Raw genomic sequence first — 72,089 nt, 5'->3', positions numbered from 1 at the left:
ATAAGGTGAGTACGTAGGTTTATCCGTCAACTCACTAATTTAGGTGCGTCAAGCTGATTTTCTTAAACTTAAATTAAGCCAAATTTTGGAATGAAAAGAATTTTTTTTAGATGTTTTAAAATGCTCTTCTTTATTTTATATTCTTTATATGCACTTTTATATGATTTTTTTTTAAAAAATTAACCAAGTTCTCTAAAGAGCTGTGGTTAATAAGACCTTTACTTATTAGTAAGTATGTGGTGAACCAATTATTGTGTTAAGCATGTTGGAAGGTTCATTTTCACATCACTACCTCCTAATGAAACTCTAATTTAATTTTCTTACATTCCTTTTTCTTTTCAATAATATATTTCAGTACTGAAGGGACAGGCTAAAGAGAAGAGAGTAAATATCAAGATAAATAATGTCTCCAAATTGCGTACCATATACATTGGAATGGAGTATTTGTTGTTTTGCAATTGGAGTAGTACACAATGTCCTCTCATCATAGGGTGTGCATTGATTGTAGTAGTTTGCTGTGACAAATGACAATTGTACACCACACCTTTAATTCAAACCACTATTGGAAGCATTGACATGGGAAAAGGAACTCGTTATATGAAAAATTGCCATTCATTGTATCTGATAACAAGTACAGCAGAATTCTTCAGTAAATGAAAGGTATCGCATATTTTCGCCATAATAGAAGACTTAATGGCAACGCATTGTTCTGAACGATTTTTGGTTGAATTTTTTGCCTACCACTGATAATTTAAATTTACTAGCTGCTGGGCCTTTACAATGGATCATGTACTGTTTTGTACTGTTGTAAATGGATATGAATCCGTGACAAATTAAGTACATCTGTACATGTTTGGATGAGTGTGATAAAAAAATGATTATGTAGTCAAGTGAATTTTTCTTGTTGCTAAATTACATATATTATCCTTCTTATGTTTTAGTTTTGGTTTAGTTTGATTGTTTGTTTTAGAGATTTTATTTTAGTCTCTAATTTTTTTAAATAGCTTCAAATTAGTGATTGCTACCAATTGCTAAACGCAACAGAAACATGTACACAAGTTTTTCACAAGTTAATAGTTGATTAGTGGTAATTACTTCTTGCACCACTTTTTTCTTCCTACATCTCCCAAAAAACAAGAATACCCCTCACCAAGACATCTTGTGTCCTTGCCTCTCCCAAAAATTCCTAGCCATGAAGCCTCCATAACCATTGTTCCCCAACACAATCACACCCCGAACACCATTGTGCACCCAACACCATCGTGCCCTCATGGGATTTGTAGCTGGCAGTGCTCCTTGGTCTATACCTTGGATCTCAATGAACAAAGGAATGAGGGGAGAAGGAGAAGAAGGTGTTGGTGGAATTTGTAGTGAGAAATGAGGGGATAAAGTAGGGCATATGCGAATGGGGTGTGAGATTTGCCATTTGTGCGAAAAATAGAAATTTGGCCTTTTACACTTTCGGAATACCTATTCTAAAAATATGATTTTTTATATTTCAGAACATTTTGGAATACCTTTTTGGATTACTTATTCCTGTTGCGAAATACCTATTATGGAATAAGATTTTCATATTCCAAAATAGGAATAAGTAATCCAAAAATGTATTCTAAAATACAAATTCTGAAATATGAAAAATATTATTCTGCAGGAATAGGTATTCTAGAAATGTATACAAAATTAGTCTTACAAATTCATGTATCTAGAATGGGGTTGTGCTTTACACCTCTTCGTTGGTCTTCGATTCCATTTTCACATGGTTCCCTGCACCAAAGTCATCAATGATGGTGGTGGGTGGTGCTGTTTGCATGTTGGTGGTTGGGTGGAGGTGGGGCTACAGTGGTAGTGGTGGTGTTGGAGAGGTAGTTTTGCCTTGGATTTTTGGGAGGTGCAAGAAACAAAAAATAGAATGTAGGAAGTAATTCCCTTGATCAGTTGACCCATAGATAGCCTAAGGCCCAACGTGACACCTAACCAAAGGGTGAAATTGCTGGTACACCCAATAATTTTGTATTTTCCCATTTTACCCTTTTATAAAAGAATATGAATCAGCTGATTTGTATAAGGTCCACGGATTAGCTTTCATTTAATGGCCCAAACAAGAATTGAACATATGACTTTTAGGTTACTAGCACAAGACTCTAACCAACTAAGTTAATAAGTCAATTATATTATAAAATAAATAATGTTCCTATACATAACACTAAAATTTCTAATATATATTTATTGGTATATTATTAACATATTGTTTGTCTATAATCTATATGAAACTAAGTTCAAATCCTAAAAATAAGATTTTGTATTCGATGAAAAAAATTTGATTAATTGGGAAGGAAAAGTAGACCACACCAGTCAAATTCTTTAAAAGCATTTTTAATGGGTGTAATTTAGGATGAGTTTGTTTAAATTTTAAAATAAATACTTTTTATATAAGTATTTTTTAAGAAGTATATAGGATTTATTTCTTAAAATAAGTAGAAAACTATGTTTTGAAAAATAGAAGTAGTTGAGACAAACACACAAAAATACATGAAAAAATATCTCTATGCAAATAATAACAATTACATTTGTTCGAAGTCAAAATTATCAGCTCAAAAGTCAAAATTGTCAGCTCAAAAGTAGTATATGAATTCTCATTCGTACACCGATATTTTATTAAAACTATTTTTTTTTTAACTTTACCCTCCAATGTTCCAATGGAATTGAGCCAAACTAAAAAAACGCTGCAAAATAGCCACGCCCCTTTCTTGACTACATGTATTCCTTTAATTGAAATTTATCTTTATTATTAAGCTACTCAATTAAAGATGCTGGGAGCAGTGAAGATGGGTTTGGGTTTCTTTATCTTTTCTCATGCTTGTTACTGATGTATCATGGCGCTGCTTATATGAAGACACTCAGCTGGTGAATTGTAGAAGCTCCACGTGGTGAGGCAAAATACATATGGTGGTCCTTCAAAGATGTATCTTTTCATCATGTGTTAATTTGTTAGGAGGCCTGCCTTTATTTTTTTTCTAGGCTAATATAATTGTATGATTTTTAATAAATATTCTAATTTTATGTTTAAGTATTAATATTTTTTTTGTTTTTTTTTTCTCTGATAAAATACAAAATATTTTATTTTTTTTCTTGAAATTATGCTTTAATTCATGATAAATTATGCGTTTTTTTCATTTGTTATTAATCCATTTGAAAAGTCTAATCACAAATGATTTTTTTATTAGGAATTTAATGCAATTTTTTTTAGCAGGAAAGAAATATAAAATTTAGATATTTATTAAAAATAGAAAATATATTTTAACTTTTTTTGGTGGTGTCGTTTATAATTCTAAGGTATGCTTTTCGGCCAAATAGTATTTTTTTGGTTTTGTAATCTTTTTCCAGAAGTTCTGGAAGTTATTAATAAAATTTCATTTCCTTCGGCTTTAAAAGAATAAACATTACTCGGGGTTGTTAATGGATCACTTTTTACTTTTGTAGATTCATTCTTAAGCTTCAAAATGCTCAGCAATAGTATAACCCCCTCTGAATTATCGGCAATCTATTAATACTATATTCTTGGTATGTAAAATTCCAAACTAGTGTCTAGTAATGTTTTATGCTGAATGTTAGTGTCAACAATGTTGGTACCATAATATAGAAAACTTTTATGGTACCATAATATAGACTGCTAAAACTGAACAATGTTGGTCTTAGGCAGATAGAAAAGAAGTCTTGCACGTAATCACACCAGAATTAGAAGACTAAAATAATTGCCATCTTCTGGGATTGTGTCAAAAGCAAAATCTTCTGGCCGTACAATTGTTAACTTGTTAGTAGCACTAGCCCTTGGATTCGGGGAGTTTCTGGCTGAGTTAGTGATCAGCTTCAACCCTCCTTGAGGTACTGAGGTGATTGCAATCTATGATTCAAAGTTCGCTCTGGAGAACCCTCCAAGAGCATCCCATTCTTCGTTTTGATTCTACCATACTATTACCATATCTACAATTTCAGTATTTACATGTCTAGATTATGAGAAATGCAGGTGCTTCAAGGGATGTCTATTGTTCCCACTCACTTTGGATCATGATTGGGTTAAAGGAGGCTAATCCTTTAAGAATAAGCATATGGATGAACAATCATCAACCTTGAAACCATACTTATATTTCCAAGCCCGAACAGCATGGTTTACAAACAATTTGGCTGCCACGGACCTTTTTGGTGCTGAAGCAACTATGTTTATTACTTCACTGTTTGTTAGCAGATCCCAAATCTGCAAGAAATAAAATTTAGACCTTTTTGGTTGGGATAAATTTTGAGAAGTTAATTGGTTGTTGTTTATTGATTAAAAGATCTCTTAGGAAATTGATAAAAATAAGCTATTCTTTGTGCCAAATAAGCTGGGATTACTTACATACAGTTTCATAGGTGCTTTTAACATTGTTCTTCAATCTAAATTGGATTTTCACCTTAGTAGTCTATGTTGACTTTTAATAGAAACCTTTATTTGACGGATTACTAGGTGAAACTCCAATTCTAATTGAAAGATAACAACGAAAGCACTTATAAAACTAACTGCATCTAATTTTTGTCCAATATGAACTAAACACGTATGTGTGGAAACTACATGCTGTTAATTCATTTCACCTTCTTGGTAATTTCTTTTCTTACACTATTTGATCAAATATTTGCAAACATATTTGGATTGAGAGGAATAAGAGAATTGAGCATTATTTAAACACTAACAATGATTGTTCTGTTCCTGTAGCTGATTATTCAAGAATCGAAATCCAAAATTCGAAGTTGACATCCTGATATGGCAATTCTTACCGCATCAGAAGCCAAAACCGCAAACTTATCCTCCTTGGTAAGTTTTCTTTAGGACACATCAGGGACTGAGGCGACACCATAGTCTTTTAGGCAAAAATTCTGAAAGCTTCTCCTGAGTGTCATTGAGGAAGAAAAGCTAGTTAGACACAGACCAAGGGACATTTGGAAGAATTTTATAAAACTTATTTGGCTTGTAGAAGTAGCTTATGACCATTCAGTAGGATATTTTTAGCTTATTTCAATTAAGTTTCACCAACAATTATCAAAATAAGTTTGGTTAGCTTATTTACTAAGTTTTACAATCAAGCTTTTAAGGTCTGTTTTGATAAACTTATCTAGAAGCATATTTTGGAGAAAAAAAATAACAAGAAAAGATGAAATGAGTTTCTTTGTAAACTAAATTGTAGAAACTCTCTTATATAGTTTCTCTAAAAGATGAGAGAGCTTTTACAAACTAGTATGTGCATAAGTGCTTTTGGATAAGCTTACCCAAACAAGTCCTTAAAGAAGCTCTCGTCTAATAATTTCTTAATGAATATGGCTTAATTAGACAATTTAAACGAACACACTCATCAGGGTTGTAAGATTTGGATACTAAGAATAGGTAATACCAAAACATACTTGGAATATCTAGAGTCAAGTCAAGAGTAAGTTGAACAGGAATAAGGTGATTGTCAGGTGGTCTTCTACAAAGAACAGTAAGTTGAACGAGAATCCCCCACATTGCCAATTATTACTTGGTCACCCTGAAATTTAAAGGGAGAAAAAGATGTGGTAATAACATTGTTGCAAAGGTATGTTAGAGTTTGTGGTCTTAGTTCCTTTGTCCCACATCGCTTGGTCTGTAAAACTTGTGTGGGCTTAGTCCCACATCGCTTGGTTTGTAAAAACTTGTGTCTCACTAGTGTTATATATAGAGACACCTTGTAAGCTTTTATGTGCAAGTAATAAAAAGTTCTCCTAGTGTAGCCGTGGACGTAGGCACATACATTGTGTACTGAACCACGTTAAACTGTGTGTCTTTTTCTTTCTTCCCTTTATTTCTTTCTCTTCTTTTATTGCTCTATACTAACAACTGGTATCAGAGCTTTTGGTTACTCCACGGGATTTCCTTAGTTTAAAGGAATTAGTGGGAGTCTTCTCAGTTTAGAGGAGGCAGTGGGAGCAATGGCATTAGAAGAGGGGAAGGTGAAGATCGAGAAGTTCGATGGCAGAGATTTCAGCTTTTGGAAGATGCAGATAGAGGATTATCTATATCAGAAGAAGCTGTATCAGCCCTTATCAGGGGTTAAGCCAGAAGACATGAAACAAGAAGAATGGAACTTGCTAGATCGACAGGCTCTTGGCGTGATCAGATTGACATTAGCCAAGAACGTCGCGTTCAACATCGTGAACGAGAAGACTACTGCAGGCTTAATGAAGGCATTATCAGATATGTACGAGAAGCCGTCAGCAGCCAACAAAAGTATACTTGATGCGCCGGTTGTTCAACCTCAAGATGGGAGAAGGTATCTCTGTAACTGATCATATTAATGAGTTTAATACTATTCTTGCCCAATTGGAATCTGTGCAGATTAAATTTGAGGATGAGGTGAAGGCATTGATTCTATTGTCATCACTACCGGATAGTTGGGCTGCAACTGTTACTGCAATTAGTAGTTCTACAAGGGAGAACACATTAAAGCTTAGTGACATCCGTGACTTGATCTTGAGCGAAGATGTTCGCAAGAGAGATTCAGGAGAATCTTCCAGTCATGTTTCCAATTCAGCATTGAATACTGAAGACAGGGGAAGGACTACCCAGAAGGGTCAGAATGGTCGAGGCAGATCAAAGTCAAGAGGGAAAGGTCAGAGAAAATTTCAAAGTGACGTTACTTGTTGGAATTGTGACAAGAGAGGTCACTTTAGCAATCAGTGCAAGGCACCAAAGAAGAACAAGTCGCACAAAAACAAGAAGCGCGATGATGATGAATCCGCAAATGCAGCAACTGATGAACTTGATGATGCATTAATTTGCAGTTTGGATAGTCCTGTTGATTCATGGATCATGGACTCAGGTGCGTCGTTCCACACTACTCCCTCTAAAGATTTATTGTCTAACTATGTTTCTGGAAGATTTGGAAAAGTTTACCTTGCAGATGGAAAATCTCTTGACATTGTCGGAAGAGGTGATATCAACATCAAGACCTCCAGTGGATCCCTATGGACATTGCACAATGTCAGACATATTCCTGCCTTAAAGAGAAATTTAATATCTATAGGGCAGTTGGATGATGAGGGACATCACACCACTTTTGGAGATGGAGCTTGGAAGGTAACAAAAGGAAATCTCATTGTGGCTCGTGGAAAGAAGCGAGGATCTCTTTACATGATTGCAGATGAGGATATGGTAGCAGTTACTGAGGCTGTCAATAATTCAACCATGTGGCATCAAAGACTTGGACATATTAGTGAAAAAGGAATGAAGCTTATGGCGGCAAAGGGTAAGCTATCAAGCCTCAAGCATGTTGATGTTGGTGCTTGTGAACATTGTATCCTTGGAAAGCAGAAAAAGGTCAGTTTCTCAAGGGCAGGGAAGACTCTGAAAGCTGAAAAGCTAGAATTGGTGCACACAGATGTTTGGGGGCCAGCCCCAGTGAAATCTGTTGGAAACTCACGCTATTATGTCACCTTTATCGACGACTCTACTAGAAAGGTATGGGTTTATTTTCTTAAAAATAAATCTGATGTGTTTTCTGTGTTTAAAAGGTGGAAAACAGAAGTTGAAAATCAGACAGGTCTAAAGGTTAAAAGTCTGAAATCTGACAATGGTGGGGAGTATGATAGTCAGGAGTTTAAAGACTTCTGTTCAGAACATGGGATCAGAATGATCAAGACAATACCAGGAACACCTGAGCAAAACGGTGTTGCAAAAAGGATGAATAGAACCTTGAATGAGAGAGCAAGGTGTATGCGGATCCAATCTGGCTTGCCTAAAGCATTCTGGGCAGAAGCAATAAACACAGCAGCATATCTCATTAATAGAGGACCATCAGTTCCTTTGAATTATCAGTTGCCTGAAGAAGTATGGTCTGGAAAGGAGGTAAAACTTTCACATTTGAGAATTTTTGGTTGTGTTTCATATATACTGACAGACTCTAATAGTAGAGATAAATTGGATCCGAAGGCAAGGAAGTGTTATTTTATTGGTTATGGATCTGACATGTATGGCTACAGGTTTTGGGATGACCAAACCAAGAAAGTTATCATAAGCAGAAATGTTACTTTTAATGAGAACTTATTTTATAAGGACAAATTTTCTGCAGAATCTACATGTGCAGGTAAACTGTCAAAAATTTCTGAGAAAGCAACACTTGAAGAAATCTCAGAAAGTGATGTAGCCAACAGAAACCAGAGTACAGGCGTAGAGGTTGAGTCAGAACCAGAACCATCAACTCCTCCAAGAAAATCTAGCAGAATTTCAGTACCACCAGATAGGTATTCCCCTTCATTGCATTATTTGTTGTTAACTGATGCTGGTGAGCCAGAATGTTTCAATGAGGCTACATAGGGGAATGACACTATTGAGTGGGAGATAGCGATGAAAGATGAGATGACATCCCTTCAGAAGAATAAAACGTGGTCTTTAACTAAATTGCCAGAAGGAAAGAAGGCATTACAGAATAGGTGGGTCTATAGGCTAAAGGAAGAATCTGACGGTAGAAGAAGATACAAGGCGAGACTTGTGGTGAAAGGGTTTCAGCAGAAACAAGGAATTCATTTCACAGAGATCTTCTCTCCAGTTGTAAAGATGACTACCATCAGAGTTATTCTGAGCATAGTAGCTGCAGAGAATCTTCACTTGGAGCAGTTAGATGTTTAAACTGCATTCTTGCATGGGGATTTAGAGGAAGACATCTATATGACCCAACCAGAAGGTTTTGAAGTGCCAGGCAAGGAGAATCTTGTATGCAAGCTTCACAAAAGTTTGTATGGCTTGAAACAAGCACCGAGGCAGTGGTACAAGAAGTTTAATGAGTTTATGAGCAACTCAGGATTCAAAAGATGTGACATGGACCATTGTTGCTATGTTAAAAAATATAATAATAGTTATGTTATCCTGGTTGTGTATGTTGATGACATGTTGATTGCAGGATCTAGTATGGCAGAAATTAACAGGTTGAAGCAGCAGTTGGCAGAAAACTTTGAAATGAAGGATCTTGGTCCAGCTAAACAAATCCTTGGTATGAGAATTCTTAGAAACAGATCAGAAGGAATTTTGAAGCTGTCTTAGGAGAAATATATACACAAGTTGCTTGACAGGTTTTACCTTGGAGATTCTAAGACCAGGAATACCCCTTTGGGATCTCATTTGAAGTTTTCAAAGAAGCAATCTTTGCAGACAGATGGAGAAAAATGTTACATGTCAAGAGTACCATATGCATCAGCAGTTGGGAGTTTGATGTATGCTATGGTGTGTACCAGACCTGACATAGCACATGCAGTGGGAGTTGTCAGTAGGTTCCTATCAAATCCAGCAAAGGAGCATTGGGAAGGAGTAAAGTGGATACTCAGATATTTGAAGGGTACTTCAGAGATGTGTTTGTGCTTCAGAAAATGCAATCTCACTTTACAGGGATTTTCAGATGCAGACTTGGGAGGAGATTTTGATACCAAGAAGAGCACCACAGGCTACATTTTTACCTTGGGAGGTACTGTTGTGAGTTGGAAGTCTAAACTTCAAGATAGAGTTGCTCTCTCAACCACGGAAGCTGAGTACATAGCTATCTCAGAAGCAGCTAAGGAGATGATTTGGCTAAAGAATTTTCTCAATGAATTGGGGAAAGAACAAGATGATGCTCCAATGTTTAGTGATAGTCAAAGTGCTATAAGTCTTGCTAAGAATCCAGTCTTCCATTCTAGATGCAAGCATATTCAATTAAGATACCATTTTATCAGGGAGTTGATAAATGATGGAGACTTATCTTTATTGAAGATCTTAGGATCAGAGAATCCAGCAGATATGTTGACTAAAGCTGTTACAACTGACAAACTGAGGCTTTGCATTGCCTCAGTTGGCCTTCAAGGATAATTGAAGATGAAGGCGCTACACTAGGTAAAGAGTCGATGAACTCGTTGCTTACAAGGAGCTGCTAGAGTTTGGAACTTAGACCCCAAGTGGGAGAATTGTTAGAGTTTGTGGTCTTAGTTCCTTTGTCCCACATCGCTTGGTCTGTAAAACTTGTGTGGGCTTAGTCCCACATCGCTTGGTTTGTAAAAACTTGTGTCTCACTAGTATTATATATAGAGACACCTTGTAAGCTTTTATGTGCAAGTAATAAAAAGTTCTCCTAGTGTAGCCGTGGACGTAGGCACATACATTGTGTGCTGAACCACGTTAAACTGTGTGTCTTTTTCTTTCTTCCCTTTATTTCTTTCTCTTCTTTTATTGCTCTATACTAACAAGGTATTCACAAATATAAAAAGACGTTGTTGCAAAAGCAAGATTGACAAGAAGGTAACATAATTGTGAAGGTCTAGTTATACCTGTTAGGCTATCCTCAACATTGACATCACTATGACAGCCACCATTTGTAGCATTAGCATCATATTGACATTGACATCACTTGAGGGTAGATTGTCACGTGTGCACTGTGATAACTTGTGTCCTAGAGAAAACAAGGGAAGGAAAAATTGCATGAGTAACGGATAAACACATTAGTTGCTTTCTTTTATAGTAAATTTTATAGTTTTATCTGATATGAGTTTCCTGTAGCGGAAAATATTTTTAAGAGTTATTCTCCAACTAAAGTATTATTTTAGTGTTTTTTCAACGATGTATTTTAAATTTTTTATTAAACTTTTATCTCTTTTTAATTTTTCATTTTCATACTTATTTTTAAATTGAATTTCAATATTTTCAAAAGAATATATTTTTGTATTATAATATAAATTATAAATTTATAGTTTCCTGTAGCACAATATTAGTAAAATAATATTCAGAACAAAAAATTTTAAAAAAAATAGACTAAAAAAGGATAAAAAAATTATGAAACTAAAAGCAAAAATTCACAAAAGATGAAAGACCAAAAAGATGATAACCCAACTCGGATGAAAATTTGTAGTGGCATAGAATTTATAACAAATAGTTAGAGGCAGGATAACATTTTTCAATTATGTGTCAGCATACCTGCGTGACATGCTTAATAGGAGCTGTATCTAGAGGTAGGTTGGGATCATCCTTGTCAGGTTGAACAAAGCCACCCCTCTGGGTCAAAGCAAACATTGCATTCATTGACATGAACAACTAATGAAAATATGATCGAAAGGAAAATAAGAAACAATAAGTAAGAACAAAGCTCTGAGCCCAATTTAGAGGGAAATAAGAAACAAGAATGAGAAAGAACAAAGACAATTGCCTAATAAATCAGCTTAGAGAATTATAACCTTGATGAATTATAGGTAAAGAATGAAATCAGGACTTTGCTTCTCAGATAGACCACAATCTCCTACCCAAGACCCTCTAGTTTCTATTCCTTATTCATTGTTATTATTGTGTTTTAAATCATCCAAGTTTCACATAGGTTACAAAATTGATGTAAGGCATGGGAGAAACAATAAAATATAAGATTAAGAAGAAAACAACATTGTCTTATTTTTTTCTATCTTCTTTTCATTCACTGTTGAAGTTATGTTTTGGAAATGTCCTAGAAATATTAGACAGGAACTGCAACTTATTTTGTTATTTCAAATAATCCAAGGTAGGATTGTTAAGTAGGTTCTCGAATATTTGTTATTACTTGAAAGATCTAAACCCTTATTAATTTTATATGAACCCTCATAGAGGAAGAATGTTAGGTATGAATTGGCTGGTTTCGAGGACCAGTTCCTCCAGAGGGAAGAGAAGGGAAGAAATTCAAAGCTAAGTATTTCATTCATAATCTGCTTATTACAATGAGTCCATATTTATAATGAAATTCCTAACAGAATTGTGATTCTATGCTAGGTGCAAAGATTACAAAATATGGAAATTTGTTATGGTTGCCTCCTGATTCTCGACAACAAATTCTTGCAGATTCTTCTAGTGCCAGCTCATCCCTCATCACACGAAATCCTTCAGGTATGAAGGTTTGTTAATCACCCTCTTTGCTCTGCCTTCTGTTTGGGTCTCTGTGTTGCTGTTTGTACCCTGTCTTGGGTTTGCTTGTTGCACCTCTGTTACTTGCTGCACCCCTCTTTCTCTATCATCCCACGGGCCTTGGAAATTCACCTTGCCCTCAAGGTGATAGTCACGACTTAACTGGGTCCAGGATTCCCATGATGTCTCATCAGGATCTAAGCCTTCCCATTGCACCAGTACTTCCCACGGGGACTCTGGGTTATCTGAATTGTAGCGGTAATCCAAAATGGCCAAAGGAGATACAGTGAGTTGATCGTGAGCAAATTGGTCAGGAAGAAAAACAGAATCTGTAGATGCTGGTGACCCTTTGAAAGGTTTTAATATAGAGCAATGAAACACGGGGTGAATACGAGCACCCTCAGGGAGTTTCAGACGATAGGCCACAGGACCAATTCGTTCAGTGATCTCAAATGGACCGTAAAAGCGCTTCTGAAGTTTCCCGGAGCTAGAAGAAGGCTTGGCCGAAGTTTGACGATGGGGTTGGAGTTTGACCATAACCCATTCACCAACCTGGTATTCCACATCTCTGCGTTTAGCATCTGCATATTTCTTCATCAATTCTTGAGCTTTGAGAAGCTTTTTACGAATCAAGCGAAAAGTGTCCTCTCTGTTCGTGAGCATATCATCAACAGCGTCGAGCTTTGAATCTCCGGCAAGATAGTCAGGGTAGTTAAAGGGCTTTTTTCCAAATGTGATCTCGTATGGAGTGGAACCAGTAGCAGCATTCCAAGAAGTATTGTGGGACCATTCCACCCACAATAATAACTTGCCCCATGAGCTTGGTCGCCGGTGAACGAAAGCTCTGAGGTATTGTTCAATGGCGCGATTTAGGGCTTCTGTCTGACCATCGCTCTGTGGATGGTAAGAGGAGCTCATCCTTAAATGGGTGCCACTGAGACGGAAGAGGTCCTGCCAAAACCTTCTCAAGAACAGGGGATCACGATCAAAAATCATGCTACGAGGGAGACCATGAATTTTACCGACAATGTTCATAAATAGAGCTGCGACGGTATAGGCTGTGTGTGAGGTGGGAAGCATTCCCAAATGGATGCCTTTAGAGAACCTGTCGACAACCACAAGAATGGTGGTGTTCCCCTGAAAGACAGGCAGACCAGTAATAAAGTCTAGAGAGAGATCCTCCCATGGACGGTGAGGAACCGGCAGAGGGCACAGGAGGTCAGCGGCGCGCTTGGTTTCATACTTGGAGTGTTGACAGTCCAAGCAAGTAGAGATAAATCGTGCTACATCATCTCGCAACCCGTCCCAATAAAAATTGTCCGTTAGTCGGGCTATGGTCTTTGCGACGCCAAGGTGGCCGCCTGTAGGAGTAGCATGATACTCAGTGAGGAGTGTGGGGAGCAATGGCAGGTGAGGAGGAAGCCAGATGCGGCCTTTGCGTAAGATGAGGTTGTTTGAAATACTGAAATCAGGAAATTTGGTGGGAGTGGCTTGAATGTCGTGAAGTTTGGACTAATAAGACTCATTCTGAGCCAATTGCTTCCTCAATTCCTCCATAAATGTCAAACAAGGGACCGACAAAATGAGGGACAAAGAGGACTCTTCCTCGGAGATTCGTGATAACGCATCTGCTGCCTGATTAGTGGCGCCGGAACGAAATTGAATTTGGAAGTCATACCCCATTAGACGAGCCAGGTATGTGTGTTGCTCAGGGGTCTGCACCACTTGTGTGAGTAGCTCCTTCAAACTGCGGTGGTCCGTTATGATCGTGAATTTATGACCCAGAAGATACTAACGCCACCGTTTAACCGTTGAAGTCACTGCAAATAATTCACGAACATAGGTGGAGGAATGGCGGAGCTTGGGTGGAAATTGTTTACTGAAATAGGCTATGGGATGTCCCTTTTGGGAGAGAACCGCGCCCATCCCAATGTCGGATGCATCCGTCTCGACCGTGAATGGCAGCTGAAAGTCAGGAAGAGTAAGCACAGGGGCTTCAGACAAGGCTTGTTTCAGTTGGTCAAAGGCCACCTGGGCTGAAGGGGTCCACTGAAAGGGCTCTATAATGGTGGCCGCAACTAAAGGGGCCGCAATGGTGGCGTAACCTTTAATGAATCTTCCATAAAGTCCGGCGAGACCCAGAAAGCTACGGAGAGCTTTGGCGGACTGAGGCAAGGGCCATTGTCGGACTGCATCCACTTTAGAAGAGACTGGTTCAACACCTCGCTGAGACACCACATGGCCAAGATATTCTACCTCTGGCTGAGCGAAAGTGCATTTGGAAAGTTTGAGGACGAATTGATTGTCCAATAGAACCTGAAAATCTTGTTGTAAATGTAGAACATGATCAGTAAAAGTGATGCTATATATTAATATATCATCAAAGAAGACAATGAGAAACCGGCGGAGGAATGGCCGGAAAAGCATGTTCATCGTCGCCTGAAAAGTGCTGGGAGCATTGCATAGCCCGAAGGGCATAACCTTGAATTCATAATGCCCGTGGTGCGTGCGGAACGCCGTCTTTGCAATGTCTAAGGAATGCATTCGTATTTGGTGATACCCTTGGAGCAAATCGAGTTTCGAAAACCAACATGCGTGGCCCAATTCATCCAACAATTCATCAATTGTAGGAATAGGAAATCTATCACGGATGGTAATGGCATTAAGGGCTCTGTAATCCACGCAAAACCTCCATGAATGATCATGTTTGCGGACAAGGAGCACCGGAGAGGAGAAAGGACTGGTGCTGGGTCGAATCAAGCCCTTCTGCAACATGGATTCGACTTGGAGTTCAATCTCCTGCTTCTGGTAATGGGGGTACCTGTAGGGCCTTACATTAACAGGAGTAGCCTGGGGAAGTAAATGGATGTGGTGGTCGGTAATTCGCGCCGGCGGAAGGGATGTAGGTGTCTGGAACAAAGGCCCAAAATGATCAATTAATGCTTGAATTTGAGGGTCCAGTGATTGTGAAGGCTCGTCAGGAACTGCCTCTGTGAGGACCGCGATGTGGAAGCAGGATGCATGTTCATTGAGTTTCAAAAATCTGCGAAGCTGAGGTGGAGTGAGCATGTTAATGATGAGGTCAGTGTCACTGGGAAGCTCAATTAAACGCTGGTCATAGAAAAACTTCATAGTCATGAGGGAATAATCAGTAAGCACGGGTCCCAATTTCTTCAACCATTGTACCCCAAGGACAATGTTGGCTCCTGCAATGGGTAATACATAAAGGTCCACGTCACAAGTGAGGTCCTGAATGGTGAGGATGACACGCGGACACCAGCTTGAGCAGGCTAAATGCTGTCCATTACCCACTAAGACCCGTAAAGGGGTGGTGGTCTGGGTTGGAAGGCCAAGGCTCTACAACAATTCTTCTTGAATGAAGTTATGGGTGCTTCCCCCATCGACGAGAACGACGACATGGTGGCCGGAAGCCAGGCCCAATAAACGGAGAGTTTCGGGTGCTAGATTACCCGAGAGTGAATTAAAACTAATTTGGGCCGCGGTTGGGTTCGGACTGTCGGGTGGGTCGGGTCCTGGGTCCAAGTCCTCTATAAGAGGGTCAGAGTTGTCGTCCTCAGCAGCCACCAGGAGGAAAACCCTAGAGGCACATATGTGACCTCTATGGTACTTCTCCTCGCAAGTAAAGCACAACCCGCGTTCTCGGCGAGAAGCGATTTCAGCTGGAGACAAACGCTTCACCGGAGGAGGTCGTGAGGATGTAGCAGGAGACGAAGGGGCTTGGAGAAGAGCAGGTGTGGAGCTCTGTCGCGGTGGAGGAACCGAAAGGACCAGAGGAGCGCGGTTGCGGAAGGATGAACGCGTGTCGAGGAGCTTCTCCTCCTGAAGACGCGCAAGTCCGGCGGCCTGCACCAAAGTCAGAGGCTGCAACGATTGCACCTCGCGGCGGATTTCGGGAGTCAGGCCCGATATGAAGCAGCTGAGGAGGAATTGGGGAGGAAGACCGACGATACGGTTAGCGAGTTCCTCAAATTTCGACAAATATTGAGTCACCGAACCACGTTGAGTGAGCTTGAAAAGGCTACCAGTGGGGTCATCATAATGAGAGGGTGCGAAACGGGTCTGAAGAGCTTGAATGAAGGCAGGCCAGGAAGTGAGTTGGCCGTTCGTGGCCATCCATTGGAACCAGGCAAGAGCCCGGCCGTCCATGTAGAAGGACACAATGGTAAGTCTGTCGTGTTCGGGGGTTGCGTGATACTGAAAATATTGGTTAATCTAGAATACCCACCCGAAGGGGTCAGTACCATCAAAGCGTGGAATGTCTAATTTCATTCTGTGGTGATGCGCAGGTACAGGGGAGATGGAAGGTGGAGGTTGAGGTGATGGGGAAGGGGAAGTGGAGGGTAGCCTGAGTAAGAGCTCATCGAATTTCTGGGCCATGGAATGAACAGTTTCCCCAAGGGAGACCTGTAGGGTGGTAAGCTTGAGGATGGTGGTTTCGAGCGGAGAGGATGAGGTGCTGTGAGGCTGATCGGCCATGGGGAACGAGAGCACCAAATGTTAGGTATGAATTGGCTAGTTTCGAGGACCAGTTCCTCCAGAGGGAAAAGAAGGGAAGAAATTCAAAGCTAAGTATTTCATTCATAATCTGCTTATTACAATGAGTCCATATTTATAATGAAATTCCTAACAGAATTGTGATTCTGTGCTAGGTGCAAAGATTACAAAATATGGAAATTTGTTATGGTTGCCTCCTGATTCTCGACAACAAATCCTTGCAGATTTTTCTAGTGCCAGCTCATCCCTCATCACACAAAATCCTTCAGGTATGAAGGTTTGTTAATCACCCTCTTTGCTCTGCCTTCTGTTTGGGTCTCTGTGTTGCTGTTTGTACCCTGTCTTGGGTTTGCTTGTTGCACCTCTGTTACTTGCTGCACCCCTCTTTCTCTATCAAAGAAGCATTAATGTCTTAGTGAATTCTGTAATTATTACCTATCCGAACCAGCCAAGTAATGGCTTAAGGCCTGTATGCTCAGGGAGTTGCTGGTGCTATGCTCTAGATGGTGCCATGGAACAATCTTATTCAGTTGAGTTTCTCATTGTTCCCCACTCTCCTTATCTGAAACACTCTGCCATCATCAGACCAGACCCTTGTTTCTTTCTCCTTTTGCCCTGGAAGATCAGCTTTACACACCATTTAGATATAGTTCAATGTTAAATTATCCATTGACAAGTGCAGTTTCTGCTGGCCAATCTTCCATCTCTGAAAAACAAAGTACACCCAATTGTTATTTCTTCTTTGAAGCTAGAGGATCATAAGAAACATTCTCATATATCTTGCCTTTAATAATGCTGTTATTCCCTGTAGATTCAGTAACATATATAGTACATCAATTTCCATTTCAGAATCAGTTCATACACAAGAAATCTAGTCATTTCTGAAGTAAATAAAATCTATACAAAAGAATTTGCTTTTGTTTACACCCGCAATTCCTACCAAGTATCAAACTGAACAACTAACCTAACACTTGTTGAATGCAATGACTAAATTAAATGTGAGGGTAAAATGACTCGAAATGAAAGATATCCTTGACTGAAATAGTTTTGCTTGGTTAAACTTAGAAGACGATAAAGTAGGTCAAAGAAGGAGAATTACCTGGTGCTCATCCTAGGCCACTAAATCCATCTACCGCCAACCTTGATAGCACGGATATGGGAAATCTTCGGCCAAATTTGAGGGTGTTTCCTTGGGCATTGTTTTTCCAGCAAAGGACAACTCTTTATGGTTAATTTTATTAGAGAGACAGGAAGCCTTTCTCCCACCATATTCTCCAGCAAAGGACATCTATCTATGGTTAATTTTTGCAGGGATGTGAGATGGAGAAGCCCCGTGCAGTCCAACATCTCCAGATTTGACAAGTTATCTAGATACAGAGACATAAGGGAGGGAGGCAGCAAACCCTCCTTAGGGAAGGACTTGATGCCATGACATGGACCACAAAGATAGAGATGAGTAAGCATACCCATGGATGGCCGTGCTAGATCTCTGAGTAGTTTCTCACAATTGATAATCCAAACTGTTCTCAAGTTAGCTGGCATACCCCGTTCAGGAAACGACTCAATTTCTGGGCAGTGCTTAACTTGGAGATATTCTAACTTTGGGAGAAGATTATTCATCTCATCAGGCAATGACTTCAACTTGTTGCAATACTTAACAGCGAAATAAGTCAAATTGGGCGCAGGCAGTCCTTCTCTCGGGAATGATGCAATATTGGGGCATCCCGTAATCTTAAAATAATTCAGACTCTTAAATGACTCTGACCCTGAAACCAAAAGAGATTCCATATTTTCACAGTTTTTGATTTGGAGAGTTTTGAGATTTGGAAAGGTAACCAATGGAAGAGACGTGAGAGAATCACACCTATTATATAGTATCAGTGATTCCAGTAACTCGTGCTTGTGTTGGGTCGGGAATTCCAGATTTTTAAGATTGCTGATATCCAGAGCCTTCAGAGATGCAGGTAGACGACCACCTGGAAAAGATATGGCTGACGAACAATTGTTCAATGTTAAATGTTCGAGGCAAGTTGGCTCGATGCTGGTGATGGCCTCGATCATGGACTCCACCATTGGGCTTCCTTCTACTTCTATCCATTCCAAAAAAAGAGGAAACACATGCAGCGATACATTATTGCTTTCACATATCTCAAATCTCTTAAGGATGGGAGCCCTTGGGAGAGAAGAGACAAGAAGCTCGCAATTTCTAATCATAAGTGTTTCCAGAGCAGGAAGTTGATTTGGCAAATCTCCCCTTAGATTGGGGCAATCCACTATTTTGAGAGACTTAAGTAGAGGAAAGGCATCTGAATCAGGGGTGAACCACAACTCCCAGCAACACATGTTATATATTTCTAGAATTTCAAGGGAAGAAAAGGGTGTCACAGGAGGACAATCTTCATTTTTGTAAAACCCTGCATCAACAGTCTTCACTGAACCCAAGTTTGAAATATAGAGCTTCTTAAGAGATGGTAGTTGCCCAAGCGAAGGAAACACACAACAGTTATTACAATCACGTAACCTTAGACTTGTCAAGTTGTGGAAGGAAAAATTTCCCACCCAATCTGGAAATATAGTTCCATTATAACCCCATATTGATAGAGATTCCAGGCCTGGGTGAGGTTTTAATATGCACAGTACATCTAATTCAATTTCGAAGTCAGTGCCATTAGACCATTTCAACGATAAATCATTTATATTCTTCTTATCCAGCATCCTAGCCTCCAATGCTTCATTGCTTTTGGTTACATTCTCCAAATTCCTAATAGAAAGCGAACCATGAAGATTTGAAAGTGTCCCCAGTTCTTTGATTCCGTTCTCTTTGTGCTTGCCCACAATAAAGAAATCCAAATGCTGCAAATGACTTAACATTCCCATTCCTCTAGGCATCTCTTCTATATGAGTACCATTAATATGAAGATGACACAAGTTTATAAGATTTTGCATGTGAGTAGGCAACCTGGTCAGCACTTCGCAATGAGACAACACCAGAGTTTGTAGATTGTACAAATTACACAATGACTCTGGCAGTGTTTTAATACTTGTAAAAGAGAGATTTAAATAACGCAAGTGGATCAATTTAGCAATTGAATCAGGCAAAACATCCAGACTTGCGAAGCCACAAAATGATAAAACTCTCAAGCACTTGAGCTTCAAGACTACAATACCTGGTGCCTTTTCCTTGTTGAACGGAGAATCTTTAAAATCAACTGCCAAGAAAGTTCTCAAAAATTGTAGTTTGTCAAAAACTTCAATTTGTGAGATTGGATCACTGAACTTTGTAACTGACAAATAACGAGTCTTCATACCAATCTTGGTTTCTTTTCCAAGGTCTTCTGATCTGAAGTAGAATTCTCCACCAAGGGATAATGCAAGATCATGCACGAGGTCATGCATTACAAAACAATTGTCCCAAGTTAAATTACTTGTTGAATGTTGAAAAAATGATCTTGAAACTAAATCATCAAAATAATCATAACCAACTTCTAACGCCTTTCCTCTGTTTGGAAGCTTCAAAAGATCTTCAGCCATCCACAGCAAGATCAAGTCATTTTTTTTAAATTCATAATCTTTCGGGTACAATGAACAATAAACAAAGCACCGTTTTAGATGTGGAGGGAGATAATGATAACTAATTCTCAAGGCGGGAATAATATTACAGACTTTCAGGAAGTTCCCAAATATCACTTTCAAGTATATTATTCCAATCCCTAATGGTATGCTTTCTTCTCAACATACCTCCGAGTGACCGTGCTGCTAAAGGCAATCCATTACACTTTTTAACAATCTCCCTTCCAATTTTTTCTAAAGCTCTTCTATCCTCCCCACTTGATTCTGAGAGAGGAAATGCGTGGTTTGCAAACACTAGCCAACAATCTTCATTTGACAATTTACTTAGAGGATAAACTTGAACAATATGGTAAGGGGCTACATTCACTACATTTTCATTGCGGGTTGTCAAGAGAATTTTACTTCCCCTTATCCCGTGTAGAAATGATTTTGTCAGATTACTCCAGCTATCGTAATCTTGGATCCAAACGTCATCCAAGATAATTAAGAATTTTTTACTTTTCAGCTTGTCCATCAATTCAAGTTGAAGTAAATTAAGATCATTCAATTTACAAGATTCATGCGTAACTTGCTCTATCATAGTTTGTTACCTTCAAAATATCAAATTGATCAGAAACACAGACCCAAGCATTTAAATCAAACATCTGCTTCAAATTGCCATCGTTGAACACAGATCGGGCTAAAGTGGTTTTTCCAACCCCAACCATGCCTACAATAGCGGTCACAGACACTTGCACACCATCACTGCTATCCTCTAACAACAACCTCATTATGGCCTCCTTGTCTGTATCCCTACCATACATACCATATCCATCTTCCAGAGATGTTGTTGGCTGAGCATTCCACGACTCGTTGCTCTCTCCTGCCATCACTTGCAAAGGAAGACCCTTCATGCCTTCTAGAACTTTATCTAATTTGCCAACTACTTTTTCCAACTTACTGGCCATTTTCCTATCGGTAAAGCGAGAAAACACTTTACTAACCTTCTTTTGAGTTGCAGATTTGGTAGAAATTTCATCCAGCAAGTCATCGGCCTCATAGAGAGCATCTTTGAGCTCAATGAGCCACTGGTTGACACTGGAGAGTTTGATTTGTTTCTTCTCAGCATCGTCAAGCACAGCTCCAACCAGTCTCAGAGTGGTCTTCAAGTTCTCAAGCAAATTAAGGTCAAGCTTCTTTCCACGGATGAAGTCAACAACATCATCGGTGACCAGCTTGTCGAACACAACATCAAGGAAAGCAGAGAGAAACGCACCACCAACTGCCTCAGCCATGATCTGAATGAGAAAGATAAAGGAAAGAAATTGGTTACAAAACTGGGTTGGTTTTTGACAAGGTGTAGCGGTGTGGTTGGATACTTGTTGAACGTGGTATCTGGGTGGAGGCAAATTTCCCAACGAAGCGCTGTTTTACAAAGTTATTCCTAAGGTGCTGTTTTACAAAGTTATTCCCAGTTTAGGGCTGTTTGGAAAGTATTTCCTAGGGGGTGCTGTTTTTGCATGCCCCCAGCATGGGATGCGCCATTTCTGATGACGACTTCGTGCATGGCGGACACGTGTCGAGGGGGGAGGAAAGCGCCATTACTGCTGGCGATTTGAGACGTGGGAAACGCCAGCACTGTTGGCGCCACAGTGAAAGCGCCACTGCTCTTGGCGATTCAGCCTAGGGGACTGCAGAGATCATTTCCCAGGAGGCTTGCAGCCTGCGACGTGCAGAGGAGGTGCAGCAGGGTGTCGCCAGGCTGAATGGCGATTTGGTTGGGCCAAATCGCCAGCCCCAGCAGCGACTTCATTGCAAAATGGTGCTTAAATCCCCCCCTCCCCCGTAGAGCATTCACGCGAATGCAGAAAAGAAGAAGAAGCTTGCTGTGTGGGAGAAAGAAGAAGAGCTGTGAAAAGTTTGCTTCATTTGTAATTTTTTCAAGTAAGTTTGTTTAATTAGTTTTTTATTTTATTTATATTCTGTTGATAATTAGTAATATATGTTATTAGTTTTTTTTATGTTAAGTTAGTTTTAGTTAGAAATAATAAATTAAATTTAATTTGATAATTATAGTTTTATAGAGTACATTTATTTTTAGATTTAGTTTTAAATAATATTAGGTTTAGTTTTAGTATGCTATTATTTGTGTTATAAGAAACATTAGATTTAGTTTATTTGTTAATATTATTAGTTTCATTTGTTAATATTATTAGTTTGAGTTCTTACTTTTATATAGTAGATTAGAATTATTTTAAATTTTTTATATGGTAGATTAGAAATAGTTTTAGTTTTAGGAAAGATAAGTTATTAATTTTATATGATAGATTAGAATTATTTTAAATTTTTTATATGGTAGATTAGAAATAGTTTTAGTTTTAGGAAATGTAAGTTATTAATTTTATATGATAGATTAGAAATACTTTAAATTTTTATATGGTAAGTTAGGTTTATATAAAAAAATTTATATAGTAGATTAAGAATAGTTTGGCGTTTCATAACTTATTAATTTTAGATTAGGTTTAATTTAAATTTTGCATATGCTACATTATATTTAGTTTAAATATTTGATATGATAAATTTGGAATAGTTTTAATTTTTTTATGATAGATTAGGTTTAGTTAAAAAAATTTATATAATACATTAAAAATAGTTTTAGGTTCCATAAGTTATTAATTTTAGATTAGAATTGGTTTAAATTTTTTTATATGGTACATTACATTTAGTTTAAATATTTAATATGATAAATTAGAAATGGTTTTAATTTTTATATGGTAGATTAAGTTTAATTAAAAAAATTTATATAATAGATTAAAAATAGTTTTAGGTTCCATAACTTATTAATTTTGGATTAGGTTTAGTTTAAATTTTTTATATGATACATTACATTTAGTTTAAATATTTTATATGAAAAATTAGGAATAGTTATACATACTATAAATTAAAAAATTTAAATTAGATAACAATAAAAATTTTTATATTACGTAGGTTGTAGTTATTATGAGTTTCATATAATATGTTAAAATTAGAATAGTTTAACGTATTTGAAATAATTAATTTTGTATGCTAAATTATTTTAGTGGTAAGTATTTTAAGTTATTAATTTTGTATATATATATTGTTTTAATTTTTAGCCGCAAATATAAAAATTGTTATATATTAAAATTTATATTTATATGTAATTTAATTTATTTGTAGAACATATATGAAAATTTAAATGAGAATTAACAAAAAATGAACATAATATGAACATAAAATACGTACCTACTACACAAGTAGCAATCAAATCTGAATCAAGTTTCTCGTGATCTTGTGTCATGGTCATATTCAGACATGTGTGTGGTCCACCCCATTGTGTGACTTTCCACGTATCTATTTTTTTGGATAAAATTGCCCTCATATAGAAAGGGCAAGTACACTCTGCATTTTTTTGGATAAAATTGCCCTCATATAGGAGGTCTGCCTTTATTTTTTTATAGGCTAATATATTGGCCTGATTTCTAATAAATATTCTAGTTTTGTATTTAAGTATTAATGTATATTTTTGTTTTTTATGTTATGTTTTAGTTCATGATAAATTAAAAAATTATATGTTTGTTTTAGGATAATGTATTTCATTTATTATGACTCCATTTCAAAAGACTAATAATAAATGACTTTTTTTTTATAGGAACTTACTGCAATTTTTTTATCAGAAAATAAATATTAAATTTAAATATTTATTGAGAAAAAAAAATATATTTAAACTTATTTTTCAAGTTTGGTGTTGCTGTTTATAATTCTTAGTCATGCTTAAAATCTCTAAGAAAGAACATTCAGACCTTTTTGGTTGGGATAATTTTTAAGAAGTTAATTGGTTGTTGTTTATTGCTTAAAAGCTCTCTTAGGAAACTGATGAAAATAAGCTATTATTTGTGCCAAATATGATGGGACAAAACTTAGATATAGTTTCATAGGTGCTTTTAACATTGTTCTTCAATCTAAATTGGATTTTCAGTTTAGTAGTCTATGTTGACTTTTAATGGAAACCTTTATTACACGGATTGCTAGGTGAAACTCCAATTCCTATTGAAAGACAACAAAGAAAGCACTTATAGAACTAACAGCATCTAATTTTTGTCCAATATGAATTAAACATGTATGTGTGAAAACTACATGCTGTTAATTCATTTAATCTTCTTGGTTATTTCTTTTCTTATACTATTTGATCAAATATTTGTAAACATATTTGGATTGAGAGGAATGAGAAAATTGAGCATCATTTAAACACTAACAATGATTGTTCTGTTCTTGTAAATGATTATTCAAGAATCACAATCCAAAATTCGAAGTTGACATCCTGATATGAAAATGCTTACCCCATCAGAAGCCAAAACCACAAACTTATCCTCGTTGGTAAGATTTCTGTAAGACACATCAGGGACTGAGGCGACACCATAGTCTTTTAGGCAAAAATTTCCAAAGGCTCTTGCCATAGCCAATCCAGGGCAGTCCCTTTTAGGCTTAGAAGACAATGAAGTAGGTCAAAGAAGGAGAATTACCCGGTGCTCATCCTTGGTCACTAAATCCATCTATGGTCAACCTTAATGTGACGGATGTGGGATATTTTAGGCCAAATTTGAGGGTGCTTCCTGCGGCATTGTTTTTCCAGCAAAGGACAACTCTCTATGGTTAATTTTATTAGAGAGACAGGAAGCCTTTCTCCCACCATATTCTCCAGCAAAGGACATCTCTCTATGGTAAGTTCTTGCAGGGAAGGACTTGATGCCATCACATCGACCCCCCACATAGAGATGGGTAAGCATGCCCATGGATGGCCATGCTAGGCCGCTCAGTAGTTTCTCACAATTGACAATCCAAACTGTTCTCAGGTTAGGTGGCATACCCCCCTTCTGGAAACGACTCAATTTCTGGGCAGTTGGATATGTCAAGATATTCTAACTTTGGGAGAAGAGTACTCATTTTGTCAGGTAATGACTTCAACTTGTCGCAATGCAAAACTTCAAAATCAGTCAAATTGGGCGCAGGCAATCCTTCTCTCCAGAATGATACAAAGTTGGGGCATTGGTAAATTCTCAAAGAACACAGACTCTTAAATGACTCTGCCCCTGAAACCAAAAGAGATTCCATGTGTTCACAGTTTTCGATTGGGAGACTTTTGAGATTTGGAAAGGTAACCAATGGAAGAGACTTGAGAGAATCGCAACTATTATATAGCAACAGTGATTCTAGTAACTGGTGCTTGTGTTGGGTCGGGAATTCCAGATTTTTAAGATTGCTGATAACCTGAGTCTTCAGAGATGCAGGTAGACGACCACCTGGAAAAGATATAGCTGACGAACAATCCCTCAATTTTAAATGTTGGAGGCAAGTTGTCTCGATGCTGGAGATGGCCTCGACCATGGACTCCACCATTGGGCCTTGAATGTTTGCAATCTATGTGGCCGTGGCAGTGTAAAGATTTGAATGTTTGCAACTTAAATCTGATAAGGGCAACTATGTTTATTACATCACTGTTATTTTAGCAAGACACCACATAAATCTTTCCCAGAAGATACTTCATAGTTCAATGTCTTCACCAGAAGATTCAGTTGAACTAAAAGCAGAGCAAAATGTCCCATCTGTCATAAACTCAGTCTCTGTCATGGTGTTTCACCCCAAGAATGTACTTGTCTTCCATTTATATTTCATAGAGCAAACCCCTTAGTCCTGATGAAAACTTCTAACCTCCCTGGCTCTTGTCTAGATCCAAAATGACTTGCTAGAACTACAAAGGTGCCCAAGCTTCTCTTGTAGAAGTATGATGATTGTTTCTCAGCGGACTTGATGAAACTCTGATGAAAGCACCATGTTAAGACTTTGGCAAGTGCACCAAATCGTGACAAGTAGTAAAGCTCGGAAGTCCGAGTGTCGTGTCCGCAGGGATTTTATTGCACTTATTCAATACCTCTCAATTTGTAAGTGGGAGTAAAGTAGTAAAGTAGGAATGAAAGTAGGAATAGTAAAGAGTGCTATTACTAAAACAAATAAGTAAAAGGGAAAACAATTGATAGAAATGCCAAGACCAGACAAACCCAATTGGCCTACGATGCATGTAAGTATGATATTCATTACCAATGAAATGGTGTTAGTTCTACCCACATCTGTTGACTACTTGCCCCTGATGCCTCACGTTGGTAAGCCTATTTTAACTACCTATCTCCCAAATGCCTTTGCGAAGACTCAATAATTAAAATGCGTTAAGATTAAGTTCTAGATGTTGCTTATATGCATGGGCAGTGAGTTATCACTCTATGCCTAGCAATGCTAACCCAATGATTCTTTTCTTTAGATGTTCTATTAGGTGTTACCCTTTCCCAAGCGTATAACCCCTAAAACTGATGCATGCATTGAATCTTAAATATTATTGAGAATTACCCTCTCCCGAGCGATTAAAACCTAAAAAGAGATCTAAGAATGAATGCAAGAATAAAAGAAAAGAAATAGAATAGAAAAACCTGGAATAAATTCCTTTGCATTGATAACTCTTGGAGCTCAGTGTACATCGTTGGCTTTTTAGGCCTGCCAGGCCCTAGCTAGGGGTTTAGCCACTCATGGCCATTGAGGGCTTACAACTGGGGATGAAAGAAAGAATAGGCTAACAAAACAAAGAATATAGAGAGAAAAGAAAACTCAGGCTTGAAGTACTGAGAGTGATGCTCTGAGATGGGATGAAATTTCCTTGGGACTGCCTCTCTATTTATAGTTGCTGAAGTGGGCTTATGGGCCTTCGTAGTCGCGCTCAGCGCCACACCTCGCGCTTAGCGCGTTCAGATCGCGCGCTGGGCGCGCCATGCACGCTGGGCCTGTGCTTCTGTTGGATCGGGCGCTGGGCGCCTAGCTGGGCTTAGCGCGCGTAACGGTTTCCACCTTCGTGCTTAACGCCACGCTCAGCGCCTGCAGTTAGTTGCTTGCTTAGCGCCTGATGCGCGCTTAGCGCCCCTATTGGATTGGGCCTGCTTCAGAATTTCTTCTTTTTTCTTCCTTTCTGTGCCACTTTTGCTAACTGCAGCCTTATTTTTCGTATCTGCAACCAGAAATTCAATTAAATTAATTTTTTTCACTTTTAATTACAAATAACTGCTAAATAATTAATTTTAAGCCAAAATTTGACTATTTAACTCCTATAAATTCACAATTATTTAGCAGTTATCAAAATCCCCCAAATTAAACTTTGCTTGTCCCCAAGCAAACCAAGAACAAAAATAAATTTTCAAACAAGTTCTGAGTGTTTCAACACTATCAATGGCCTTAGTTCCTCCTTCTTCCAGTGGTCCTTTCCGCATCTGTCAACATCTCAAAATGAAAGCATAAAACACACAAGTGGTTAGTCAGTCCTTTGGAATCTTGATCAAATCTGGCTTGCCTTACTTTCCTCACAAGGCTGGTGTTTTCCTCTGCTCACAAGTGTATGGTTTAGTGTCTGCAATTTTCTAACAACCTGCAAGTAAGATTCCAAAGTTTTGCATTTCCTCTCAAGTATAGTTATCTTTAGTTACCTTCAGGTGGATCACTAAGGACTTTATTGGCTTGTATTGGGGCTTGGCTCACAAAAAATCATGGTTTTTCTTGAAAATTCAAATTAGGATTAAGAGAGCAAAAATTTCTAATACTTCCGATGCATTCTTCTTAACCCTTTTATTCCCCACAACCCTTTTCTCTTGACACCTCTCTTGCTCTTTGTTTCTGCCCTTTATGATGTTTTTTTTTTTTTTTTCGGGCTTCTAGTTTATAAGAGGTGTCTTATTACGTGCTGCACCATTGTCTTAGCTACCTATTTTCCAAAATCCCCCAAATTAAGACCTTTATAACCCATTTTTGCTCTCTTATCATCCTAAAGGGTAGGACTTATCATTTTATTGGCTCAAGGGTTAATTCGGAATAATGTGATATATAGGCTCAATCATGGGTGCAAGGGGAAAAGGATGATGTCGGGTTGGCTTTTTGGCTAAGTAGCTAGATATAACAAACATGGCCTTGATCATTTCCACCTTAAGTAACTATTCTAACAATCCAAGAGTGATGCAAAACCAGGAACTTAAAAACAGGCGTTTTCTCTCACAATTAAGTTCACACTCTCACCGGAATTAAAGCAAGTATACGGCATACCAGTTATGACCTTGTTCCGTCAGACTATCCTTCCCACCTTGTGCTGTTCATGTTCCATTTCCTGACCTGACTCGTGCTTCCAGAACCAATGTTTCCAAGGACTAGAGGCATCTCAAGTGTTTCAACCTTTCAGAACAAGCTCAAAAATTATGACTGCTCAAGTTATCATGCAATTATTATTCAGAAAACAGATGCTAAATCTCTCATATTATTACTACTACTTCTTTTTAATACCTAAACAGACCATATAACGAAACATAAGAAGGAACAAAACACAAAACAAAACAAAACATAAAAGAGACATCAGAACATAAAAGGAAAACAAAAAAAATCAACTGCCTCCGCCCAAGTCTGCCCATGGTCCCCAGTCAGCGGTGGCTAAGTCAGCAATGAGGTCCTCATCGACTGCAGGATCCTCAGCGGCTCCAGAAGGCTCTTCCCCCCTGTCAGTGGAGGGTTGGTCTCCTGGCCAGGCGACTCGCTGACGATAAGCCTCTGGAGTGGTGAGCGGAGGGTCCATCTATAGGTGTAGGGACAGCCTGTGCATATTCTCCATGATGAGCTGCTGTCCAACGTGAAGGGACCTCAGCATCTGCCCATGCGTGTTCATGGATGCTGAGGTGGAAGCAGGTGGATGTCGCGGTCGCTGGGATGGCTGAGACGGAGACTGGGTAGGAAGAGGGGCCTCGGAAGCTGATGCTGAAGCTCTGGTACGTGTACGACGAGGCCCAGGGAACGTGATCGATGGATCGGCGGGGTTCCAGCAGTTCTTCTTCACATAGGCTAGGTTGATCGCAGGGCTGAGTGACTCAAAGATCAGGGTATCAGAAACCACCCCCTGAATGTCACACAACGCTGTAATCAACGCTGGGAACCCGAGCCTCGAGGTGCTGGACTGGGCAATCTGGCTGATCTGCTGTGATATAAAGCTGCCCACATCCATGTCCATGCAGCTCACCAAACCGTAGATCAAGCGGGCCCTGTCAAGATTAACATCAGAAGTGTGAGAAGTGGGCGCAAGATCGTAGTAAGAAAGGACACTCCATGTCTGAGCAAGTGTCGTCATGTCCTTCCTCAGGAGCTTCCAGGGGAGACCATCAGCATTAAGGACAAAACGCCCCCCTGGAGGGCACAGTGTGGCCGCGATGGTGTCAGGATCGGGGTGAGTGCTGAGGTATCTGGTGTATGCTGGATACTCCTCCCCGACCTCCAAGATAACTGGGGTGTCGAGGAAGTCGTTAATGGTGTCAGCATCAAAACGAACGACCTGTCCTCGCACCCTGCAGAACCTGGGACTGTGGTCCTCTGGATCATAAAGGTTCGAATAGAACTCTTTCACCAGAGCCACGTCGATCTGCTTCTCCGGAAGGTGAGTCAGCACCTGGTCCCATCTGCGCCTCCTGAGTTCCTGGAGGAACTCGTCAAACATCCCGGGTCCCAGTTCAACATTCCTCTCCGGAAGGATGTTCCGAAGCTGAATGTTGTCTTGGTACCTGTGCCAGGCAATCTCAGATGTGAAGCGGGAAGTGTCCCAGTTGGACGCTTCCCCTGGTGTGGGCACGGCACGGCGCTTGCGAGAAGCCATCTGAAAAAAAAAACAAAAACCACAAAAACAGCAAAACAGATTGCAGTTAGTAATTAGGGGGGTGCAAAAAGTAAACAAATTAGGGGTGAAAGTGGTAAAGAAGGGGTTGCAGAAAGTAGACGACGGGGGGGTGAAGTTAGAAGGAAGGGGGATGCAGAAAGCAAAGAAGAAGGGGTTGAGGAAAGTAGAAGGGAGGTGTAAAAAGAAAAGCACGAGGACTGGTGGCCCTAAGGCCCAGCCTCGCGCTTGGCGCCACCCTGGGCGCTGCTGCTGTCACGCGCTTAGCGCCACAAGAGCGCGCTTAGCGCGTGCTTCCCAATAGATGAGCGCGCTTGGCGCGACAGAGCCCGCCAAGCGCGTGCTTCGTATCCTCTGCTGTATCAATGGGTGAGGAGCGCTCAGCGTGTGAGCCATACTTCTATCTCCTCCCCCTGTGTTCTTGCTTAGCTTAGCGCGTTAGTCCCTGTTCAAAACCACAAAAAATGCAGACGTTCAAGCTTACCTCTGAGTGTACGGAAAAACACGTGCTTAGTCTTCAGAGGATTAAGTAAAGGAGATGAAGAGTAGGAAAGGAAGAAAGGCAGAGGGAAGAAGGGAAGAAAAGAAATGCTGGGTAAAAATCCGAATTTAAAAACAAAGGAGGCAAACGAGGGGTTGGACAGTTTTCGAAAACTGCCCAGCAATTATGGTGTATGCGCTTAGCGGGAGGTAGCCGCTAAGCGCCCCGCAGGCGCTCTGACCTTTGGCATTGCCTCGTATTTTAAAATTTTAAAACGTACCTGGGCGCTTAGCGTGAGGGCTCGCGCTAAGCGCGGGTCTACGTGCAGCCCACTTGACTTCTGCTATTGGCACCCCTCCTTTTGCTATTTGTACCTGTGGGCCTTTGCTTTTCGTACCCCCTGTTTGCTATTCACACCTGTTGGGCTTCTTTTTTTTTTTTTTTTTTTTTTTACAGAAATAAAACTCTACATTTTTACACTAAATGTTGGGTTGCCTCCCAACCAGCGCTTAGTTTATTGTCCTTAGCTAGACAGTAGGCCCTCTCAAGGATCATTTAAATAGATAATGGTCGTCAATCGCTCTAATTGCCCTCCGTTATACGGCTTTAAACGCTGGCCATTGACGATCCATTTCTTCTCGAAGCTCCCTTCTCTAGGGTCCACCAATTCCACTGCTCCATGAGGTCTAACTTCTTTTATGATAAACGGCCCAGACCACTTGGATTTCAGCTTACCTGGGAACAACCTTAGTCTTGAGTTAAAGAGCAATACCTGCTGTCCTGGCTGGAATTCTCTCCGCTGCAGCTTCTTATCATGATATGCCTTTGTTCTTTCCTTGTAAATTCTGGACGATTCATAGGCATTCAGTCTCATCTCTTCTAACTCCTGAAGCTGCAATTTTCTCTTTTCTCTGCATGCATTTTTGTCAAAGTTAAGCAATCGGAGAGCCCAATATGCTTTGTGCTCCAACTCCACTGGTAAATGGCATGACTTCCCGTACACTAGCTGGAACGGTGATAAGCCAATGGGGGTCTTGAACGTTGTCCTATAGGCCCAGAGAGTATCATCGAGCTTCAAGGCCCAATCCTTTCTGGATGATGCAACTGTCTTTTCTAGGATTCGCTTGAGCTCCCTGTTAGAGATTTCTGCTTGGCCATTCGTCTGAGGATGATAAGGTGTGGCCACCTTATGTCGGACATTATAGTGCTCCAGGACTTTCTTCAACTGATTGTTGCATAAATGCGTTCCTCCATCACTGATCAAGGCTCGTGGGACTCCGAAGCGGGAGAAAATGTTCTTCTTTAGAAACTTGATTACAACCCTGGCATCGTCCTTCGGCGTAGCTATGGCCTCCACCCACTTGGAGACATAGTCAACTGCTACCAAGATGTAAATATTCCCGTATGACGAAGGCAGGGGTCCCATGAAGTCTATGCCCCAATAGTCAAAGATTTCCACCTCTATGATGTTCTGCAACGGCATCTCATTTCTCCGTGATATCCCCCCTGTTCTCTAGCATCTATCACAACAACGCACAAACTCGTAAGCATCTTTAAAAAGAGAGGGCCAGAAAAAACCTGATTGTAACACTTTTGCTGCTGTTCTGTCCCTGCTATGATGTCCTCCGTATGATGAACTGTGACAGTGCCAAAGAATACTTCGTGCTTCTTCCTTTGTGACACATCTTCTCAATACATTATCTGCCCCTGCTTTGAACAAGTGGGGGTCATCCCAAACATAGAAGCGTGCGTCGTGTAGGAACTTCTTCCTCTGATTCCAAGTGTACTCCTCTGGAATGACTCCTGTGGCTTTGTAGTTTGCCATGTCTTCAAACCAAGGTCTGGTGGTAACCTGCAAAAGAAACTCATCAGGAAATTCATCTCTTACCTCAGGCTCTTCCTTAGTGACTTCTTCATTCTTTAACCGAGATAAGTGATCGGCTACCACATTCTCGGATCCTCTCTTATCCTTGATGATGATGTCAAATTCTTGCAATAAGAGGACCCATCTAATCAACCTTGGCTTCGAATCGGTTTTGGCGAGCAGGTGCTTGATGGCAGCATGATCTGTGAAAATGGTGACCTTCGATCCTATCAAGTATGATCTGAACTTCTCCAAGGCAAAGACAACAGCTAGCATTTCCTTCTCCGTGGTGGCATAATTCAACTGTGCTTCATTCAGGACCCTGCTAGCGTAATAAATAGCATGAAATACCTTATCGTGTCTCTGTCCGAGGACTGCTCCTATGGCGTAATCACTGGCATCGCACATCAGCTCAAAGTCTTTACTCCAGTCGAGTGCAATCATCACAGGTGCAGTAGTAAGCTTGTCTTTCAGTGTCTGAAATGCTGCTGAACATTCTTCATCAAACTTGAAGGCCACATCTTTATTCAGCAGGTTGCTTAGGGGTCTATCAATCTTTGAAAAATCCTTGATGAATCTCCTGTAGAACCCTGCATGCCCCAAGAAGCTTCGGACACCTTTAACATTCAGTGGTGGTGGCAGCTTCTCTATAACCTCTATCTTTGCCCGGTCAACTTCAATCCCTCTAGCTGAGATCTTGTGGCCCAGGACTATGCCTTCTCGGACCATGAAATGACACTTCTCCCAATTCAGGACTAGATTAGTCTCTACGCACCTCTAAAGTACCATCTCTAGGTTCCTCAAGCAACTGTCAAATAAGGATCCGAAAACCGAGAAGTCATCCATGAACACTTCGATGCTTTTCTCCACCATGTCTGAAAAAATGGCCAGCATGCACCTCTGAAATGTGGCTGGTGCATTACATAACCCGAATGGCATCCTTCTGTAAGCAAAGACGCCAAAAGGGCATGTGAAGGCCGTCTTCTCCTGGTCTCTAGGGTCCACCGCAATCTGATTATATCCTGAGTATCCATCCAAGAAACAATAATACGCCTGCCCTGCAAGTCTCTCCAGCATCTGATCCATGAATGGTAGAGGGAAGTGGTCCTTTCGGGTGGCCTCATTCAACTTGCGATAGTCGATGCACATTCGCCAGCCCGTGACAGTTCTTGTTGGTATCAGGTCATTCTTCTCATTCTGCACCACTGTCATTCCACCTTTCTTGGGAACCACCTGTACTGGGCTTACCCAAGCACTGTCAGAGATGGGGTATATGAGTCCCGCCTCCAAGAGCTTGAGTACCTCCTTTTTGACCTCTTCCTTCATTGTCGGATTTAGCCTTCTCTGGGGTTGCCGGATTGGCTTGTAATTCTCTTCCATCATTATCCTGTGCATGCAATAAGCAGGGCTGATTCCCTTGAGATCCGATATATGCCATCCAATAGCTTCCCTGTGTCTCTTGAGGATACCTACTAACCTGTTTTCTTCTTCTATTGTGAGTGCATTGCTGATTACTACAGGCTTGTCTTCCTCCAAGAACACATACTTTAGGTGATCTGGCAATATCTTCAACTCTACCTTCTTCTTCTCGGACGGAACTTTCTCTTCTAGCTTTTCAAACTTGGCTTCTCCCTCCGGAATACTGTCTTGTCGATCCAAGTCTTCCAAGCAAGCCTTTAGATCTTCCTCCTCTTCACTGGTCAGACAGTCCAAAGCATTTACCATTGCTTTCTCCAGTGAAGACTGTGGTGTCTCGAGAATACTGACATCTTCCTTATCAATCTCTTCTACTCTGAAACACTTCCAACCTTCCTATGGATATTTCATTGCTTTGAAGAGGTCGAAGGTGATCTTCTGGTTGTCAATACTCAGCTCCAAGTTCCCATTCCCCATATCCACCACACAGTTGGCAGTCAGCATGAATGGTCTGCCTAAAATGAGGGGAATGTCTACGTCTTCTTCGATATCCATGATCACAAAGTCCACCGGGAAAGTAAAGTGGCGGACCTTGACTAGGACATCTTCTACCACCCCGTAAGGTCGTGTAATCGAACGGTCTGCTAGCTGAAGCGTCATCTTGGTAGGATCGATCTTCAGATTCCCAATTCTTTTACACATTGACAAGGGCATCAGATTGATGCTTGCTCCTAAGTCAATGAGGGCCTTGTTCACCGTCTCCTTCCCTATGGTGCATGGGATGGTAACACTTCCGGGGTCCTTAAACTTCTTGGGTAGCTTTCTCTGTATTATACCGCTGCAGTTACCCCCTACCACAATGTTCTCATTGTCTATGTACTTCCCCTTCTTGGTGAGGATGTCCTTCATAAATTTGGAGTAGAGGGGCATCTGCTGTAAGGCTTCCCCGAATGGCATAGTGATCTCCAGCCCTTTGAATATTTCCAAGAAACGCTTGAAATAGCGTTCCTTGTTCTTCTTGGTGGGCACCACAGGATATGGGAGATCTTGTGGTAGGGCTGGTGGTTCTTCTTTCCTGGCTTCCCGTGCTTTCTGGCTCTTAGGTGGTGATGTCACCTTCTCTTCGACTTCTGTCCTGTCCTCCTGTGTCTCTGTCTTATCTTCCTCTGTATGGTCTTCTTCCTCAACCTTACCTTCCTCTTGTGCTTTCCTCTGCCCTCGAGTTAGCACGGCCTTGCATTCTTCCTTTGGATTCTTCTCTGTGTTAGCCCTGAAAGTTCTAGTGGGCCTTTCAGCTTTGTCTTGTGCCAATTGGCCCATTTGAACTTCCAGATTCCGAATGGCTGCATCCGTGCTCTTCTGATAGGACCGTGTCTCCTGGATGAATTGCAGCAAGAGCTCTTCTATGTTGGTGGGCTTGTCTTGCTGATTGGGACCCTGGCTAGGATGCTGGTATGGCGGTTGGTATGGTTGTTGATTCCTCTGCTCCTTGTACTGGTTTCCCTGATTCCTCCACCCTGAACCTTGCGTGAAGTTCCTTCCTTGATTGAATCCTGGTGGCCCATGATTGAATCCTGCTCCCCCTTGGTGGAATCCAGATGAGTTCCCCTGGTTGTAACCCTGATATCCGCGATTTGGTACGCCCATATAGTTTACTTCTCGAGAAGTATCCTGTTGGCTTACACAATGTCCAGGCTCATGGGTTCCTCCGCATGTGGGGCATCCTTCTACCTGCAAAACAGAAGAGTGGGAAGAACTTACCGCTTGTAACTGTTGAGGTAGTTTGCTGAGGGTTTCGGTAAGGGCTTCAATCTGCCTCGTCAACAGCTTATTCTGTGCCAATGTCGTGTCTTGCGTGCCAAGTTCCAAAAGGCTTCTTTTTGTAGGCACATAGCTTCGATCACGAAGGATTGCTTGATCACTGGCCGCCATGTTCTCGATGAGCTCCATTGCTTCCTCCGGAGTCTTCAACTTGATTTTTCCCCCTGCGGACGCGTCTAGTAGCTGTTTCGAGTGGGGTCGCAAGCCATCGATGAATATATTCAGTTGTACCGGCTCGCTGTATCCGTGTGTCGGTGTCTTTCGTAATAGCCCGTGAAAACGGTCTAGTGCTTCGCTGAGGGACTCATCCGGAAATTGGTGGAAGGAGGAAATCTCCATTTTTCCTTCGGCGGTCTTCGACTCTGGGAAGTACTTCTTTAAAAACTTTTCCACTACTTCTTCCCAGGTTCTTAAGCTGTTGCCTTTGAAGGAGTGCAACCATCGTTTTGCCTCTCCTGCTAGAGAAAAAGAGAAGAGGTTAAGGCGTACCACATCTTCTGGGACTCCAGCGATCTTTACGGTGTTGCATATTTCGATGTACGAGGCAAGGTGAGCATATGGATCTTCGCTTGGAAGACCATGGAAGAGATTCCCTTGAATCAGCTGGATAAGGGAATGCGGGTAGGAGATATTTGCGGCTTGCACCTCCGGTCTTGCAATACTTGTGAAGAACTGAGGAGTGGCAGTGTTGGAGAAGTCTTCTAAGGTGACTCTTCGTGCCGGTTCCCCGTCCATTTCAGCGTGATGTGGAGAGAGAGGAGGTGATGTGTGACTGCTTCCTTCGGTGTCCTGTTCCCTTCTTCTTCTTGCAGCGTTGTTACGCCGACAAGTGGCTTCGATTTCCAAGTTGATAGGGACCACGTCTCCAGATGCAGTCCTAAGTCGCATAAAAACAAGAAGGCACTACCCGTGCAATTATAGAAGAAAGAAAGACAGAATAGAAGTAAAGAGAAAATACTGATAAAGTAAGCCAAGAAAAGAAGGATCGGGCTTACAAACTGATATAGTATTAAGTGCGAAAACAAAATCCCCGGCAACGGCGCCAAAAACTTGTTGAGACTTTGGCAAGTGCACCAAATCGTGACAAGTAGTAAAGCTCGGAAGTCCGAGTGTCGTGTCCGCAGGGATTTTATTGCACTTATTCAATACCTCTCAATTTGTAAGTGGTAGTAAAGTAGTAAAGTAGGAATGAAAGTAGGAATAGTAAAGAGTGCTATTACTAAAACAAATAAGTAAAAGGGAAAACAATTGATAGAAATGCCAAGACCAGACAAACCCAATTGGCCTACGATGCATGTAAGTATGATATTCATTACCAATGAAATGGTGTTAGTTCTACCCACATCTGTTGACTACTTGCCCCTGATGCCTCACGTTGGCAAGCCTATTTTAACTACCTATCTCCCAAATGCCTTTGCGAAGACTCAATAATTAAAATGCGTTAAGATTAAGTTCTAGATGTTGCTTATATGCATGGGCAGTGAGTTATCACTCTATGCCTAGCAATGCTAACCCAATGATTCTTTTCTTTAGATGTTCTATTAGGTGTTACCCTTTCCCAAGCGTATAACCCCTAAAACTGATGCATGCATTGAATCTTAAATATTATTGAGAATTACCCTCTCCCGAACGATTAAAACCCAAAAAGAGATCTAAGAATGAATGCAAGAATAAAAGAAAAGAAATAGAACAGAAAAACCTGGAATAAATTCCTTTGCATTGATAACTCTTGGAGCTCAGTGTACATCGTTGGCTTTTTAGGCCTGCCAAGCCCTAGCTAGGGGTTTAGCCACTCATGGCTATTGAGGGCTTACAACTGGGGATGAAAGAAAGAATAGGCTAACAAAACAAAGAATATAGAGAGAAAAGAAAACTCAGGCTTGAAGTACTGAGAGTGATGCTCTGAGATGGGATGAAATTTCCTTGGGACTGCCTCTCTATTTATAGTTGCTGAAGTGGGCTTATGGGCCTTCGTAGTCGCGCTCAGCGCCACACCTCGCGCTTAGCGCGTTCAGATCGCGCGCTGGGCGCGCCATGCACGCTGGGCCTGTGCTTCTGTTGGATCGGGCGCTGGGCGCCTAGCTGGGCTTAGCGCGCGTAACGGTTTCCACCTTCGTGCTTAACGCCACGCTCAGCGCCTGCAGTTAGTTGCTCGCTTAGCGCCTGATGCGCGCTTAGCGCCCCTATTGGATTGGGCCTGCTTCAGAATTTCTTCTTTTTTCTTCCTTTCTGTGCCACTTTTGCTAACTGCAGCCTTATTTTTCGTATCTGCAACCAGAAATTCAATTAAATTAATTTTTTTCACTTTTAATTACAAATAACTGCTAAATAATTAATTTTAAGCCAAAATTTGACTATTTAACTCCTATAAATTCACAATTATTTAGCAGTTATCACACCACCTCCACTCTGATCTTAAGCATCAAAGGCTTTGTGAATTGGTGATTCTGTTGCTTCCAGTTCATTCTCATTTTGAACACTAGTATCAAGACTAGATTAGAGATGGCAACAACACAGTATGTGTATAGTTTGCTGCAGCACAATATTTGGCAAAAAAGTAAAACATCAAATTATTTGAAGTGTATAGTTTGCTGCAGCACATTCTTCCTTGCATCAATGGATAACCTTGGTAGAGAGCAATATACTACAATTTCCTACAACACAATAATAATGGAAAAAAAGAAAACCTCAGATATGTTTTGCCAAAGAATTTGAAATGGTTAGAAATTAAATGATATGAAACATTTTCAGTTATCTGCCAATATATACATGGGAAGCATGCCTTACTGAAAGATCTGAGATTATCCTTTGTAGTTGTCCTCTTATAGTCTGATGTCCAATGAAAAGCTTTCCAATTAAAAATTCAGCTATTGAGAAAGGATCACTTTCACGTCAATTAAATCAGAAGTTCTGTTTAGATCTTGTTCAAAGTTGAATTCATATCCATTGACAGGTGCAGTTTCTCTGGACCACTCTACCATCTCTGAAAAACAAAGTACACTCAACTAATTGTGAAAATTATATTTATTATTCAAAAGGAAAATATTTTTAAGATAATAAAGAAATTTTCACTGAATGTATTAACATCTTTTATCCACATCTTTGGGTATTGATGCAGATCCAAAAAACATTTTTTGCATGGTAATATTTGTTGGGAAGAGATAAGAATTATATGAATACCAAAAAAATAGTGTAATTATTAATTTGCTTAATTTTTTTAGACATTAGTTGTTAGATTTTGTTAATAAAAGGGATTCAAATCATGGTATTTCCTTCTTTTCTCTCTTTAAAATCATCTTATGGATACTTGGATCCTCTTTCGGATGAATCAGATCTAGCTCAATTTAGATGGGAAAATGTTTGATAACATCCAAAAATTTATTCAACATATAGGGGAAAAAAGGAAAAATATAGGTATAATATAATTTATGATGTGACAGATAGATAAAAAATAAAATGATTAAAATAAATGATAATTCATATATCATTAATTACTCATTCAGATGTCTTGTTGTGTGGAGTACATGGCATTGAATTTGTCCTTCAACAATTAATCTTAATCCTTGGCTATTTAAAACCTTATTTCTAGAAGATTGGAGCTTAATTTGTGGGAGGACAACTCATTGGAGCAATGGGAGAATTTGATTTGATTTGATGATTTGGAATCCACTCCCAACCAGCTTTATTATTGCTCCTTTGGATTTTCTTGCATTTTCTCCTAAACGTGCATGCTGTTAAAGCTAGCTAATTAACTTCCGCATCAAAAGTTACAATTGACGCATATCTATAAACTTTTTCTTTTAAACACACATTTGTCTCATAGGATGGAATTGTGTAGGGGGCATTTGATTTAGAAGAAGGAAAGGCAGAGGAAAAAAATGAAAAAAATAATTAAAGTAAAATATAAGAGATGTGGATCCCATCGAATAAAATATATAATTTTTTTTGTATATTACTTTTCTCCATCATAATGGCAGCCTAAGTCTAACTGTATGTAGTGTGAAAAGGAATGAAAATAAATGAAAGAAAGTTGAAATGAGAAGAGACTCTCTTAAAAAAAAAATGAAAAAAGAATAAAAAAATAAAGTTATTTGATTGAGATGGAAAAAAAAAAGTGTAAAAGAAATGAAATGCTTAAACTAAAGTGTTTAGGTCAATAATAAAAGAAAAATAACTGAAAAAGAGATTAAGTAAACATTCATTTTACCCCAAAAAAATAAGTTTATGTAACTATATATATGAGATAAAAATGTATATTCTTTTACTAATTAAAGTCACATAATCAATTATATAAATTGCATATATAATTGATTATATCTTGAGTAAAAGCCACTAGAAAGCAAACTTGATTGCAAACTAAGCATAATCAACTATGACATTTGAATAACTTATTATATGTGACATGATACCCTAATTTAAAAGTTCCACTGAAGGTTAATGAGGGGCTTGAGGAACAATTTTAGCAACCAAGAATTTTGTGTATAGCATCCTTTTTATTGTTTCTTTTCCTCCCTTTTATTCTCTTTTTGAGATGAAAGTAAAAACATGTGGGTTTCACATTATTTTTGAAACTTTCATCAAATTTTCACATGTAACAAACATCCTAGACCATCTTCTTTCATTGTCTTTCAACTCTGTATACTTTCAATTCTCTTTCATTCTTCTTAACCAAATAGTAGAAAAAGGCAATTATAAAGAGTTAAAGACTACTCATTCCATTTTTATTTATAAGACTCAAATTTAAAATGATATTTATTTTTTTATAAGACGTAATCTATAATGTTTTATGTATTAATTAATTCTATATTAGAAATGTCCCTAGTTAAGAAAGAGAAAAGATATATTGACAAACAATTAGGAGAGAGGGGAGTATAAATGATAATAATTTTGAAAAAAATTATAAATTTAAGATAAATTTATTGTTATCAATTAAATTAATCAATTTTCTTAATCTTCATGAATTAAGTAATTAAGTATTATATATATAAACAGAGAGACAGTAATTTCTTGAAGATGGCTAGAGTGGGACCTCACTTCATATCTCATTATTTGAAACATATTTCAAGTCATTAGATATATACATTTTTAATTTTATGGACAATACTTTTCTTCTTTCTTTTTTATTTTGTTTTTTATCCTACTCTTTTTCAATTTACTCCTCTATTTTCTCTCTGCATTAGCCGTCGTACACTATAAAAAATCACCATCCGTGTTACTTCTGCTCTTCTTCATCTTCCCCTTGTGATTGTCGCCCACCTGTAACCATCATCGGAATCATCTTTCGATATTTCAGAATATTTCACGAATGTTATAGGAAAATCCTAACGACATCACAAAAATCAGAGGGAATCCAAAGGGATCTAGTGGCAATCACCATGGTCCCCCATGATAGCTGCAACAAAGGGAGTAAGATCCACTCGGCAACGTCACAGCTGTCGCCATCATAGTCTTGCCAACATGTAACGCTAAAAGCACAAGGATATGCATGAACATGGGGATGCATGTAATGAGGAGCACAGGGATTCAGGCAAAGCCATATCAGCATCAGAGACGAGTTTGCAAAGAAAGGTGACAAGAAGATACTTAGGAAGAAGGAGACAAAGGGGAAAAGAGAGAAATTAAGGAAGAAAAGGGTATATTAGGAAAAAGAAAAAAAAATAGAAGACTTAAATAATTATTTGGTCGCTATAATATATCTTATTTTTGGTTTTGTCCTTTAATTTTTTATTTTTTTTAGTCCCTATAAAAATTTAATATCTTTTATTTTAGTCTCTACTATCAACTAATGTTGATTGATAATGCAACAGAAATATGATAATTCATTAACTTATTACATTATTAAGAAATTTGGCAAGATATTGATTATAATTTTTTTTTATAAACTATGCTTTTAATCCCTCATATCTACTAGTATGACATCGTCAATATATAGTTCTAAACATATGAGAATTTGTTTTTTTTAAGGATGAGAATTCTATTCTCATTAAGTTATGGATTATGTTTTAGAGAATGGTTTTGTGGGATGTTGATTTGTGTAAATTCTTCTTTATGATTTATTAATTTTACTTAATACATCTCCTTTTTGTTTTTTTTTTCAAAACTTCAAAACTTTTTCTAGTAGTTTTACACCATCAAAAAAATTTGTAGCACCTTGAAACTCTCAAAAAATGTCTTGAACCAATAATATTTTTATTATGTGATTATTACATCGTATTAGTCGTGCACGCGTTTACGCATCATTCATAAATAATGATATTTGATGAAAATAACTAAAAACAAAGATAGAGAAAACTTGAGGAACTTAGATCAATCAAAAAAATTGTTGAAACTATGACTGATAAAAAAATTGTATTTTTTTTTCATGGTAATTTTTTTAATTTAATTTTTTTATTAGAAAAAAATACAAAATTTAGATATTTATTAAGAATAAAAAATATATTTAACATCGTGTTTTTCAACTTTGGCGTTACTCTTAATAATTATAAGGCATGTTTTTAGGCCAAATAACATTATTTTGGTGTTGTAATCTTTTTCCAGAAGTTCTGGAAGTTATTAATAAAATTTCATTTCCTGGGTTGTTAATTGATCACCTTTTACTTTTGAAGATTCATTCTTAAGCTTCAAATGCTCAGCAATAGTATAACCCCTCTGGTTCTAGTGTCTAGTAATGTTTTATGCTGAATGTTAGTGTCAACACAGCACACTAGGAAATAATTGAAGAGAAATAGAAAAGTAGGTGCAGCTTAGTTCTTCATTGAACTCTTTAGAACCCAAGCCAGAAAATAAAAAAGTTTTATGGTACCATAATATAGAGTGCTAAAATTGATCAATGTTGGTCTTATGCAGATAGAAAAGAAGTCTTGCATGTAATCACACCAGAATTAGAAGGCTAAAATAATTGCCTTCTTCTGGGTTTGTGTCAAAAGCAAAATCTTCTGGCCGTACAATTGTTAACTTGTTAGTAGCACTAGCCCTTGGATTCGGGGAGTTTCTGGCTGAGTTAGTGATCAGCTTCAACCCTCCTTGAGGTACTGAGGTGATTGCAATCTATGATTCAAAGTTGGCTCTGGAGAACCCTCCAAGAGCATCCCATTCTTCCTTTTGATTCTACCATACTCTTGCCATATCTACAATTTCAATATTTACATGTCTAGATTATGAGAAATGCAGGTGCTTCAAGGGATGTCTATTGTTCCCACTCACTTTGGATAAGGATTGGGTTAAAGCAGGCTAATCCTTCAAGAACAAGCATATGGACGAACAATCATCTACCTTGAAACCATACTTATATTTCCAAGCCCGAACAGCATGGTTTACTAACAATTTGGCTGCCATGGACCTTTTTGGTGCTGACGCAACTATGTTTATTACTTCACTGTTTGTTAGCACATCCCAAATCTGTAAGAAAGAAAATTTAGACCTTTTTGGTTGGGATAAATTTTGAGAAGTTAATTGGTTGTTGTTTATTGATTAAAAGCTCTCTTAGGAAATTGATAAAAATAAGCTATTATTTGTGCCAAATATGCTGGGACAAAACTTAGATACAGTTTTACAGGTGCTTTTAACATTGTTCTTCAATCAAAATTGGATTTCACCTTAGTAGTCTATGTTGACTTTTAATTGAAACCTTTATTACACGGATTACTTGGTAAAACTCTAATTCTAATTGAAAGACAACAATGAAAGCACTTATAGAACTAACTGCATCTAATTTTTGTCCAATATGAACTAAATACGTATGTGTGGAAACTACATGCTGTTAATTCATTTAACCTTCGTGGTTATTTCTTTTCTTACACTATTTGATCAAATATTTGCTAACATATTTGGATTGAGAGGAATACGAGAATTGAGCATAACTTAAACACTAATAATGATTGTTCTGTTCCTATAACTGATTACTCAAGAATCAAAATCCATAATTCGAAGTTGACATCCTGATATGAAAATGCTTACCCCATCAGAAGCCAAAACCACACACTTATCCTTCTTGGTAAGTTTTCTTTAAGACACATCAGGGACTGAGGCGACACCATAGTCTTTTAGGCAAAAATTTCTAAAGGCCCTTGCCATAGCCAGTCCAGGGCAGTCCCTTTTAGGCATCCATACTCTGTTTACAGTAGGATCTTCTTCTACAGCAAAAATTCTCATAGCTTCTCCTGAGTGACATTGAGGAAGAAAAGCTAGTTAGACACAGACCAAGGGACATTAGGAAGAATTTCATAAAACTTATTTGGACTTGTAGAAGTAGCTTATGGCCATTCAGTAGAATATTTATAGCTTATTTCAATTAAGTTTCAAAAAGAAGGTTATCAAAATAAGTTTGGTTAGCTTATTTACTAAGTTATACAATCAAGCTTTTAGGGTCTGTTTGGATAAACTTATCTGGAAGCACTTTTAGGAGAGAAAAAATAAGAAGATATGAAATGAGTTTCTCCATAAGCTAAATTGTAGAAACTCTCTTGTATAGTTTCTCTAAAAGATGAGAGAGTTTTTACAAACTAGTATGTGCATAAGTGGTTTTGGATAAATGTTACGTGCAGGGAAAAACTAGCTGACTTCGAGGGTCAGTACCTCCAGAGAATAAGGGAGAAGAAGAACAATTCAAGGTAAAGGCAATATTCTTTTTTTCCATAATCTGGATTACACCCATCACCATATATATAGAACTTGGCTGATATACTAGAATGTTCTTACAACAGAAATCCTAACAAATTATTAGTGCTAGGAGTGGTGGCAGACAACATATTTGATACACCCACTATCCTCATGCCAGCTGGACACCCCTGCTTCTTCCTCGTGTACATCCTTCTTGCTTCTTCCTCATGTACGCCCTTCTCCCTATCACTCCCAGCCCCATCAAAGACACCTTGTCCTCAAGGTGTTGGGGCTTCAACCATGGCTTCAAAATTTGAACCTGGATCCCAAATTAAAATGGGTGAAGAAATGAGCAGATGGAGGTTAGTGTTGAGCCATTTTGCGGTGTACAAGGTGAGGGGGAAAGAGTGGTCGAGCTCCTTTTCGCGACTGAAGTGCTCCTTGCGGACTCCGAGAATGGTGATTCCGCGATGGTCGGAGGACATGTGAGGGTTGCTGTTGGCGATGAGGGAAACAATCACAATGTGAAGCGGACCCGGCAAGGTTGTGGGGAGCGGCTGTATGAGTGCGACCAGTGGAGGTGACGGCAGAGGTGGTGACGGAGGTGGCGGTGGCGGTGGTGGCGGAGCCGGCGATGGAGGTAGTGGCGGAGACGGAGTCCGCGAATGACATTCCAAAAGCTTCTCTTCCTGAAGGTGTAGTGCTGTGCCGTCGGTTCGTGGTCCTTCTAAGTTGATCTTGTGATTATTTGCTGGAGCATCGTGGTGGGGGTGCGGAACTGGTATTGGGTTTGCATTTGAGATTGGAGTGGCAGGGTTTGCATTTGAGATCGGAGTGGCAGGGGGAAAACGGTTCAGGAGTTCATCTATCTTTAGATTCATGGAGTGCATGCTCTCGTCGAGACGAGTGAGGACAGCCTTGAGGTGAGTCAAGGATCCTTCGTGCTTGCTTGTGTTGAACATGGAAGGGAATGGGTGCTGCGGACATGGTTGCTGGTGGTTGGCTGTGTGGAAAGAATGACTAGGAAAGGAATGGTGGTAGTGGAAGGTGGAAGCTCCGTACGGCAAGTGGCAGCCATGGACGACAGCCATGGAAGCTTCGTATGGTGGTTGTTGAAATGAAGGAGGGGTCCTCTCAGAATCGAACAAACTCAGCAACCGTTGGCGGGTACTTTCAAAATCAATCCCAAGGAATTGAGTTGGATGTGCAAAGGGAGGAGGGGTGTGCAGCAACTTAGGTGTGTGCAAATGGCTATGGCAGCCATGGAAGGCGGCCATGGGCTCTCAATGAAAGCACCAAATTGTTACGTGCAGGGAAAAACTAGCTGACTTCGAGGGTCAGTACCTCCAGAGAATAAGGGAGAAGAAGAACAATTCAAGGTAAAGGCAATATTCTTTTTTTCCATAATCTGGATTACACCCATCACCATATATATAGAACTTGGCTGATATACTAGAATGTTCTTACAACATAAATCCTAACAAATTATTAGTGCTAGGAGTGGTGGCAGACAACATATTTGATACACCCACTATCCTCATGCCAGCTGGACACCCCTGCTTCTTCCTCGTGTACATCCTTCTTGCTTCTTCCTCATGTACGCCCTTCTCCCTATCAATAAACTTACCCAAACAAGTCCTGAAAGAAGCTCTCATCTAATAAGTTCTTAATGAATATGGCTTAATTAGACAATTTAACCAAATAAACTAAAAAGGGTTGTAAGATTTGGAAACTAAGAATAGGTAATACCAAAACATACTTGGAATATCTGGAGTCAAGTCAACAATACTTGGAATATCTGGAGTCAAGTCAACAGTAAGTTGAACAGGAATAAGGTGATTGTCAGGTGCTCTTCTGCAAAGAACTGCACGAGAATCCCCCACATTGCCAATTATTACTTGCTCACCCTGAAATTTAAAGGGGGAAAAAGATGTGGTTATAACATTGTTGCAAAAGTATTCACAAAAAAAGAAAAAACATAATTGCAAAAGCAACATTGGCAAGAAGGTAATGTAATTGTGAAGGTCTAGTTATACCTGTTTGAGTACAGATACAGAAGTGCTACCGCCATGAAATCCATCAGTGTCAATGTTCTTAGCAAGCTTTTCATCTATTGCAGTGAAGCACCTCATAAAGGTTCCCTCCCACCACGGAAAGGACATGTTTTGGTTATCCTCAACATGGACATCACCACGACTGCCACCATTTTGTGGCATTAGCATCGTAGTGTTTTATGGCCTTTTCTTGTGACTGTTTGATTGATGCTGAGAGTTTTGAGGGTAGATTGTCACGTATGCACTGTGATAACTTTTGTCCTAGAGAAAACAAGGGAAGGAAAAATTGCATGCATGCAAGGAAGAAGTCTGCGTTTATGAGAAAAATTGGATGATTAAACCTTGAATTGAAATTTAAAAAAATGTTGGGGCTTTGTCTTTTATGTGTAGTAGTATTTCAGTTTTTAATTTGTTTGCAATTGTCACCACAGACTTAATTTGGATTGTAAGTTAAGTATTTAAACTGGCTCAGTTCTATTTTAGATTAAAATGATCGTTATCTAACTAATACTGTTTTTTATTTGTAGTTAATGTCGAATCCAAAAACTTAAGTCCACAGTTATATTTTAGTTGTGTTGTGAGTAACGGATAAACACATTAGTTGCCTTTTTTTATAGTAAATTTTATAGTTTTTATCTGAAATGAAATGAGTTTCTTGTATCGGAAAATATTTTTTTAAGAGTTATTCTTCAACTAAAGTATTTTTAGTTTTTTTTCAACAAGATATTTTAAATTTTTTTATAAAACTTTTATCTCTGTTTAATTTTTCATTTTCATACTTATTTTTAAATTGAATTTCAATATTTTCAAAAGAATATAAATAAAGATAAATATTTTTGTATTATAATATAAATTGTAAATTTAAAATTTCCTGTAGCACAATATTAATAAAATAATATCAATAGGATTTATTTAACTTGCTAGTCTCTCGTCTTTTGTGACTGTTTTAGTCCTTCTTAATCTTTTGACTGGTCTTAGTTTACAAATTTTTTTTTTGTTTATAATCCCTCAATTTTTTTGTTTCATTTTTAGTCCCTAAAAAATTCTACATATATTGAGAACAAAAAATAAAACAATATTTTTTTTGGGACTAAAAAAAGACAAAAAAATCATGAAACTAAAAACGAAAATTCACAAAAGATGAAAGATAAAAAAAATAATAACCCAACTCGGATGAAAACTTGTAGTGGCAGAGAATTTATAACAAGTAGTTAGAGCCATGATAACACTTTTCAATTATGTGACAGCATACCTGCGTGACATGCTTAATAGGAGCTGTATCCAGAGGTAGGTTGGAATCATCCTTGTCAATTTGATCAAAGCCACCCCTTTGGGTGAAAGCAAACATTGCATGCAATGACATGTACAACTTTTGAAAATATGATCTAAAGGAAAATAAGAAACAATGAGTAAGAACAAAGCTCTGAGCCCAATTTAGAGGGAAATAAGAAACAAGAATGAGAAAGAACAAAGACAATTGCCGAATAAATCAGCTTAGAGAATGATAAGCTTGATGAATTCTAGTTAAAGACTGAAATCAGGACTTTGCTTCTCAGATAGACCACAATCTCCTACCCAAGACGATCTAGTTTCTATTCCTTGTTCATTGTAATTATTGTGTTTTAAATCATCCAAGTTTCACATAGGTTACAAAATTGATGCAAGGCATGGGAGGAACAATAAAATATAAGATTAAGAAGAAAACAACATTGTCTTATTTTTTCTATCTTCCTTGTTTTCCTTGTTGAACTTATGTTCTGGAAAATTTCCTAGAGATGTTAGACAGGAACTGCAATTTATTTTGTTATTTCAAATCATCCATGGTGTGATTGTTAAGTTGGTTCACGAATCCTTGGTATTACTAGTAAGATCTAAACCCTTGTCAATTTTATATGAACCCTCATAGAATAAGAAGCATTAGTGTCTTGAATTCAGTAATTATTACCTATCTGAACCAGTCAAGTCATGGCTTCAGGCCCGTATGCTCAGGGAGTTGTTGGTGCTATGCTCCAGATGGAGCCATGGAACAATCTTAAACACTTTGCCATCAGCTGACTGCGCCCTCGCTTCCTCCTCCTTTTGCCCTGGAAGATCAGCTTTACACGCATAAATATGAGCTTTCTGGTGTCACGTCAAAGTTGAATTCATATCCATTGACAGGTGCAGTTTCTACAGGACAATCTATCATCTCTGAAAAACAAAGTACACCCAATTACACTTTGAACACTGACAGAGAATGTAACAAGATGAAACAACCACCATGATTGCCGATATATTGAGAAAGTTCAAATACAATGGCATTGATTAATAACATTTCTTCAGGGTAATAACACTTGTTGAATGAAATGAATAAATTAACTGTGAGAATAAAAAGACATGAAAAGAAAGATATCCTTGACTGAAATAGTTTTGTTTGGTTAGACTTAGAAGACGATGAAGTAGGTCAAAGAAGGAGAATTACCCGGTGCCCATCCTTGGTCACTAAATCAATCTATTGTCAACTTTAATGTCACGGATGTGGGATATTTTAGGCCAAATTTGAGGGTGCTTCCTGCGGCATTGTTTTTCCAGCAAAGGACATCCGCTTATGGTTAATTTTATTAGAGAGACAGGAAGCCTTTCTCCCACCATATTCTCCAGCAAAGGACATTCCCTTATGGTTAATTCTTGCAGGGATGTGAGATGGAGAAGCCCCGTGCAGTCCAACATCTCCTGATTTGAAAACTCATATAGCTTCAAAGACGTAAGGGAGGGAGGCAGCAAACCCTCCTTAGGGAATGACTTGATGCCATCACATCGACCCCAAACAGTGAGATCAGTAAGCATGCCCATGGATGGCCATGCTAGGCCGCTCATTAGTTTCTCACAATTCTCAATCGAAACTGTTCTCAGGTTAGGTGGCATACCCCCTTCTGGAAACGACTCAATTTCTGGGCAGTTGGATATTTGGAGAACTTCTAACTTTGGGAAAAGACTACTCATTTTGTCAGGTAAGGACTTCAACTTGTCGCAATTTAAAACTTCAATTTGAGTCAAATTAGGCGCAGGCAATCCTTCTCTCCAGAATGATACAAAGTTGGGGCATCGGAAAATTGTCAAAGAACACAGACTCTTAAATGACTCTGCCCCTGAAACCAAAAGAGATTCCATATGTTCACAGTTTCCAATTTTGAGACTTTTGAGATTTGGAAAGGTAGCCAATGGAAGAGACGTGAGAGAATCACAACTATTGTGTAGTGACAGTGATTCCAGTAAATCGTGTTTGTGTTGGGTCGGGAATTCCAGATTTTTAAGATTGCTGATATGCAGATCCTTCAGAGATGCAGGTAGACGACCACCCGGAAAAGATATGGCTGACGAACAATCCCTCAATGTTAAATGTTGGAGGCAAGTTGGCTCGATGCTGGTGATGGCCTCGATCATGGACTCCACCATTGGACTCAACGATACATTATTACTTTTATGTATTTCTAATCTGTTACGGGTGGGAGCCCTTGGGAAGAGACAAGAAGCTCGCAATTTGTAATTGTAAGTGTTTCCAGAGCAGGAAGGTGATTTGGCAAATCTCCCCTTAGTTTGGGGCAATTCCATATTGTAAGAGACTTGAGTAGAGGAAAGGCGTCTGACTCAGGGATACTCCACAACTCCCAGCAACACATGTCAGCAATGGATAGAGTTTCAAGGGAAGAAAAGGGTGTCACAGAAGAAGGACAATCTTCATTTTTGTAAAACCCTGCATCAACAGTCTTCACTGACTTCAATCTTGAAATATAGAGCTTCTTAAGAGACGGTAGTTGCCCAAGCGAAGGAAGCACACAACAGTTATTACAATCACGTAATCTTAGATATGTCATGTTGTGGTAGGAAAAATTTCCCACCCAATCTGGAAATATGGTTCCATTATAACCCCATATTGTTACAGATTCCAGGCCTGGGTGAGGTTTTAATTTGCACAGTACATCTAATTCAGATTGGAAGTCGGTGCCATTAGACCATCGCAAGGATAAATGATTAATGCGCTTCTTATCCAGCATCCTAGCCTCCAATGCTTCATTGCTTCTGGTTACATTCTCCAAATTCCTAATGGAAAGCGAACCATGAAGATTTGAAAGTGTCCCCAGTTCTTTGATTCCGTTTTCTTTGTGCTTGCCCACAATAAAGAAATCCAAATGCTGCAAATGACTTAACATTCCCATTCCTCTAGGCATCTCTTCTATATGAGTACCATTAATATGAAGATGACACAAGTTTACAAGATTTTGCATGTCAGTAGGCAACCTGGTCAACATTTGGCAATTAGACAACACCAGAGTTTGTAGATTGTACAAATTACACAATGACTCCGGCAGTGTTCTTATTCGTGTATGAGAGAGATTTAAATAACGCAAATGGATCAATTTACCTATTGAATCAGGCAAAACATCTAGACTTGCAAAGTCACAAAATGATAAAACTCTCAAGCACTTAAGCTTCGACGCTACAATACCTGGTGCCTTTTCCTTGTTGAATGAAGAATCTTTAAAATCAATTGCCAATAAAGTTCTCAAATATTGTAGTTTGTCAAAAACTTCAATATCTGAGATTGGATCACTGAACTCTGTAACTGACAAATGACGAGTCTTTATACCAATCTTGGTTTCTTTTCCAAGTTCTTCTGATCTGAAATAGAATTCTCCACCAAGGTATAATGCTAGATCATGCACGAGGTCATGCATTACAAAATAATTGCCCCAAGTTAGATTACTAGAACGTTGAAAAAATGATCTCGAAACTAAATCATCAAAATACTCATAACCAACTTCTAACGCCTTTCCTCTGTTTGGAAGCTTCAAAAGATCTTCAGCCATCCACAACAAGATCAAGTCCTTCTTTTGAAATTCATAATCTTTAGGGTATAATGAACAATAAACAAAGCACCGTTTTAAATGTGGAGGGAGATATTGATAACTAATTCTCAGGGCTGGAATAATTTTACACTGACTTTCAGGAAGTTCCCAAATGTCACTTTCAAGTATATTATTCCAATCCCTAATAGCATGCTTTCTTCTCAACATACCTCCAAGTGACCGTGCTGCTAAAGGCAATCCATTACACTTTTTAACAATCTCCCTTCCAATTTCTTCTAAAGCTCTTCTATCCTCCCCACTTGATTCTGAGGGGGGAAATGCATGGTTTGCAAACACTAGCCAACAATCTTCATTTGACAATTTACTTAGAGGATAAACTTGAACAATATGGTAAGGGACTACATTCACTACATTTGCATTGCGGGTCGTCAAGAGAATTTTACTTCCCCTTTTTCCATGTAGAAATGGTTTTGTAAGATTACTCCAATTCTCATAATCCTCGATCCATACATCATCCAAGACAATTAAGAATTTTTTAACTTTCAGTTTGTCCATCAATTCAAGTTGAAGCAAGTTTAGATCATTCAATTTACATGACTCTTGCGTGATTTGCTCTATCATAGTTTTTGTGACCTTAACAATATCAAATTGATCAGAAACACAAACCCATGCATTTAAATCAAACATCTGCTTCAAATTGTCATTGTTGAACACAGATCGGGCTAAAGTGGTTTTTCCAACCCCACCCATGCCTACAATAGCGATCACAGACACTAGTACACCATCACTGCTATCATCTGACAACAACAACTTCATTATGGCCTCCTTGTCTGTATCCCTACCATACATACCATATCCATCTTCCAGTGATGTCGTTGGCTGAGTATTCCATGACTCGTTCATCTCCCCTGCCATCACTTGCAAAGGAAGACCCTTCATGCCTCCTAAAACTTTATCTAATTTGTCAACTATTTTTTCCAACTTACTGGCCATTTTCCTATCAGTAAAGCGAGAAAGCACTTTACATACCTTCTTTTGAGTTGCAGATTTGGTAGAAATTTCATCCAGCAAGTCATCGGCATCATAGAGAGCATCTTTGAGTTCGATGAGCCACTGGTTGACACTGGAGAGTTGGATTTGTTTCTTCTCAGCATCATCAAGCACAGCTCCAACCACTCTCAGAGTGGTCTTCAAGTTCTCAAGCAAATTGAGGTCAAGCTTCTTTCCACGGATGAAGTCAACAACCTCATCTGTAGACAGCTTGTCGAACACAACATCAAGGAAAGCAGAGAGGAATGCACCACCAACTGCCTCAGCCATGATGTCAAGAACAAAGGAAAGGAATTGGTTGCAATAAACTGGGTTGGTTTTGGATAAGGTTAACTGGTGTGATGAGATTTGATTCTAGTCAAGTCTCTTCACTTTTAACTCGCTCTGCTCTAGTACCTACCATCAAAATTAACCGTTAAATATATTAATTAAAAATTCAATGGTTTAGATTGAAGTCTGGCTACTTTAAAAAGTGTAGTGGTAGTAGGTGTCTTGTCCTCTTTGGATGACAATGTTCTTGGTTGGATGCTTTTTGATCGTGGAATCTGGGGGAAGTACCTACCATCAAAATTCACCGTAGATATATTGATTAAAAATTCAATGGTTTAGATTGAAGTCATGTTAAATGAAAGCTGTATTATATCTGTTTTGTAATACTTCTTACTTTTCTTAGGTGTGCAAGTTGGCTTTAATTTATAAAAAGTAAAAAACCTTAATGCATTACGGTAAGTGTGTAGTTTGCTGCAGCACAATATTTGGCAAAAAAGTAAAACATCAAATTATTTGAAGTGTATAGTTTGCTGCAGCTCAATATTCCCTGCATCAATGGATAACCTTTGTAGAGAGAAGTATACTACAATTTCCTACAACACAATAACAATGGAAAAAACAAAACCTCAGATATGTTTTGCCAAAGAATTTGAAATGGCTAGAAATTAAAGGATATGCAACATTTTCAGTTATCTGCCAATATATACATGGGAAGCATGCCTTACTGAGATCTGAGATTATCCTATGTTGTTGGCCTCTTATAGTTTGGTGCCCAATGAAAAGGTTTCCAATTAAAAATTCAGCTATTGAGAAAGCATCACTTTCACGTCAATTAAATCAGAAGTTCTGTTTAGATCTTGTTCAAAGTTGAATTCATATCCATTGAGAGGTGCAGTTTCTCTGGGCCACTCTACCATCTCTGAAAAACAAAGTACGCTCAACTAATTGTGAAAATTATATTTATTATTCAAAAGAAAAATATTTTTAAGATAATAAAGAAATTTTTACTGAATGATTGTATTAACATCTTTTATCCACATCTTTGGGTATTGATGCAGATCCAAAAAACATTTTTTGCATGATAATATTTGTTGGGAAGAGATAAGAATGATATGAATACTTAAAAAAATAGAGTAATTATTTGCTGAATTTTTTTATACATTAGTTGTTAGATTTTGTTAATAAAACGGATTCAAATAATGATATTTCCTCCTTTTCTCTCTTTAAAAATCACCTTATAAGTACTTGGATCCTGTTTCAGATCTAGCTCAATTCAGATGAAAAAATGTTTGATCAACATCCAAAAATTTATTCAACATTTAGGAAGGAAAAAAAAGGAAAAATATAGATATAATATAACTTATGATGTGACAGAAAGATAAAAAAATAAAATATTTAAAATAAATGATAATTCATATATCATTAATTACTCATTCAGATGTTTTGTTCTGTGTAGTACATGGTGTTGAACACTTGAACTTGTCCTTCAACAATTAATCTTACTTAATCCTTGGTTATTTAAACCTTATTTCTAGTAATTGGAGCATAATTTGCGGGAGGCCAACTCATTGGAGGAATGGAGGAATTTGATTTGATTTGATTATTTGAAATCCACACCCGACCAGCTTTATTATTGCCCCTTTGGATTTGGTTTGGTTATTGACAGGACTGTGCATTGTAAGAGAGGGGTTTTGGTTTGGTTACTTTGTATAGAAATAATAGATTTTAGTATAATCAATGTATGGAACTAGAGGGTGACGAGAGTTCCAAAGAAAGAAGCAGGAATAGGTCACGGGCAGTGACTGACAACGTGTGTTCAGAGGGTTAAGATTGGGTAGCGGAGCCTCTTTCCTTGCTTTATATATTTTCCAAGAGTGGTGCCAATCCAGGTTGGGTGTTGCTAGGTTCAGCAATTAAGAAAAAAGACTAAAATACTCTTTATCCCTAAGTCTTATAAGTTGATCCGTGAAAAATTTATAAGCTTTCTACAAATCAATTTGATTCGTAAAAAGCTTATGGATCAACTTAATCCGTATCAACCTTACGGATCAACTTGATCCATACGATTTACATATCACTCTCATGCACACCTAGCATAAATACAAAAAAAACATAGGAGCAGTTTTGACATTTTTAAAAAATGTTGGGTGCACCAGCAATAACAACACTTTAACTTTGGTATTTTAATTGGATCCCCTTTCAACCCTCTCCATTTTACCTTTTATGCATACACATTGATTTTGGGTGCTTGGTTGGCTAAAAATCAATTTACTTTTTTTGGGGGCTATTTGAACTCAATTTATTTAACTTGCAATTTTCAGATGGGTTAAAATTGGGTTAACATGTTCCTTATTTTAATATTTTTCATTTAATTAATAAACATTGGACTTGCACTTATATTTAATTTGACTTATTTTAAATTTAGTAATATGCATTTTGTAGTTTAACTTGAAACATTAAACTTATCTTATTTTTTTATTTTTATTTTTCTTTTGTGTATTTTTTTATGAAAATAAGGTGAGTACGTATGTTTATCCGCCAACTCACTAATTTAGGTGCGTCAAGCTGATTTTCTTAAACTTAAATTAAGCCAAATTTTGGAATGAAAAGATTTTTTTTTAGATGTGTTAAAATGCTCTTCTTTATTTTATATTCTTTATATGCACTTTTATATGATTTTTTTTAAAAAAATTAACCAAGTTCTCTAAAGAGCTGGTTAATAAGACCTATACTTATTAGTAAGCATGTGGTGAACCAATTATTGTGTTAAGCATGTTGGAAGGTTCTTTTTCACATCACTACCTCCTAATGAAACTCTAATTTAATTTTCTTACCTTCCTTTTTCTTTTCAATAATATATTTCAGTACTGAAGGGACATGCTTAAAGAGAAGAGAGTAAATATCAAGATAATAATGTCTCCAAATTGTGTACCATATACATTGGAATGGACTATTTGTTGTTTTGCAATTGTAGTACACAATGTCCTCTCATCATAGGGTGTGGAATATTGATTGTAGTAGTTTGCTGTGACAAATGACAATTGTACACCACACCTTTAATTCAAACCACTATTGGAAGCATTGACATGGTTAAAGGAACTCGTTATATGAAAAATTGCCATTCATTGTATCTGCTAACAAGTACAGCAGAATTCTTCAGTAGCAATGAAAGGTATCGCATATTTTCGCCATAATAGAAGACTTAATGGCAACGCATTGTTCTGAACGATTTTTGGTTGAATTTTTTGCCTACCACTGATAATTTAAATTTTCTAGCTCCTGGGCCTTTACAATGGATCATGTACTGTTTTGTACTGTTGTAAATGGATATGAATCCTTGACAAATTAAGTACATCTGTACATGTTTGGATGAGTGTGATAAAAATAATGTTATTATACATAACACTAAAATTAAGAATTTGAACATATGACTTTTAGGTTTCTAGCACAAGACTTTAACCAACTAAGATAATAAGCCAATTACATTATAAAATAAATAATGTTATTATACATAACACTAAAATTTTTAATGTATATTTATTGGTATATTATTAACATGTTTGTCTATAATCTATATGAAACTAAGTTCAAATCCTAAAAATAAGATTTTGTATTTGATGAAAAAAATTTGATTAATTGGGAAGGAAAAGTAGATCACACCAATCAAATTCTTTAAAAGCATTTTTAATGGGTGTAATTTAGGATGAGTTTGTTTAAATTTTAAAATAAATACTTTTTATATAAGTATTTTTTAAGAAGTAGATATGATTTATTTCTTAAAATAAGTAGAAAACTATTTTTTGAAATGTAGAAGTAGTTGAGACAAACACACACAAAAATACATGAAAAAAATATCTCTATGCAAATAATAACAATTGCATTTGTTCGCAGCCAAAATTATCAGCTCAAAAGTCAAAATTGTCAGCTCAAAAGTAGTATATGAATTCTCATTCGTACACCGATATTTTATTAAAACTATATTTTTTTAACTTCACCCTCCAATGTTCCAATGGAATCGAGCCAAACTAAAAAAAGGCTGCAAAATAGCCACGCCCCTTTCTTGACTACATGTATTCCTTTAATTGAAATTTATCTTTATTATTAAGCTACTCAATTAAAGCTGCTGGGAGCAATGAAGATGGGTTTGGGTTTTTTTATCTTTTCTCATGCTTGTTACTGATGTATCATGGCGCTGCTTATATGAAGACAATCAGCTGGTGAACTGTAGAAGCTCCACGTGGTGAGGCAAAATACATATGGTGGTCCCTCAAAGATGTATCTTTTCATCATGTGTTAATTTGTGTAGGAGGCCTGCCTTTATTTTTTTTCTAGGCTAATATTATTGTATGATTTTTAATAAATATTCTAATTTTATGTTTAAGTATTAATACTTTTTTTTTCTCTGATAAAAATACAAAATATTTTATTCTTTTTCTTGATATTATGCTTTAGTTCATGATAAATTATATGTTTTTTTCATGATAATTATTTTTCATTTGTTATTAGTCTATTTGAAAAGTTTAATCACAAATAATTTTTATTATATTAGGGATTTAATGTAATTTTTTTATCAGGAAAGAAATATAAAATTTAGATATTTATTAAAAATAGAAAATATATTTTGACTTTTTTTTGGTGTTGTTGTTTATAATTCTAAGGCATGCTTTTCGGCCAAATAGTATCTTTTTGGTGTTGTAATCTTTTTCCAGAAGTTCTGGAAGTTATTGATAAAATTTCATTTCCTTCGGCTTTAAAAAAATAAACCTTACTCTGGGTTGTTATTGGATCACTTTTTACTTTTGTAGATTCATTCTTAAACTTCAAAATGCTCAGCAATAGTATAACCCCTCTGAATTATCGGCAATCTATTAATACTATATTCTTGGTATGTAAAATTCCAAAATCCTCTGGTTCTAGTGTCTAGTAATGTTTTATGCTGAATGTTAGTGTCAACACAGAACACTAGGAAATAATTGAAGATAAATAGAAAAGTAGGTGCTGCTTAGTTCTTCATTGAACTCTTTAGAACCCAAGCCAGAAAAAAGAAAACTTTTATGGTACCATAATATAGACTGCTAAAATTGATCAATGTTGGTCTTAGGCAGATAGAAAAGAAGTCTTGCACGTAATTACACCAGAATTAGAAGGCTAAAATAATTGCCATCTTCTGGGATTGTGTCAAAAGCAAAATCTTCTGGCCGTAAAAATGTTAACTTTTAGTAGCACTAGCCCTTGGATTCGGGGAGTTTCTGGCTGAGTTAGTGATCAGCTTCAACCCTCCTTGAGGTACTGAGGTGATTGCAATCTATGATTCAAAGTTGGCTCTGGAGAACCCTCCAAGAGCATCCCATTCTTCCTTTTGATTCTACCATACTCTTGCCATATCTACAATTTCAGTATTTACAAGTCTAGATTATGAGAAATGCAGGTGCTTCAAGGGATGTCTATTGTTCCCACTCACTTTGGATCAGGATTGGGTTAAAGGAGGCTAATCCTTCAAGAATAAGCATATGGATGAACAATAATCAACCTTGAAACCATACTTATATTTCCAAGCCCGAGCAGCATGGTTTACTAACAATTTGGCTGCCACGGACCTTTTTGGTGCTGAAGCAACTATGTTTATTACTTCACTGTTTGTTAGCAAATCCATAATCTGCAAGAAATAAAATTTAGACCTTATTGGTTGGGATAAATTTTGAGAAGTTAATTGGTTGTTGTTTATTGATTAAAAGCTCTCTTAGGAAATTGATAAAAATAAGCTATTATTTGTGCCAAATATGCTGGGACAAAACTTAGATACAGTTTTACAGGTGCTTTTAACATTGTTCTTCAATCAAAATTGGATTTCCACCTTAGTAGTCTATGTTGACTTTTAATTGAAACCTTTATTACACGAATTTACTAGGTGAAACTCCAATTCTAATTGAAAGACAACAACGAAAGCACTTATAGAACTAACTGCATCTAATTTTTGTCCAATATGAACTAAACACGTATGTGTGGAAACTACATGCTGTTAATTCATTTAACCTTCTTGGTTATTTCTTTTCTTACACTATTTGATCAAATATTTGCAAACATATTTGGATTGAGAGGAATACGAGAATTGAGCATAACTTAAACACTAAAAATGATTGTTCTGTTCCTGTAACTGATTACTCAAGAATCAAAATCCAAAATTCGAAGTTGACATCCTGATATGAAAATGCTTACCCCATCAGAAGCCAAAACCACACACTTATCCTCCTTGGTAAGTTTTCTTTAAGACACATCAGGGACTGAGGCGACACCATAGTCTTTTAGGCAAAAATTTCTAAAGGCTCTTGCCATAGCCAGTCCAGGGCAGTCCCTTTTAGGCATCCATACTCTGTTTACAGTAGGATCTTCTTCTACAGCAAAAATTCTCATAGCTTCTCCTGAGTGACATTGAGGAAGAAAAGCTAGTTAGACACAGACCAAGGGACATTAGGAAGAATTTCATAAAACTTATTTGGACTTGTAGAAGTAGCTTTTGGCCATTCAGTAGAATATTTTTAGCTTATTTCAATTAAGTTTCAAAAAGAAGGTTATCAAAATAAGTTTGGTTAGCTTATTTACTAAGTTATACAATCAAGCTTTTAGGGTCTGTTTGGATAAACTTATCTGGAAGCACTTTTAGGAGAAAAAAAATAAGAAAAAGAAATGAAATGAGTTTCTCCATAAGCTAAATTGTAGAAACTCTCTTGTATAGTTTCTCTAAAAGATGAGAGAGCTTTTACAAACTAGTATGTGCATAAGTGGTTTTGGAAAAACTTACCCAAACAAGTCCTGAAAGAAGCTCTCATCTAATAAGTTCTTAATGAATATGGCTTAATTAGACAATTTAACCAAATAAACTCAAAAGGGTTGTAAGATTTGGAAACTAAGAATAGGTAATACCAAAACATACTTGGAATATCTGGAGTCAAGTCAACAGTAAGTTGAACAGGAATAAGGCGATTGTCAGGTGCTCTTCTGCAAAGAACTGCACGAGAATCCCTCACATTGCCAATTATTACTTGGTCACCCTGAAATTTAAAGGGGGAAAAAGATGTGGTTATAACATTGTTGCAAAAGTATTCACAAAAAAAGAAAAAACATAATTGCAAAAGCAACATTGGCAAGAAGGTAATGTAATTGTGAAGGTCTAGTTATACCTGTTTGAGTACAGATACAGAAGTGCTACCGCCATGAAATCCATCAGTGTCAATGTTCTTAGCAAGCTTTTCATCTATTGCAGTGAAGCACCTCATAAAGGTTCCCTCCCACCACGGAAAGGACATGTTTTGGTTATCCTCAACATGGACATCACCACGACTGCCACCATTTTGTGGCATTAGCATCGTAGTGTTTTATGGCCTTTTCTTGTGACTGTTTGATTGATGCTGAGAGTTTTGAGGGTAGATTGTCACGTATGCACTGTGATAACTTTTGTCCTATAGAAAACAAGGGAAGGAAAAATTGCATGCATGCAAGGAAGAAGTCTGCGTTTATGAGAAAAATTGGATGATTAAACCTTGAATTGAAATTTAAAAAAATGTTGGGGCTTTGTCTTTTATGTGTAGTAGTATTTCAGTTTTTAATTTGTTTGCAATTGTCACCACAGACTTAATTTGGATTGTAAGTTAAGTATTTAAACTGGCTCAGTTCTATTTTAGATTAAAATGATCGTTATCTAACTAATACTGTTTTTTATTTGTAGTTAATGTCGAATCGAAAAACTTAAGTCCACAGCTATATTTTAATTGTGTTGTGAGTAACGGATAAACACATTAGTTGCCTTTTTTTATAGTAAATTTTAAAGTTTTATCTGAAATGAAATGAGTTTCTTGTATCGGAAAATATTTTTTTAAGAGTTATTCTTCAACTAAAGTATTTTTAGTTTTTTTTTCAACAAGATATTTTAAATTTTTTTATAAAACTTTTATCTCTGTTTAATTTTTCATTTTCATACTTATTTTTAAATTAAATTTTAATATTTTCAAAAGAATATAAATAAAGATAAATATTTTTGTATTATAATATAAATTGTAAATTTAAAATTTCCTGTAGCACAATATTAATAAAATAATATCAATAGGATTTATTTAACTTGCTAGTCTCTCGTCTTTTGTGACTGTTTTAGTCCTTTTTAATCTTTTGACTGGTCTTAGTCTATAAATTTTTTTTTTTGTTTATAGTCCCTCAATTTTTTTGTTTCATTTTTAGTCCCTAAAAAATTCTACATATATTCAGAACAAAAAATAAAACAATATTTTTTTTGCGACTAAAAAAAGACAAAAAAATCATGAAACTAAAAACGAAAATTCACAAAAGATGAAAGATAAAAAAGATAATAACCCAACTCGGATGAAAACTTGTAGTGGCAGAGAATTTATAACAAGTAGTTAGAGCCATGATAACACTTTTCAATTATGTGACAGCATACCTGCGTGACATGCTTAATAGGAGCTGTATCCAGAGGTAGGTTGGAATCATCCTTGTCAATTTGATCAAAGCCACCCCTTTGGGTGAAAGCAAACATTGCATGCAATGACATGAACAACTTTAGAAAATATGATCTAAAGGAAAATAAGAAACAATGAGTAAGAACAAAGCTCTGAGCCCAATTTAGAGGAAAGTAAGAAACAAGAATGAGAAAGAACAAAGACAATTGCCTAATAAATCAGCTTAGAGAATGATAAGCTTGATGAATTCTAGTTAAAGACTGAAATCAGGACTTTGCTTCTCAGATAGACCACAATCTCCTACCCAAGACCCTCTAGTTTCTATTCCTTGTTCATTGTAATTATTGTGTTTTAAATCATCCAAGTTTCACATAGGTTACAAAATTGATGCAAGGCATGGGAGGAACAATAAAATATAAGATTAAGAAGAAAACAACATTGTCTTATTTTTTCTATCTTCTTTGTTTTCCTTGTTGAACTTATGTTCTGGAAAATTTCCTAGAGATGTTAGACAGGAACTGCAATTTATATTGTTATTTCAAATCATCCATCGTGTGATTGTTAAGTTGGTTCACGAATCCTTGGTATTACTAGCAAGATCTAAACCCTTGTCAATTTTATATGAACCCTCATAGAATAAGAAGCTTTAGTGTCTTGAATTCAGTAATTATTACCTATCTAAACCAGTCAAGTCATGGCTTAAGGCCTGTATGCTCAGGGAGTTGCTGGTGCTATGCTCCAGATGGTGCCATGGAACAATCTTAAACACTTTGCCATCAGCTGACTGCGCCCTCGCTTCCTCCTCCTTTTGCCCTGGAAGATCAGCTTTACACGCATAAATATGAGCTTTCTGGTGTCACGTCAAAGTTGAATTCATATCCATTGACAGGTGCAGTTTCTACAGGACAATCTATCATCTCTGAAAAACAAAGTACACCCAATTACACTTTGAACACTGACAGAGAATGTAACAAGATGAAACAACCACCATGATTGCCGATATATTGAGAAAGTTCAAATACAATGGCATTGATTGATAACATTTCTTCAGGGTAATAACACTTGTTGAATGAAATGAATAAATTAACTGTGAGAATAAAAAGACATGAAAAGAAAGATATCCTTGACTGAAATAGTTTTGTTTGGTTAGACTTAGAAGACGATGAAGTAGGTCAAAGAAGGAGAATTACCCGGTGCTCATCCTTGGTCACTAACTCAATCTATTGTCAACTTTAATGTCACGGATGTGGGATATTTTAGGCCAAATTTGAGGGTGCTTCCTGCGGCATTGTTTTTCCAGCAAAGGACATCCGCCTATGGTTAATTTTATTAGAGAGACAGGAAGCCTTTCTCCCACCATATTCTCCAGCAAAGGACATCCCCATATGGTTAATTCTTGCAGGGATGTGAGATGGAGAAGCCCCGTGCAGTCCAACATCTCCAGATTTGACAACTTATGTAGATACAGAGACGTAAGGGAGGGAGGCAGCAAACCCTCCTTAGGGAAGGACTTGATGCCATCACATCGACCCCCAACAGTGAGATGGGTAAGCATGCCCATGGATGGCCATGCTAGGCCGCTCATTAGTTTCTCACAATTCCCAATCGAAACTGCTCTCAGGTTAGGTGGCATACCCCCTTCTGGAAACGACTCAATTTCTGGGCAGTTGGATATTTGGAGATATTCTAACTTTGGGAGAAGACTACTCATTTTGTCAGGTAATGACTTCAACTTGTCGCAATGCCCAACTTCAATTCGAGTCAAATTGGGCGCAGGCAATCCTTCTCTCCAGAATGATACAAAGTTGGGGCATCGGAAAATTCTCAAAGAACACAGACTCTTAAATGACTCTGCCCCTGAAACCAAAAGAGATTCCATATGTTCACAGTTATCGATTTCGAGACTTTTGAGATTTGGAAAGGTAGCCAATGGAAGAGACGTGAGAGAATCACAACTATTGTATAGTGACAGTGATTCCAGTAACTCGTGCTTGTGGTGGGTCGGGAATTCCAGATTTTTAAGATTGCTAATATGCAGAGCCTTCAGAGATGCAGGTAGACGACCACCCGGAAAAGATATGGCTGACGAACAATCACTCAATGTTAAATGTTGGAGGCAAGTTGGATCAATGCTGAAGATGGCCTCGATCATGGACTCCACCATTGGGCTTCCTTCTACATCTATCCATTCCAACAAAAGTGGAAACACATGCAACGATACATTGTTACTTTTCCATATCACTAATCTCTTAAGGATGGGAGCCCTTGGCAGGGAAGAGACAAGAAGCTCGCAATTTGTAATTGTAAGTGTTTCCAGAGCAGGAAGGTGATTTGGCAAATCTCCCCTTAGTTTGGGGCAATCCACTATTGTAAGAGACTTGAGTAGAGGAAAGGCGTCTGACTCAGGGATACTCCACAACTCCCAGCAACACATGTGACCAATGGATAGAGTTTCAAGGGAAGAAAAGGGTGTCACAGAAGAAGGACAATCTTCATTTGTGTAAAACCCTGCATCAACAGTCTTCACTGACTTCAATCTTGAAATATAGAGCTTCTTAAGAGATGGTAGTTGCCCAAGCGAAGGAAGCACACAACAGTTATTACAACCATTTAAACTTAGACTTGTCATGTTGTGGTAGGAAAAATTTCCCACCCAATCTGGAAATATGGTTCCATTATAGCCCCCTATTGTTAGAGACTCTAGGCCTGGGTGAGGTTTTAATTTGCACAGTACATCTAATTGAGTTTGGAAGTCGGTGCCATTAGACCATTCCAAGGATAAATGATTAATGTGCTTCTTATCCAGCATCCTAGCCTCCAATGCTTCATTGCTTCTGGTTACATTCTCCAAATTCCTAATAGAAAGCGAACCATGAAGATTTGAAAGTGTCCCCAGTTCTTTGATTCCGTTCTCTTTGTTGTTGCCCACAATAAAGAAATCCAAATGCTGCAAATGACTTAACATTCCCATTCCTCTAGGCATCTCTCCTATCTCAGTACCATCAATATGAAGATGACACAAGTTTACAAGATTTTGCATGTCAGTAGGCAACCTGGTCAACATTCTGCAATCAGACAACACCAGAGTTTGTAGATTGTACAAATTACACAATGACTCCGGCAGTGTTACTATTCTTGTACGAGAGAGATTTAAATAACGCAAATGGATCAATTTACCTATTGAATCAGGCAAAACATCCAGACTTGCAAAGCCACAAAATGATAAAACTCTCAAGCACTTAAGCTTCGACGCTACAATACCTGGTGCCTTTCCCTTGTTGAATGGAGAATCTTTAAAATCAATTGCCAATAAAGTTCTCAAAAATTGTAGTCTGTCAAAAACTTCAATATCTGAGATTGGATCACTGAACTCTGTAACTGACAAATGACGAGTCTTTATACCAATCTTGGTTTCTTTTCCAAGTTCTTCTGATCTGAAATAGAATTCTCCACCAAGGTATAATGCTAGATCATGCACGAGGTCATGCATTACAAAATAATTGCCCCAAGTTAGATTACTAGAACGTTGAAAAAATGATCTTGAAACTAAATCATCAAAATACTCATAACCAACTTCTAACGCCTTTCCTCTGTTTGGAAGCTTCAAAAGATCTTCAGCCGCCCACAACAAGATCAAGTCCTTCTTTCGAAATTCATAATCTTTAGGGTATAATGAACAATAAACAAAGCACCGTTTTAAATGTGGAGGGAGATATTGATAACTAATTCTCAAGGCTGGAATAATTTTACACTGACTTTCAGGAAGTTCCCAAATGTCACTTTCAAGTATATTATTCCAATCCCTAATAGCATGCTTTCTTCTCAACATACCTCCAAGTGACCGTGCTGCTAAAGGCAATCCATTACACTTTTTAACAATCTCCCTTCCAATTTCTTCTAAAGCTCTTCTATCCTCCCCACTTGATTCTGAGGGGGGAAATGCATGGTTTGCAAACACTAGCCAACAATCTTCATTTGACAATTTACTTAGAGGATAAACTTGAACAATATGGTAAGGGACTACATTCACTACATTTGCATTGCGGGTCGTCAAGAGAATTTTACTTCCCCTTTTTCCATGTAGAAATGGTTTTGTAAGATTACTCCAATTCTCATAATCCTCGATCCATACATCATCCAAGACAATTAAGAATTTTTTAACTTTCAGTTTGTCCATCAATTCAAGTTGAAGCAAGTTTAGATCATTCAATTTACATGACTCTTGCGTGATTTGCTCTATCATAGTTTTTGTGACCTTAACAATATCAAATTGATCAGAAACACAAACCCATGCATTTAAATCAAACATCTGCTTCAAATTCTCATTGTTGAACACAGATCGGGCTAAAGTGGTTTTTCCAACCCCACCCATGCCTACAATAGCGATCACAGACACTAGTACACCATCACTGCTATCATCTGACAACAACAACTTCATTATGGCCTCCTTGTCTGTATCCCTACCATACATGCCATATCCATCTTCCAGTGATGTCGTTGGCTGAGTATTCCATGACTCGTTCATCTCCCCTGCCATCACTTGCAAAGGAAGACCCTTCATGCCTCCTAAAACTTTATCTAATTTGTCAACTATTTTTTCCAACTTACTGGCCATTTTCCTATCAGTAAAGCGAGAAAACACTTTACTTACCTTCTTTTGAGTTGCAGATTTGGTAGAAATTTCATCCAGCAAGTCATCGGCCTCATAGAGAGCATCTTTGAGTTCGATGAGCCACTGGTGGACACTGGAGAGTTTGATTTGTTTCTTCTCAGCATCATCAAGCACAGCTCCAACCACTCTCAGAGTGCTCTTTAAGGTCTCAAGCAAATTGAGGTCAAGCTTCTTTCCACGGATGAAGTCAACAACCTCATCTGTAGACAGCTTGTCGAACACAACATCAAGGAAAGCAGAGAGGAATGCACCACCAACTGCCTCAGCCATGATGTCAAGAACAAAGGAAAGGAATTGGTTGCAATAAACTGGGTTGGTTTTCGACAAGGTTAACTGGTGTGATGAGATTTGATTCTAGTCAACTCTCTTCACTTTTAACTCGCTCTGCTCTAGTACCTACCATCAAAATTAACCGTTAAATATATTAATTAAAAATTCAATGGTTTAGATTGAAGGCTGGCTACTTTAAAAAGTGTAGTGGTAGTAGGTGTCTTGTCCTCTTTTGAAGACAATGTTCTTGGTTGGATGCTTTTTGATCGTGGATCTGGGGGAAGTACCTACCATCAAAATTCATCGTAGATATATTGATTAAAAATTCAATGGTTTAGATTGAAGTCTGGTTAAATAAAAGTTGTATTATATCTGTTTTGTATTACTTCTTACTGTTCTTAGGTGTGCAAGTTGGCTTTAATTTATAAAAAGTAAAAAACCTTAATGCATTTTGTTTTTTTTCTTCTGTAAGTGTTTTTAAAGAAATTTATCTAAAAAGAACCAAATTGTTAATGATAAGCTTGATGCATTATAGTTTATAGATGATGACTGATATCAGGACTTCCCTTCTCAAACAAACCACAATCTCCTCCTACGTATGACCCTCTATTTCCTATTCCTTTGTCATTGTTTTTATAGTGTTCTAAATCATACAAGTTTCACATAGCTTACAAAATTGAGGTAAAGAATGGGAGGAAAAATAAAATATTAAGATTAAGAAGAAAACAAACATTATCTTATTTGTCCTTTCTTTTTTTTATTCCCTGTTAAAGTTATATTTTGACAATTTTCATAGAGATACTAGACTGGAACTGTAATTTTGTTTTTTGTTATTTCAAATCATATAAGGTGTTATTGTTAATTTGGTTCACAAATATTTGGTATTACCCTCATAGAATAAGAAGCTTTAATGTTTTGGTGAAGTTTATAGATATTACCTATCCGATCAGGCCAAGTCATGGCATAAGGCCTGTATCAATCCTATTCTCTTCCCTTATCCAAAGCACTCTTCTATCTTCAGAACTTGCCACGACTTCCTCCACCCTTAGTCCTGCAAGATCAGCTTTATACACAAAATACTATTTGTATAGCAATGCATCTACTGATGCTATTTTGCTTCAAAACACATATTGTGAAGCACCTCTAGCATGTGATTGAAACACTGAACTACATTTTGGTGACGCAAATAATCCAACACAAAAAAATGGTAACAGAAGTTTTTGATATCAAATTTTGTGAAAAAGCTACACAGAAAATACACATGTCTGCAGCAATCAGACTTTATTCAACTATGAAAAGACTGAGTTATAGCATCAGTACATTATTATGTTTCTCAATCGAAGCAAGATGGAAACATTCTATATGTATGAGATTCAGTCAGCATCCTGCAAACAAACCAAATAATGTAGTTAATTTTTAAACTGTTTTAAGAAAAAGTGGTAAGCTATGCATGTTTGCCAAATCATAAATCAGAACATTTCTTAATGCTTACTCTTTTGAAACCAAAAAATTGTACAATGTTGGAATGTCCAGCGGTTTAGAAGTTGTTCATTCTGACAAGCCACGAAAAAAATAAAATTTTAAGACTATGACATTTGAATAGTATGAAAAAGAATCATGGTCATGAATAAACTAAACTTGGGCTATTGTAGTGGAGTTTCACCTCTGAAATTTATTTGACTTCCATATATATCTTTGATTTTGTAGTTCCATTAAAATGCCAATGATCAAAAACCTTACCCATCATCAGCCATCATTCATCCTTCAAACTTCCCGAGTTTTTGTTTGGATTCAAAATGACTTTCCATACGAAGCCTATACCAAAAAGGTGCTCAAGCTTTTCTTATGGAAGTTTGATGTTTTCTTCGAGATTATGGAACCCTTCCACACTGATGAGACCCTAACCTCCACTCTGATCTTTTGCATCAAAAGCTTTGCATGTATGATTCCTTTCTTCTAGTTCTATCCCATTCAGAGAACTGGTGTCAAGTGCATATAAGTAGTGTATAGGCAACTTTGGGCATTTCAAATACTGACCCAACTTGAAAAAATTCAGGGATTCAAGCAGTATTTGAAAATCCAACCTCAACATATATCATTCCTTGCATCAATGGATAACCTTCGTAGAGAGCAGTATACTACAATTTCCTACAACACAATAATAATGGCAAAAACAAAACCTCAGATATGTTTTGCCAAAGAATTTGAAATGGTTAGAAATTAAAGGATATGCAACATTTTCAGTTATCTGCCAATATATACATGGGAAGCATGCCTTACTGAAAGATCTGAGATTATCCTATGAAGTTGGCCTCTTATAGTCTGGTGCCCAATGAAAAGCTTTTCAATTAAAAATTCAGCTATTGAGAAAGCATCACTTTCACGTCAATTAAATCAGAAGTTCAGTTTAGATCCTGTTCAAAGTTGAATTCATATCCATTGATAGGTGCAGTTTCACTGGGCCACTCTACCATCTCTGAAAAACAAAATACACTCAACTAATTGTGAAAATTATATTTATTATTCAAAAAGAAAATATTTTTAAGATAATAAAGAAATTTTGACTGAATGATTGTATTAACATCTTTTACCCACATCTTTGGGTATTGATGCAGATCAAAAAACATTTTTTGCATGGTAATATTTGTTGGGAAGAGATAAGAATTATATGAATATTAAAAAAATAGAGTAATTATTTGCTTAATTTTTTTATACATTAGTTGTTAGATTTTGTTAATAAAAGAGATTCAAATAATGATATTTCCTCCTTTTCTCTCTTCTAGCTCAATTCAAATGGAAAAATATTTGATCAACACCTAAAAATTTATTCAACATTTAGGTGAAAGAAAAAATATAAGTATAATATAATTTATGATGTGATAGAAAAAAAATTTAAAAAATATTAATAAAATGTTTAAAATAAATGATAATTCATATATCATTAATTACTCATTCAGATGTCTTGTTGTATGGAGTACATGGCGTTGAACTTGTCCTTCAACAATTAATCTTAATTAATCCTTGGTTATTTAAACCTTATTTATATTGATTGGAGCATAATTTGCGGGAGGCCAACTCATTGGAGGAATTTGGGGGATTTGATTTGATTTGATGATTTGGAATCCACTCCCAACCAGCTTTATTATATTATTGCCCCTTTGGATTTTCTAGCATTTTCTCCTAAACGTGCGTGCTGTTAAAGCTAGCTAACTAACTTCCACATCAAAAGTTACAATTGACGCAAATCTATAAACTTTTTCTTTTAAACACACATTTGTCTCATAGGATGGAATTGTGTAGGGGACATTTGGTTTAGGAAAAGGAAACACAGGGGAGAAATTAAAAGATTTTTTTAATTAAAGTAAAATATAAGAGAAGTGGATCCCATGGAATAAAATATATAACTTTTTTGAAATATTATTTTTCTCCATCGTACCAAATGCAGTCTAAGTCTAAGGGTATGTAAGGTGAAAATGAATGAAAATAGATGAAAGAAAGTTGAAATGAGAAGAGACTCTCTTTAAAAAAAATAAAAGAAAAGTAAAAAATAAAGTTATTTGATTGAGATGAAAAAAAGTGTAAAAGAAATTAAATGTTTAAATTAAAGTGTTTAGGTCAATTATAAAAGAAAAAAAACTGAAAAAGAGATTAAATAAACATTGGTTTTACTAATTAAAGTGATCACATAATCAATTATACAAATTGCATATATAATTGATTATACCTTGAATAAAGGCCACTAGAAAGCAAACTTGATTGCAAACTAAGCATAATCAACTATGACATTTGAATAACTTATTATATGTGAGATGATACCCTAATTTGAAAGTTCTAGCGAGGGTTAATGAGGGGCTTGAGGGACAATTTTAGCAACCAACAATTTTATGTATTACATCCTTTTTATTGTTTTTTTTCCTCCCTTTTATTCTCTTTTTGAGATGAAAGTAAAAACATGTGGGTCTTACATTATTTTAAAAATTTCATCAACCTTTCACATGTAACAAACACCCTATACCATCTTCTTTCATTGTTTTTCAACTCTATATACTTTCAATTCTCTTTCATATATCCTTCTTAACCTAATACTAAGAAAAGGTAAGTAGAAAGACTACTTCTTCCGTTTCTATTTATAAGACTCAAATTTGAAATGATGTCTCTTCTTTTTTTATAAGTAGTAATCTATAATGTTTCATGCATTAATTAATTTTAGATTAGAAATATCCCTCATTAATAAAGAGAGAGAATATATTAACAAAAAATTAGGAGAGTATAACAGCTCATTTTTCGTAAAATAAATAAAAAAATATTTTTATTTAAAAATAAATAGAGTTTTAGAAGAAAAAAATGATGAGGTTTTTATAATTAAATAAATATGGAGAAATAAAATAATGATTTGAAGGAAAATAGAAAAGGATATTTTATTTATTCATTTGATAGAAAATAAAATAGAGTTTATATTTATAAAATAATAAAAATAAAGAAAAGCAGAGTAAATAACAGGCTAGGAGAAATATGACTATAAATAAAGACATATTAGGTCAGTTTTCAAATTGATGGTACATCTCTACGTTTTGTTTTCATCTCAAACTCGTTTTTCCTTCTTCCTATCCCAAAACCCTCTCTCTTTTTATCATACACTCAAACCTGTCTCAGCAAAACAATAATCTTGAACTCTCGTTAACCGTTGGATCGTCATGAAATTTGAAGAAGAGGTTTGGAACCTATCTTCTCACACACCCAACGTTGGAATTTTCGAGATAATGTCTATAGTGGAAGAAATGTCCTTTGCACTGTGCTTTCTCTTTCCCATACACACAAATCTGTTTCAGTAAAACTATAATTTCCGACTCGTTAACCGTTGAATCGTCGTGAAATTTGGACACCAGGTTCAAAATTTGTTTCCTCACATCTTCAAATTTATGTCTGTGGAGGGAGAAATACTCATTGCACACAGACAGTGAAATAAAGGCTTCAATCCCTTTTCCTTCTCTCTAAAGCTTGGAAACCCTAGCAGAACAACCAGAGAAAAAACTTGAGAAATCTCAGGAAACTGCTAGAGATGTCGCTATCGCTGCTGGAATACACACGTGAGCTTGCTTAGAGGTTAGAGATGAGTTTATCTCAATTTGGGTTAGAATGAACATGTATAGGGATTCTTAGAGGATTAAATTGGAATTTATTTTGGAATGTTTATTGAATTATAATTTTCTTTTACGATTATAAATGTGATATTGTTGTGTTTGACGGACCAATTGATGTCCTGATGCGAATTAGTTGATAAACTTGAGTGCTCTTAGTGTTTTCATGTTTTTGACCTATGATTTTGATTTATTGATTTTAATATGATTGTGTAAAATTGTTTGAGGGGTTTTACTCCCCATGTTGTGAGAAACATTTTGTATAAATTGTTATATTGAGATTATGAAATGGTGATTCAAATTGTGAGTAAGTGACAAATTGAACATGTGATGAATGATGAGATACATGTGTATTGAGATATTGTATGTATTGAGTTATGAACTATGAACTGTGCAATCACACAATTGTAAGACCCTTTAATGGTGACGAGTTTTTGCGCAACGAGTATTGTGATGGAATCCACTATGGGAACCCAATGAGTTGAATCACTTTGAGACGCGATAAGTTAAAATGATTTTGAAAATAATTGAGTAGTTGTGTGTATTGCATAGTTTCTAGGTAAATTCTATGTGTGTGTCGTGTATATATTAATATTGTGTGATGCGTATATGATTCATGACGTATGATAACATGTTGCTTTGGAATTATACCATTGTGATTGAGATTGAGTATATGTGATAAATTGAGTATGTATTGAATTGTAATATACATGTGTATTGAGATGTTGTGTGCATTGAGTTATTAGCTATGAACTATACAATCACACGACTATAAGACCCTTTAAGGGTGATGAGTTAATGCGCGATGAGTATTGTGATAGGAACCATTGTGGAAACCTGACGAAATTAATCACATGCACGATGAGATAAAATTATTTTGAGAACAATTGAGGAGTCTTGTGGTGTATACAATTCATAGATAGAGTCTGTGTACAAAAATATTTTATAGGTTGGACCTGAGTCAAGAGGGAGAGGTCCTGACGAACTCTTCGAAACCTAGACCTTGGGGGTAAATACACTTGGTTTGAGTGCTCCTTTAAGTCTGTATCGATCCAACGTGGTTGGAGCATTCTCCAAAAACAACGTGACCTTGACTGGTCTCCCTATGATTTTACCTAGTGAGAGTGACTTGACTTAGCAGTGTGTGGTCGGTCTTGTCATGTACTCCTAGGCGCCCAACGAGATTTTTCACTGACATAGTACCACATTGCATATATGATTGAGTCTTAGTACATTTGTTGCATAACATCTGTGTATTGATCGACATTGATTAGTTGAGTGATATTATGTTTGATTCTTGAGTACGTGAATGATATGAAAATGTGTGAGACGTGTAATGTTGAGATGTGATTTCACGCGATAAGTGATAGAATGACGTGAGTTGTGTTTAAGTAAATTG

The 72,089-nt window shown here is 37.4% G+C and overlaps 2 protein-coding genes, 1 long non-coding RNA gene and 2 pseudogenes across 10 annotated transcripts; all 5 read right to left on the bottom strand.

Annotated features, from left to right (window-relative positions):
- Window positions 1-16,566: 16,566 nt before the first annotated feature.
- LOC114406030 lies at window positions 16,567-21,747 on the bottom strand (annotated as a pseudogene).
- Window positions 21,748-33,898: 12,151 nt separating this feature from the next.
- LOC114404856 lies at window positions 33,899-36,211 on the bottom strand. Its single transcript, XM_028367603.1, has one exon. It carries the CDS (start codon window positions 36,209-36,211, stop codon window positions 33,899-33,901), a length of 2,313 nt encoding a protein of 770 aa, XP_028223404.1.
- Window positions 36,212-37,008: 797 nt separating this feature from the next.
- LOC114406033 lies at window positions 37,009-38,635 on the bottom strand. The gene is made up of 3 exons (XR_003665324.1): window positions 38,111-38,635; window positions 37,726-37,977; window positions 37,009-37,591 (listed from the first exon to the last, which is right to left on the bottom strand). It is a non-coding gene; the product is annotated as an uncharacterized LOC114406033 (long non-coding RNA).
- A 1,783-nt stretch (window positions 38,636-40,418) lies between these two features.
- Window positions 40,419-66,751, bottom strand: LOC114406028 (putative disease resistance protein At3g14460). Of its 8 annotated transcripts, none has more exons than XM_028368570.1 (8): window positions 66,491-66,751; window positions 61,801-65,678; window positions 61,285-61,529; window positions 60,592-60,724; window positions 59,321-59,647; window positions 59,074-59,191; window positions 58,359-58,561; window positions 57,057-57,798 (listed from the first exon to the last, which is right to left on the bottom strand). In XM_028368570.1, exon 2 carries the CDS (start codon window positions 65,550-65,552, stop codon window positions 61,821-61,823), a length of 3,732 nt encoding a protein of 1,243 aa, XP_028224371.1. In that variant the 5' UTR covers window positions 65,553-65,678; window positions 66,491-66,751; the 3' UTR covers window positions 57,057-57,798; window positions 58,359-58,561; window positions 59,074-59,191; window positions 59,321-59,647; window positions 60,592-60,724; window positions 61,285-61,529; window positions 61,801-61,820. The 8 variants fall into 8 exon arrangements, with proteins under 8 accessions (XP_028224375.1, XP_028224371.1, XP_028224370.1 ...); XM_028368569.1 differs by having other exon boundaries at window positions 59,064-59,191; window positions 59,321-59,599; XM_028368567.1 differs by having other exon boundaries at window positions 59,321-59,599.
- Window positions 45,295-52,249, bottom strand: LOC114406032 (annotated as a pseudogene).
- Window positions 66,752-72,089: the final 5,338 nt, after the last annotated feature.

Source organism: Glycine soja, chromosome 3 (assembly GCF_004193775.1).
Source record: "Glycine soja cultivar W05 chromosome 3, ASM419377v2, whole genome shotgun sequence".
Classification (NCBI taxonomy): domain Eukaryota; kingdom Viridiplantae; phylum Streptophyta; class Magnoliopsida; order Fabales; family Fabaceae; genus Glycine; species Glycine soja.
The sequence above is the reverse complement of the archived record's forward strand: the minus strand, read 5'-3'. Positions and strand labels throughout refer to the sequence as shown.

Bases quoted from the DNA above. Each gene is read 5' to 3' on its own strand.
- LOC114406028 (XM_028368574.1), bottom strand. From the start codon at position 65,552: ATGGCTGAGGCAGTTGGTGGTGCATTCCTCTCTGCTTTCCTTGATGTT.
- LOC114404856 (XM_028367603.1), bottom strand. From the start codon at position 36,211: ATGCGACTTAGGACTGCATCTGGAGACGTGGTCCCTATCAACTTGGAA.